The 72089-nt window shown below is 38.4% G+C and overlaps 5 protein-coding genes and 2 pseudogenes across 10 annotated transcripts; 2 read left to right on the forward strand and 5 right to left on the reverse strand.

The window, feature by feature from the left end:
- Positions 1-577: 577 nt before the first annotated feature.
- Positions 578-5467, reverse strand: LOC126783066 (pentatricopeptide repeat-containing protein At2g15630, mitochondrial-like). The gene is made up of 3 exons (XM_050508452.1): positions 3467-5467; positions 2723-2811; positions 578-840 (listed from the first exon to the last, which is right to left on the reverse strand). Exon 1 carries the CDS (start codon positions 5442-5444, stop codon positions 3573-3575), a length of 1872 nt encoding a protein of 623 aa, XP_050364409.1. The 5' UTR covers positions 5445-5467; the 3' UTR covers positions 578-840; positions 2723-2811; positions 3467-3572.
- Positions 5468-12033: 6566 nt separating this feature from the next.
- Positions 12034-16528, forward strand: LOC126783063 (disease resistance protein RUN1-like). The gene is made up of 5 exons (XM_050508449.1): positions 12034-12595; positions 12923-14045; positions 14157-14444; positions 14539-15884; positions 15969-16528. Exons 1-5 carry the CDS (start codon positions 12081-12083, stop codon positions 16336-16338), a joined length of 3642 nt encoding a protein of 1213 aa, XP_050364406.1. The 5' UTR covers positions 12034-12080; the 3' UTR covers positions 16339-16528.
- Positions 16529-22833: 6305 nt separating this feature from the next.
- LOC126783827 (pentatricopeptide repeat-containing protein At2g15630, mitochondrial-like) lies at positions 22834-25852 on the reverse strand (annotated as a pseudogene).
- A 3226-nt stretch (positions 25853-29078) lies between these two features.
- On the reverse strand, positions 29079-34209 carry LOC126783068 (pentatricopeptide repeat-containing protein At2g15630, mitochondrial-like). The gene is made up of 3 exons (XM_050508453.1): positions 32224-34209; positions 31534-31612; positions 29079-29438 (listed from the first exon to the last, which is right to left on the reverse strand). Exon 1 carries the CDS (start codon positions 34196-34198, stop codon positions 32327-32329), a length of 1872 nt encoding a protein of 623 aa, XP_050364410.1. The 5' UTR covers positions 34199-34209; the 3' UTR covers positions 29079-29438; positions 31534-31612; positions 32224-32326.
- On the reverse strand, positions 30096-30959 carry LOC126783828 (uncharacterized; annotated as a pseudogene).
- Positions 34210-34789: 580 nt separating the features above from the next.
- Positions 34790-38825, reverse strand: LOC126783078 (diphthamide biosynthesis protein 3-like). 4 transcript variants are annotated; one of them, XM_050508467.1, is made up of 4 exons: positions 38685-38823; positions 37740-37795; positions 36593-36867; positions 34790-35064 (listed from the first exon to the last, which is right to left on the reverse strand). In XM_050508467.1, exon 3 carries the CDS (start codon positions 36848-36850, stop codon positions 36602-36604), a length of 249 nt encoding a protein of 82 aa, XP_050364424.1. In that variant the 5' UTR covers positions 36851-36867; positions 37740-37795; positions 38685-38823; the 3' UTR covers positions 34790-35064; positions 36593-36601. The 4 variants fall into 4 exon arrangements, with proteins under 4 accessions (XP_050364424.1, XP_050364423.1, XP_050364422.1 ...); XM_050508465.1 differs by having other exon boundaries at positions 34794-35064; positions 36593-36873; positions 38685-38819; XM_050508466.1 differs by lacking the exon at positions 37740-37795 and having other exon boundaries at positions 38685-38825.
- Positions 38826-41283: 2458 nt separating this feature from the next.
- Positions 41284-60096, forward strand: LOC126783062 (uncharacterized). 3 transcript variants are annotated; one of them, XM_050508446.1, is made up of 16 exons: positions 41284-41586; positions 41985-46929; positions 47033-47221; positions 47713-47827; positions 48090-49146; positions 49846-50293; positions 50796-50849; positions 50929-53797; positions 53891-54004; positions 54174-54304; positions 54470-54562; positions 56210-56479; positions 56585-57227; positions 58635-58710; positions 58787-59531; positions 59670-60096. In XM_050508446.1, the coding sequence occupies exons 1-15, from the start codon at positions 41363-41365 to the stop codon at positions 58884-58886; spliced, it is 11328 nt and encodes a 3775-aa protein (XP_050364403.1). In that variant the 5' UTR covers positions 41284-41362; the 3' UTR covers positions 58887-59531; positions 59670-60096. The 3 variants fall into 3 exon arrangements, with proteins under 3 accessions (XP_050364403.1, XP_050364404.1, XP_050364402.1); XM_050508447.1 differs by having other exon boundaries at positions 59674-60096; XM_050508445.1 differs by having other exon boundaries at positions 58787-59523.
- Positions 60097-72089: the final 11993 nt, after the last annotated feature.

Genomic DNA, 72089 nt, shown 5'->3' on the forward strand with positions numbered 1-72089 from the left:
TTTAAATGCTCGATGTACACGAAATCTCCAACACAAATTGTCCCAACTGGTGCAAGGTTATTGATAGTGTTGCACATCTGTTGCTGAAGAATAGATGCAAAAGAATAATCAGAATATTATGGAGTTTAGTAACTGGATGGAAGTCTTTTATGCAAGTCTTGCTCTTGATACAATCATGAAAGCTGAACTCTGGGGTTTATGTAAGCGGCCTCTTATTTTAGCTGCTTATCTGCGAAGACCCTATTCTGTGCCACTACCTGGGACATCTCAGCGGGCCATGTCTAGTTGCTGAAACTGCAGATCACTTGACAAGCTCGAACATCGACACTAGTCAAGCCCACTGAATCTCCTCTGATGTTGAAGCTAAAACAGCCAGCAAGAAAGAATTACCACAAGCCAGATATTTGTATTATCATTGCTGCCTGCCGTTTTTGAAGCTTCTTTACGGTGTACAACAAAGACGAGGAAAGTGTATTCCTTGACAATTGACCATTGTAATATTTTGTACCATAAGCAAAGTTCACTTTGAAAACTGGCCAATCATATTACAACTCCAGTATAATGTGTGTACAGGGTGTACCTCAGTGCCAACAAAGAAATAAATAACAAAACAAAAGAGGCTAACTTACACAATCTTTTAAGTAGAACGTCCTTCATAAACCTAATCAGTACATTCTGATTCGAGCTCAACAAAGCTATTGAAACCCATAGATACCTGAGCTAAGCTTGACAGGTCATCTTCTAGAATCTTTCAGAACTACTGTCCGAGAACAACAGTGTTTTAGTAGTCTATTAATATTTAATAACCTGTAAGAATAACACTTCATATACTGTCCATTGCTGCACAAAGCCACAAAGAAAAAGGATCATAAGGAATGAGTTCTTCATGATATTAGCTACAAACGAGTAGAACCTGGCGAACAACAAAACGAAAGCATGAAAGCCTACTAGAAACTTAAGCAACTCTCATCTGAATAGGAGAAACAACATAATATTTCTTTTGAAGAGGTATGCTCCACTGCAAGTGGCATCAAAATTTTATATTCTTAGTCAGATAATTCATCAACTCAAACCTTTTAGTGACATAAGTTGGTCAAGTTAGAAGAATTCAATAGTTTAAGCATTTGAGAGTAACAATCTTGCATTGTTGCATATGGTTTTGTAATATCAGCAGGCATGTTGTGAAATCATATCTCATTGAAGACGACGGCACACCAAATTCCTAGTTCACTCGCAAATCCGACTCATCAGACTTGAATTTTAGACCCATCAAGCATTGCTCAGCATTTAATATACCAGTAAAATAAAGACCATTAGCAGTGTTCATGCATTTGGATAGTACTTACACATGAAGTTCATGAAGGTATATTTAACGTTAGTTTTCAATTTATAGATGAAAAAGATAAAAAATTTCATAATATTGGAAAACTATAAAAGAGGTTGATTTCTGATGACTCAAATAGAGCTTAACCAGCACAAATTTGGAACATTATTCATAAGTCGATTGTCATCGTTTCCTAGAGACGGCATGACCTACCCACCACAAATCACCATATTTTCTATGAATGAGCTTCCTTAGAATCATTTATGTCTATAGGGACATCTGCTCCGCTGCTACTATGGAGTTGCTCATACTCTATACTATAGACCGGTCTCTTGGAATGCATTTTCCAGCAAACTTCAGGCATATACATACTGTTAGTATCAAAATCCCATTACTATCTTGCAAGTTGGCCAATGTCCCTTGCCCTCATTTTGACTTCCTTGACCTACAAATTATTGATGATCCAAGCATATTAATTATTATCACTGCTACCGTCGAGAAGACTGATATCACAACCCTTTGAAACAAACTTAAGAACCCAGAGCATTAATCCCATGTTCATAACCAGCAACCAGTGCAAAGCACATGTGCTGCGGGAAGAATACTTTGGCAAATACAGTGAAAAATAAGATGAACAGCAGTTAATGTGTTTAACTTTGGAAAAAGGGCAGTTCAATGGGTACCAAAACTTGACTTTAAAGTTACTAGGGCGTTTGAGAAAATACGATCTGATAGCATACAGCATCAACCAAGAAGGGTGAGGGAAAAGCCAGGTACTATGTGCCCAGTGAATGTGCCATCCTAAACTTGTCTCCACATATCAGGCTTTCTGGTACATGGTCTGTATATGCTCAACACACAATCTCCAGATAGACCTTATATACACACTAAACAATCGCAGCGGCACTGAACACTAAAAGAAGAAAAATGTACATTCTAATATTTCAAGGCATTTGCTTCATGATGCATTCCAGACTTATAGTTGCACAAGACGACAGTCAGCTATGAGTGACACTGCAAACTATGGATATCTTAAAGGACCTAAACGAAGGTGTCACCCCATGAAGATGATGAAAGGTGTACTGTAGCTTTCAACTGTGAAGACCATTGAATGCAGTTGTTTGGATTCCAGACTGATCAAATTTAATACAATCTCATTATAACTTGCTTTCCCTTTGAAGCATGCAGGACTATCCTTGGTATTTGATATTTTAAATGTACCGAGTCTTCAACAGTGTCAGGCCTATAGGAGTGCATTCAGTGGAGAGTGAAATGGTTTCAATATATGAGTGTGGCAACTAAGATGTTCCCACTTGCTCAAAATATTTCAGTATCTTGTGGGCTAATTAAAACACTAGTATAATGATGGTAAAAGTCGTAAGATTTCTAGTATATTACCTGGCCACAAAATGATGCACCAAAGATGTTCCCACATTTTCAAAATATTTCAGTATCTTGCACTAGGTTAAAGCCGAACCTCTTAGCACCTGAAGAAAGAAAAGACAAAAACATAAAAACTTAAAGCTTGGGAGCATTATCGATGAAAAAACTGGACAATTAAGAAAGCTGAAATAAAAATGACGCCAATGACTGCATTTTTAATATCATGCTAATGCTCATCCTTTCTTTTATTTTTTTATTTATTGTTGGAAATGTTAGGATTCCCCTGTATGTTTCAGGTAAAACACTCTGGGGGCAATTAGAGATTTAGAGACCATAATTACCATTGAACTAGTTTAGTTTCATGTCATAATTAACTTGATTCAGTCATGTCATTTTAATACACTTATTTTTGAAGTAGTTATGTGTTAAGAGTTAGAACTATGTGTCGAAATCTATAAAAGTTATCTAGCTACAGTTAAATAGCAAAACACATTTACTGCACAAAATGGAAGATTCTCCAGCTGTAATTATATTGGCAACTCTATTGTCATTGTGGAGATAATTGCATTATTTTAATCAATGTCAATCATATAACAACTCAAGTGGTCTTTAAAAAAAAAAACTCAAGTGTAATGTGTGCACATGGTGTAGCTCAGTTGCCAACAAAGAGATAAAGAACTAAAACAGAATAGGTTATATGACACTACAGTACTACGTTCTTCATTAACTCAATCAATTCATTCTGAATGTGATAGATACCTGAGATGAGTTTGCCAAGCCGTAACAAAGTATCTACCAGAACTATAATTTGGTTTGAAAAAAAAAAAACACTTTCATGAGATGACAAATCACGGAGAAAGAGACTTCATGAATCACCCTTTCTGAGAAATTCCTCAACATTCTCAATGCCCTCAATCAGATAGTAATATGTGCTGGCATCGGGAGTAATCCCTCTGCCCTCCATTTCTTTAAGGAGTTCTTGAGCAAGATCACCTCCTTGGTTTTTGCATAGACCTTTGATAAGAGCATTGTACGTTAAAAGTGTAGGATTAAAACCTATACTCAACATCTCATCTCGAACTTTAAAGGCATCATCCATATCACCACGTTTACTATGTCCACTAATGAGGGTGTTGTAACTAATGAAATCAGGCTTAATTCCCCTTCTCTTCATCACATCCAGAAGTTCCCGAGCTTCTTCAACTTTCCCTTCCCTGCAGCGCCCTTGCATCAGGGTATTGTAAGTCACTTCATCTGGATGAACTTTCATCTTATCCATCTCACTCAATAGCGAAAATGCACGCCCCATATTCCCATTAGCACAATGACCATCAATCAAGGCATTGAACATCACGAGATCCGGCAGAACACCCTTACGCTGTATCTTCGCAAACAAGTCATCCGCCTCGTTCATCCTCTTCCTCTTACTCAAAACATAAATAAGCGACGTATAAGTTTCCTTGGTGGGCTCTATCCCCTTCGTCAACATTTCATCGTGAAAAAAAAACGCCTTCTTTGCATTGCCAGACCTGCAATAGCCATTAATCAAAATATTATACGTAATGGCATCAGGAACCATTCCCTTCTCTTCCATTTCCCTAACCATACCCTCAGCCTCACTCACCCTACCTTGCATAAACAACTCATGAACCAACAAATTGTAAGTCGCCACAGTCGGCATTCTCCCCTCCTTCACCATCTCATCTCTATAACTGAACGCCCTGTCCAGATCACCCTTATTGCAATAACCATCAATCAAAGTGTTATAAGTAACAGCACTCGGAACCATCCCAATCTCCAGCATTTCCTCTAAAATACCAGACGCTTCGTCGAGCCTTCTCTCCCTACACATCCCACTAATAAGCAATCCATACGTGTATGAATCCGGCTCGACTCCTCTCCTTTTCATATCACTCAAAATCAACTGCGCCCCTCCGACTCTGCCTCTCTTACAAAACCCATGAATGAGAGTATTGTAAGTAACAACACTAGGCTTCACTCCGAAAACCTCCATCAACCCGAGAAACTCCTTGGCCTTCTTAAGCTTGCCTTGTTTACACAGCACATTGATCATGATATTAAAAGTACAAACACTCGACTTGATCCCCAACCTAAACATCTCAGCATACAAAACCCACGCCCTCTCGGTCCGGTTCATCTTCGAAAACAAGCTCAACAGCTCATTACATGTCTTCGTCTTCGGAGCTACATTCTCGCCCGTCATGAACCTAAAGCATTCAAATGCATCATCGGCCCTCTTCAGTTCACAGCAAGCACTCACCAGGGAGTCCAAGACGGCGCCGGCGCCGCTTGGGGGAGACAGACGCAGTCTGGCACGGTCCAGCGAGTCGAAAACGTCGCGAATCGGAGCGATGTGAAGGAGGTGTTTGAGGAGGTCGGTGGAGGGCTTTGGGGAGGGGAGGGAGGCGAGGATGGCGGCGGCGAGGCATTGGGTGTGGGTGTCGAGGCGGCGGAGGTCGAAATGGGAGGCGAATTGGTGGACGAGGTGGGGGGATTGGTGGAGGGAGAGGAGGGTTTGGGAGATAAGAGAGGAGGGGAGGTTGCACGGGAGGTGTTCGATGAAATGCCACTGAGAGGATTTGATGGAGTTGACGAGGGAGTCGTGGGTGATGGGTTGGGGGAGAGAAGAGAAAGGAGATTGGGTTGTTGTGGGGAAGATGGAGATGAGGGTTTTGGGTTTAAGGGTCTGAGGGTTTAGGAGTCTCTGGAGTTTCATCCTCGGCTGAGGGAGAAACTTGGGGGTTGTGATTTTTGTGAAATGTGATTTGATTTAGCACGAAGGGTGTTGTGGTAAATTGCCCATGTCCTCTGTTACTTGAAATTGTTGAAAATCATTGGTCGGTTTGTGTTTATCATGAGTTTTCTGGGAAACGAAGTTTTCGTGTCCTGACTTTATGAGTAAAACAGCATTTTCTCAAAAAATGATGGAACCAAAGCAATTCTAATTTTGTTGCATGAAATATAATTTTCTTTACCTTGCGAGTTTGTAACATTTGTTTCTTCTGCTGACTTTGGCTTCCAGATGATAGATATTTGGGGTTTTCCCTTCGCATTCTTTGTACATGTAATTGTTTACTGAAAATTCAATATACTTCCGCCTTAAAATGGTCTGCTTCATAACTTGATTAATAATTTTAAATTTTAAATCACTTGGAAGAAGTCAAATCACACAGAAATAATCAAAATCTCACTTGGTCAATCATCCGTGAGTTTTTCTGAAAAATAGAATATGGTCCAATGCAGCGTGAAGTCGTTAACTCATATGCGGGTTGAATTTGTAAGGAAAATGGGGTAATATTGCAAATATAAATAATAAATTAAATTTCGAAATAAAATATAAATTGAAAAATAATTATGCGAGAATAAAAATACATAAGTAAGAAAATTGAAAGTGATAGCTCAACCACTTTTGAACAAACAGGAGGAGAAATTAAAAGTCGAGTTTTGTGTATCACACACTGTCCTTAAGACAATTACACCACCTCTACTGGTGAAAAGACTAAATGACGCTAGTCTCCCAGGATACAATGACTTACAAATACTTAAAGTTGCACTGCTACAAGAATACTAGCAAATTGGAATGAACCATTTCTATCACTAGAACAAGGAACTTTAGAGAGAGGAGAGAGTAGTGTTTGGGATCTCGAGTTATGATTCTAAATCTCTTTGTGAATCGGATTATCTGAATGAAGAAATAGGTTGCTATTTATAGAGAGGAAATCTGATCACTAAATGAATTGTCATGAATTCATAAATGAATTTCTTATCATAAGTTACAGCGGTTACGCAATGAATTTTCATACATTACGACCGTTACCTCAATGAATTTCATTTCGTACGTACGTTATGATTGTTACACAAAATGAATTTGACAGTTATAAAATTCAATCTCATTAAACATGTCATTATAGAATTTAATCTTATTGAATCTGACGTTACAAATTCAAAGTTACTTAGTCGTTACACATTACAAAATTCAAACAGTTTTGACGTTTTGAGTGATAATTTCTTATTCACATCATAACCAATTTAAACAGATAAATACATGATTTTGTAGCTCTCACACCATAGAACACAAGTTATATTTATCATTATGAATCTGAAGTGCGTCCACTTAAGTTCTATTAATTAAATTAACTTAGAATAAATAGCAATATTCACTATTTTTCCAACAGAATTTCGGCGTTTTCTCTGACACCAACATCAAAAGCTATATGTCCATAAGCCCTCATTAGTGATACGCACACTGTAATAACCCGATTTTTTTGGTTCAATTTCTATGAATTCGTAGAAATTTATAAACTTGGTAAATTTAATAAATCACTTTTTCTCGCTTCACGACGATGTCGAATCGAAAATGGAATCGTATTCGGAAAACAAAACTGGAAAAACGTTACGTTTCCGCGACGCGAGAATCGACTTTTACTCAGTCGCTCATTTCCGAAAACTTCCTTCACGAAAGTTGTAGAACTCATCGATACGATTTCGTGGACATGTCACGCGTTCTAATCGGACTTCGTATGTGAAATTTATTAACGACTGAAGTTAGTTTCCGATTTTGGAAAAGGGTATCAAAACCAATTTTGGAAACCCTTATGGCCTCATTCTCTCTCGTTCACCCGCAGCCCTCCCCCCTCTCTCACCCCGACCCCTCTCTCTTTCTACATCGCCTCTGGTGATCTCCACGTCCCCGGCCTCTGTGGCCCTCACCGCCTGTCTCAAAGGCACCACGCGGTCCTCAGCAGCAAACCCTAACCTCGACATGCCGCCACGCGTCGCATCGGAGCACAACCAACAACACGAAGATCCTGTAGAAACCGCCGCCGTCCATGCTTCTCCTTCAGCGACGCCAGGGCACGAGGCTAGCACTTCTCCACCGCTCCTCACCCCCGGTACCACCTGCGATCAGAGTGGGACTCGAGATCGCACCGCTCCTCATCCTCCAAGAAATCGAGCACAGTCGGTGCAAGCCTCTCCGACGACATTCCGGTGATTCCAAAGTGCAATCTAGGTAAGTTTTGATTTAATTTATGGTGTAGATGGATTGTAGATGAAATTTGGGTTGATTTGGAGGAGTTTCGGAGAAGGAGGAGGGTAGGTGTGTACCGCCGACTAGGGCGGCGTGTGAGGCAATGTGAGGGAGGCAGGAGACGGCCTTAAGCTGTGGAAGGAAAGAGGGGAAGAAAAATGAAGGATTTTAGGCGGCGGTGGGTGAGCTACGTGGGGCCGATGCGCTGTCACTGTGGACGGCGCGTGACCCTGCACTGTTGCCGGAGGTGGCACGTGACCCCGCACGGTTGCCGGAGGTGGCACGTGACCCCGCTCACCGCCACGTGCGGCGGCGCGTGAACAGTGTTTTCCAAACAGTAATTTTTGTTAAAAATAATTTATGTACGATAAATGTAAAAAGTAATTTTGTACGGTAAAAGTAAATTTAAATCAATTTACGTACAGTAATTGTAAAAGTAATTTTTTGAAAAATAAATCGATAATTAGTATTTACTGAAATAGTATTTACGATGGATTAGTTTATATACGAAAAGTAATACGTAAATAGTACGTATATGGAAAGTAATACGTAAACAGTATGTATATGAACAGTAATAAGTAAACAATATGTATATGAACAGTAATACGCGAATAGTATTTGCGTGAACAGTAATTTCGTAAAAACTGAAAAATTGCTGAATAGTAAAACATTAGTATTGTTTCGGCATTTGAGGTTTTACATAACGTTTCTAATCACATCTTATCTAATCTAGATGATCGACGAAACAAGTAAGGATTTGCTTTCGGAATTGTGGAAAATTACGCTCGGAAAAATAAGGTGAGTAAATCTCACTATGACGAGTCTACCCTTAGTGGTGATTCAGAGTTACACTTATTTTAAAAAATCGAATTATGATATAGTGGGTTGTGTATGTGTATAAATGGTCAAATCGATACATATATATGAGTTGTTATATTATGTTCTGTCATACTTCTATTTCCAAATGAGCTATTGATAGCAATGATATGTGAGGAATGTATTGTACGTGGTTTTAACTTGAGTTATGTTAAAACGTTTGCTGTCTTCGAACCTGTCTACGGACGTGTTGGCATGTCGGAACCTAGCCTTGGCCGGGCGACGGTTACGATTCAGGTAGAGCTCTAATATGTCTGCCGGTGTACTGCATGAGGGGTAACAGATGGGTTACCAGGTTGTGAGTACCCATATTTTTGGGATTATTGGGTGACATATAGGTTGCCCAATGCCCGGCGGTGTACTGCATGAGGGGTAACGGATGAGTATCTGGGTCTCATGAGTACCCGTATTATAAATGTAATTGGGTAAACAGATGGGTTGTCTGATTTCTCATGAGCGCTTATATTTTCAGATATTATTGGACAACCAAATAGGCCGTCCTTTGACTCATGAGTACATTTATAATTAGATGTTTCAGTATTTACTCTCGTATTACTATGCATGTTATTTTGTTGTTTTACTCATACGAGCTACAAAGCTTACCGGATTTGTGTTTGCAATCCCGGTGCACCTATTCGATGGTGTAGGTGATAGTTCCGCAGGTGTGGATTAGCAGAAATCGATGGAGTACTCTGAAGACTTCGAAGTTGCCTTATTTTATTTTGTGGGGAGGATTGAGAGGATTTTACATTTCCATTTGATATAATGCTTGAATTATAAATTTGGTTTGTAATAATCAATTCTATGAACTCAGTAACGATCCGCTATGACGATAAAATGATTTCAATTTATTGAGATTGTTTTAGATTTTTTTCATGGCTTCGATTTTTGAGTTTCATACTTCAAATTTCGGAGTTGTGACACACACAAAACCTACAACTAAGGACTGAAAAATCGAAATTATTGCCGATATTTCGGCAATAATTTCGTTTTTTCGCCTAAGGATATATTATTCATATACCATTTTAATTTCGTCCGATATTTTCAAAATTTCCCGATATATCGCGATAGAATTTTCCGACTAAAACAACACTCCACCACATGTCGTCACTACAAATTAAAATTCAAACATGCTTTTGAGGGAAATCGAACCCCTAACCATGTGGTTAGGCACTCAATGACCTTACCATCTCAACCAAATCATGTTATTATTTTTCTATGCAATTATTATGATATATACCATCTTACAAATAAAATTTGATAAATTGTCTAATCCCAACTAATTAGTTTCTTTTTTCCTTCCTTATTATTCAACTACAAGTCAATTGTTAGCTAATTTTTAATTTCTTTCCTTTGTTAACTTTACTATACTATAAATACATAAAAAGATGTAATGCATTGTTGCATCACTACTATTTCATTTGTTGTTCTTAAGATTTTTCTTTCACTTACCTACTGTCATATAAATTGATGATGGATTTATGAGAGAAGCTCAACAATGCATTATTCACTATATTCTTTTCAAGTTAATTAGATGTTTATACTTTAAAATCAATTTTTACGAATTCTTGATGGTTGTTTCATCTCAAATCACTACAATTCCTTATAGACTAAAAGTTACACAATATTTTTTTATGAAATATAGTAGACAATTTATTAAAGAAACATCTCTCAAAATTACATCCAAAATTTCCGTGTTTTTATTTAAATTTCCATCAATTTTCTCAATTATTTTTCAAGATCGATATTTTCCCAATATATCCGTCGAAATTTCCATTTTTCGAACCCTCGATATTTCCTTGCCTACAACTAATGACCTCAAACTAAGCCTATAGAATTCCTTCAAACAAAAGTACATGTCGCCTAAGACCTCAAATGGCAACACCAGAATTAAGGAGACATAGTTTTCACTTTTTAATCAAAGGTTAAGGACAAGAGGAAAGAATCTAAGTGAGCCCATCGTCCGTTAGATGATCGTCCACAATCTAGAGAAATTATTGGACCGCAACTCCACAGTCCATAATTCCACACGACTCTTCCACCCTCATATACCACCGAGCCAATTATGAGGTAAACATAACGACACCACTCTAATCAAAAGTTGTTTTTACTTGCTTTGTTGTGTATTTACAGATTTCCGAACTGAAAATCTTGCGGATTGATCATGTCTATTAGATTAGATCTCAAACTCATTGTACTTCCACTTAAGTGAATGAAGTAATCTTTGATAAAAAAACGTTGTTAGCTAGATGGTAGAGATCAAAGTTATAAAACATGTTTAGTCAAGTTATTATTTGTTAAGTTATAAAGCATGTTTGTTCGAGTTTTTTTTTGATAATGCACATGTTTGTTCGATTGTTAGCTAGTTAGATGGTAGAGAAGAGTAGAGCTAGTTCATGCATTTGGCAGTACTGATGAGCTATAATTTTTCAACTTCAATTTACAATATAAAAATAAATAAACTAACCATCAATTACGAAAAGATTGAGCAACGATCAGGTGATCGTTGATAATAATTTATGTTTATTAAGATAAGGACCTGTCACCAAACAGAGGATTAGATTCTTAATCAAAGACGTAAGCAAGGGATTGAGCATCTGAATATGATGGGACGGATCTTAGTGTATCATACCCTGGGATGTAGCCCAGAGAACTTTGCTCACTTTTTTCTAATTTTATAGCTTAATTAACCTAAACCTCAAATACTATAGATAATTAGCCCAGTCAATAGTTGTAAACTCTCTTCATAAATTAAGTAAATCAGCACTCGAAAGAAGAAAATAATGAATTGTAATTTCTTTTATTATTAATTTAGTATAGTCAACCTGATCAATCAGGGGCCAATCAAATCTTTAGTTGATTATATCCTATCTTTCACAATTAAATCTTTGTACTTTTGATTAAGCCGGTTCTTTAATTTATTTTTTCCTCTCTTCGTAATCGATATGTCCTTATTTTAATTAGTTGATTTTGAATTGTATGAAATTTGATCATTTAATGACTCATATAGTTTGAAATTTTAACAACTGAAAGTTTACCCAGTCTACTTTAAAATCATGTCTCCGTCTCTGAATATCGATTTGTTTTCACACTGAAAGGTGAGTTCATACTTCATAATAAAAGTAACTTATTAAGACTAACACCGGGAATACTTCATGGAAGGTACGAGGAAATTGCTTTGAAAGTTTGAATAATTGAATGCCAAATGAATAGGGCAAAAAATTACACGTAGTGGTTGGTTCTAACTAATTTGTTAATCCGGAACACAGTGAACGTACTACTCGATTAGTTTCGCTGAAGGTGCAAGTAACTGCTTTGCATATTGTCAAACCCTGAGGCTTAACTACTGTATCCTAAGTATATAAGAGATAGTCCTTGACATAATCAATACTTACCATCCTAAATTGCCATTCAATCTCCTCACTCATTCTGCTGCAATCGAACAATATGGATTCGAGCACACCTCAATTCGGAACCTCTTCTTCCTCTTCATCTTCTTCTTCTTCCACCCATTCATTCACACACGATGTTTTTCTGAGCTTCAGAGGTCCAGATACGCGCAACAATATCACATGCCAATTGCACAGAGCTTTGGTTGACAAGGGTATCTACACCTTCATTGATAATGACCTTACAAGAGGAAAAGATATCTCAAATGAGCTTCTCCAAGTAATTGAAGGTTCAAGGATTGCCATTGTTGTATTCTCTGCAAACTATGCATATTCAAAGTGGTGCTTGGAGGAGCTCGTTAAGATCTTTCAGTGTAAAGAGTCCAAGCAACAAATCGTTTACCCTATTTTCTACAAGGTACAACCCTCGGAGATACGATACCAGAAGGGCCACTTTGGTGAGGGAATTGCTCACCTTAGCAAATACAAGGATAACTTGGAAAAGGTGGAGAGTTGGAAGGCAGTTCTTAGAGAAGCAGCAACTTTGTCTGGGTGGCTCATCATGGAAGGAGGGTACGTACGCTCACTCGATCTCAACCATCTCAACTTTATAAAATTACATTCCACCGTTACACATAGTTGACATGTTAATAGATTGTATAGTGTAAGATTAATAGTTTAAAACGATCCATGCATCAATTATTAGTTTCACACTTTCGATCACAAGCTAACCCGGGAGTAAAATCGTCTATAACAAAAATTATTCTAAAATCTCCTTCAAATATTTTTTTTTCCCTAAAATCTTTAGTATGATGCAGTCTGTCATTGATCTGTCCAATAAAAGAACTAGACATGTAGGAACATTTAAACTAAATATTTCATATGATTTGCCTTTTGTAGACATGAAGCAACTGTCCTTGATGAAATTGTTAAAGAGATATCATCCAAACTAATGAAATACACCTCTTTGGATGTGGCAACATATCCTGTTGGAATAGAATCTCGTGTGGAAAACGTAGTTAAGCTTCTAAATGTTGCAGAAGATGATCCTCAAATGATAGGGATATGGGGAGTTGGCGGAATAGGAAAGACAACACTTGCAAAAGCTGTTTACAATTCAATTAGCAATATGTTTGAACATAGCTGTTTCCTATCAATTGTTAAGGAAGAATCATCTTCACATGGAGATGGAGCTCTTGTCAAGCTACAAAACATTTTGCTTTCTAAGATTATAGAGAGGAATCCACCTAAGTTGACCAATATTGATGAAGGAATCAATTTGCTGAAGAAAAACCTAAGCAAAAAAAGAGTTCTATTAGTTCTTGATGATGTTACAAACATTAAACAATTAAGAAAACTTGCTGGAGGGTGTGATTGGTTTGGTCCAAGAAGTAGAGTGATCATAACAACAAGAGATAAGAATTGCCTAGAGGCTCATAGCGTCAAGAAAATATATGATGCCAAGGAATTAGATGATGTAGAAGCTTTGAAGCTCTTCAGTTTTAATGCCTTTAGAGGAAATATATATATAGATGAATTCTCTGACCTTGCACAGAGCGTAGTACGTTATGCAAAAGGAATTCCATTAGTGTTGGAAGTTTTGGGGTCAGATCTATGTAGTAAAAGTAAGGATGAGTGGGAAGATGCATTAAAGTATTACAAAAAATATCCTAAACAAAAGGTTCAAGAAATTCTCCAAAGGAGTTACGAGGGATTGGAGCATGGAGTAAAAGAAGTTTTTCTTCACATTGCATGTTTTTTCAAGAATTACAGACATAGGGAGGTGATAACTATTCTACGATGTTGTGACCTGAATCCCACGTTTGCTCTCAAAGTCCTCAAAGAGAAGGCCTTAATCAAATTTCAAATTGACCCTTTTTGGAAGGAGAATATCATTTGGATGCATGACCTTATAGAAGACATGGGAAAAGAAATTGTTCGGCGAGAGTCTCCTAATGAGCCAGGACGCCGAAGTAGACTCTGGAATTATGAAGATGTTTATAAAGTTCTTGAGGATAACAAAGTCAGTAAGATTTTGATATTATTGTAAATATTTATTTATCATGAGATATTTAAAATTATATTAAACATGATTTTTAACTTCTTAATTCAACCTTCTGTTGTTTATTGTTAGGGGACGGATAAAATTAAGGGTATCGTGTTGGATCCGGAAGCTCAACAAAAAATACGGTTAAACAGCGGTAGCTTCAAAAACATGAAAAATCTTCAAATTCTTGAAGTACTCAACTTGGATAAACTTGATGCAGAAGTTCAATTGGATTATCTCCCCGACGAGTTGAGGGCCATTAATTGGACTGATACTTCATTACAATCGTTGCCAGCGAATTTTAATCCGAGGAAACTTGGTATGCTGCACATGAAGGGGCCCTGCACGATTCCACTAGTGAACCAGGGATTCAAGGTATTTGCAATGCATCGCTCACACCTTGCTGTATTTTAACTTCGACTTACCACTTAAGCCTCTTTATTAATTTTGTTCCCTTTCTCCCGGACAGAATATGCCACATTTGAAATCTATCCAATTGTGGTCTGGTCGTGGTCTAGCAACAATTCCCGATTTATCTGGTTTAACAAGCCTGGAGAGATTATCCATACGCTATTGCAATGATTTAGTTGAAGTTCATCCTTCGGTTGGCCGTCTCGATAAGCTGACCCATTTGGAAATTACATTTTGTAAGAATCTCTGGATGTTTCCTAATAAAATAAAGTTGAAATCTTTGGAAACTCTGGATCTATCTAATTACCCGCTTGCGTTCTTCCCTAAAATTGAGGGAGAGATGAAGTCTCTGAGTCGCCTGAGTTTGAGTTGCACTCGCATTAAAAAGCTACCATGCTCGGTTGGAAATCTCACAGGCCTCAAATCCTTGTCCTTATATTCTTGCCATGATCTTACGAATGTCCCGTCTAGTATCTTCTATAAATTGCAACGTCTGGAGGATCTTGATCTACGGAAGTGCGATAACCTTGTTACGTTTCCAACAATGTCAGTAACACTAGCTCCACCGGTCTTTTCAGCGAGATTACGACGAGTTCGCCTGAACGGTTGCCAGAGGCTTGAAGAAATTTCAGAATTTGCACGAGAAATAGAATCCTTAGACGTGACTGGATGCAGGAGTTTGGAAGGAATTTCACATTTGTCAAACAATTTGGAGTCGACGGATCAAAAAATGATGGCTCGAATCGAATTGACTGACTGCCAAAAGCTCTGCGACAATCTGGCTGGTCGACTAGTATCAAAGGTTGCAGTTGACAACAAGCTACTACTAAGTCATGTGCTCAAGAAGAGAAATACAATGCCATCATCTGAAGATTTGATGGGAGAGGCTGAGAAATTGACGGCTCTGTTGTCTTTATTCATCTCTTGTGCGAATTCTGAAGAATTTCTAGTAAAATTTCCAGCAAGTGCTCCAATTCCAAACTGGCTCAGCCACCGTCATGATGTCGAATATGCTGCAAATGAGGAGCATGAGTTTTTTATTAAAATTCCTCAAAATGTCAATTGGGACAGCACAGGGTTGGCTCTCTGCATGAGTCGCCGGTTTGTTGGTATGTATAAATCTGATGATAGATTTCCGGAATATTATCAAGACAGTGAAGAAAAGTTGTATCGCCACAGGCGAGAGATTTACATCAATGGAGTGAGATTTCATGATGAAGGGCTGGAACCAGGTCACCTATGGCTGCACTATATTCCAATAAAAACAATAAAGAGGAGGTTGGGTGAGAGTGGGATGCCGCCGCCTGATACGCTTCGAGTTCGGTTTTGTTATTACATTTTCTTCGAGGGAAGCTGCGGGGTCCAGCTGATCGAAGACAGAGCAGCTGTGTTGCAGGTCATTGGGTATGTTTTTTTTAACGTGTTTTGTTGCTTCTCTTAAATCCTATTTTTCATTCTAATAAAATCAAAATCATATACTTGAATCAGAAACGCATTTAGTAGTCTTCCTGATTGGCAAGAAGAGGCCTATCAAAAGATCAAAGTCATGAAGGAGACTTACATGCCCGAATTGTATGAAATGTACCAGAAAGTTGTTAGTTCAGTTCAGGAGCAAGAGTTGCTTCCACCAGATCAAGATAAGCTTGAGAAGCTAAAAGTGTTTGAGACCATGTTGGAGTGCCTTATTACAGTGTTACTGCATCCCAAAGTTAACATTTCACCTGATTTGAAGGAGGATTTGGTTTTACATGAGAATCGGATGATAAATTTTATTCGTGCAAACAAACTGGGTGTACCTGTTTCTTCTCTGCCTGTTTCTTCTCTCCATCTTCCCCCATCTGAGATGCATGATTACTGAGATATTGATGATATTGTAGCCGTTTGGAGCAGTTTGGAGCATCTGGATTCTGTTGCATAGTTGTTAGTGAAGTCTTGTGTGATTGGGGTTCATCTCTTTAGAGACACAGATCCACTTAGTGAGGGACTGTTAGTTGTTGAGGGTGGTTAGAGTACTTTTCTGGTTTTCTCTCTACACCCATTTGGTGTATATATATTGATTATATTCACTAGACTTGTAAGTTTTATATATTCATCATATCAATATAATTGAGTTTAAATTTTCTCATCATGAATTTCTTCATGGTATTAGAGCAGTGATCCTCATAGGACATGTTAGAGATCATTCTAGTGGTTTTGAAATTATTGTCACTGATGCATTACTAGTGAGAACTGAGTATGTAGATGGAGGTTCAATTAGAGCATTGTTTCCACTAGACTCAATCAGTTCAATTTCTTGAACTGGTCGAGAAACATGGTACTTGCAATTGGAGGAAGATCCAGACTGAGTTACATCAAAGAAAACAAGATTCCAACTATAGATTCTGACAACTTTGAGAAAAAGTTGAGCAAGGATCAATAAGTTCGAGCATGGATTCTCAATTCCATGGAGCCAAGCATCACAGAAGTTTTCAACTACCATGAGTTTGCATATGATTTGTGGGAAGCACTAAAGGATCTATATGGAAGTGTCAACAACTCTGCACGAGTGTTTCAACTTCAAAGAGATCCTTTTGAGATTCAACAAGGTACAAGTCCTTTTGTTCACCATCTTGGTATTTTAAAATCAAAATGGAATGAGATTGATCTTCTCAGACCTTTTACCATTGATGGAGTCATATTGAGGAAAAGAGCTGAAGAAGACAAGGTCTTTCAACTCCTAGCATGTCTAGGACCAAACTATGAGGATTTGAGGAGTCACCTCATGATGAGCTCAGAGTTTCCAAGTCTTACTACTGTCACTGGTGCCATTCATAGATAGGAAACACGCAAAAAAGTTATGAATGTTGAGGTAAGGTCTAGAAGCACTAATGCTAGAGCATTTGCTGCAAGAAAGCCTGCAACAAAGGAGGTTGGGTCTGGAAGCACTGATTATAGAGCATTTACTGCAAGCAAGCCTGCATCAAATAATTGAGTTTACAAGGGAAGAACACCTGATCTAAAGTGCACATATTGTGAGTCCAATAGAAGAGTTGGTATTGGTCACCAGAAAGAAACGTGTTGGATTTTGCATCCAGAATTAAGCCTAAGTGGAATGATGGTCAGAAGAGTTATGTGCACAAGTCCACTCCCAAGGAAAATTTGAGCAGTGTCTTAGATCAAATGGTGAACTACATTGCAAATCCAATAACTCTTATCAATGAGTTTGCCAACTTCATCAATAGCAGGCAAGAAGCCATGAAAAATAATGGCAGTGGGAATGCAACAGCTTTGCTTGGCAAATTTGCAGATTTTTTGGATAATTTTAATCTTATTCATGAGAAAGACATTCCAGGTATCATCACTGATCTTTCTACTATTTTAGATATTAGCAAAAATGGTGATGTTTGGATAGTGGACTCAAGAGACTCAAAACATATCACAAATGCTTCTACAAACTTGAATTTTTTTGAAAAACTTAAAAAAAAACCCCTCTCATGTCTCAATTGCAAATGGAAGTTTTGTTCCGGTCTGTGGAAAAGGCAAATTACAACTTTTTTCCACAAATATTGAGTCAAATGTCTTGTTTATGCCAACATTCCCTTTTAAAACTTCTTTTAGTTGGAATAACAACTCGATTACTAGATTGTCTAGCTATTTTCTCATCTAATGACATCATTTTCCAGGACGGAGTCACAAAGATGAAGATTGGTGAGGGATTCTTCTTAAATGGCCTATATTATATCTTCACCAGTCCAAGAATTTCATAATGTTTTCTATCTAACTGATAGGAGCACTTTGTGCTACGTTCTTAATATGTTTTTACCTCCATTTGTATTTTGCTTAGCCCTTATTATTGTATTATCGAGTCATTGAGTCACAATAGGAGTCTAGGACGGTTATGGATGTGTATTTGTGCTTAAACGAGTTAAAAACAAAGAATTGGTCTAGAGTCCTAGTTTGAGTAGGAATCCTTATAGGACTAGGAAACCTAGTTGAACTAGGAGTCTTCATCTTTCTACATTGATTGCATTGGCAATATCTTGAGAGTCCTATTTGCATTAGGAATCCTTGTTAGACAAGGAAACGTACCATTTGGGAAAGTCCTACTTGAACTCAAACTCTTATTATGAAACTTTCCTAAATGAACTTTCTTGTTCTAGTAACTTACTTGTTCTAGTAAGTTTCTTTTTTTGCAAATTAGAAACTTTCCTAATCTAGTTGAGCTCATCTATTACATATGTCTTTTTAAGACAACTATTGTCTAGATTAAGACATTATTTTCGAATGAATTATCTTCTTCACATTAATTTTGATTTTTATTTTCAGATTAAAGAGATAATTCATGGGAAAAGAAAGAGGCACGAATTGGAGAATTTCAAGGAGTCATATTCCATGTTGGAAAAGAATAGAGCACGGCAAGGAGCTTGAAGATGAAGCTACTCATGTTTTCAGCCCATGTCCAAGAAGAAAAAGGAGAGTCCAGCCGTGTTATCTATGCATGAGAGAAATATGGAGCCGTGAGCTACAAGGAGTCACACATACACGGATTAGAGGAAGAGAAGGACATGATTCTGTCCAAGTTTATTGAGGAAAAGAAGGGAATTCAGCTGTGCATTTAAAGATAGAGCCGTGTGCATCTATTCAACCAATGAGAAGAGTCCAGCCGTGTGTAACCCTAGAGAATCAAGGAGATAAGAGCTTATTCTACAAGAAACAAGGGCAGCCATTTGATCCCATCATGGCAGCAACATCACAACCGTGAATACATGGATCAGCCCATCAAAACCCTAGCACCCTCTCCTCTCCTCCTTCCTCTATAAAAGGCACGGCCTCTCTTCATAATTGGCATCTCCATTCTCTCACAAATCCAAGCCGAAACCCTGCCAAAATACCCAGAAAATTCGAGCCAAAAACTTCATCCATTCTCCACCAAGCCGAGCTCCCCCTCTTGCCTCTCCAAATCCGAATTCATCTTGCTCCATCCTTCAAGGTTTCTAATATGTGATTCATCCATGGCTTGTAATTTTTATTTAGGTTTTCTACAATTTTCGATTTTATTGTATGAATTCTTGAATGACCTTTTTGGTTTCATATATGAAGAATATAATTTCAGATTTCTTTGGTTTTATGTTTTGATTATATGAACTCATGGGATTTATATGTATGCCGTGTATAATGAATTAGGGCAGTAGGTTTTCGAAATTAATATAGGTTTTATTTCAATTTATTCCTTGAATTTGTACATCTAAATCAATGATTGAGGAAGCCAAGGCCATGGTTCTCCTAGGGTTGCGATTTAATTCACCAAAGTGTTCATTTATTGAATAGGCGCTTCGTGTTTCAATTATTGATACTTGTTTAGGGTTGTGATAGTTCTAGGAATTTGCATGTTTAATCAAGATGAGTGACGCCATGCTTGCTTACATGTTTCCAATTCGACTTATTGTGCTTATGTGCTACTTTGTTGTTTAACTAGTACGCTTCATTATGTTGGACTCTCTTTAGCATATGTTTAGGATTGAACGCTTCGTTGATTCTAAATAAATAAGAAGTCTTAACGATTAGATGAACCGCTTCGGACTCTAATTAGAATTGGAATTGAAATGGACTTAAGAAGAATCGAAAATACTTGCTGCCTATATGTTGTTCTATGCGTGTCATACATGTTTCTTGAGTAGAATTCGTGTTTTGGTTATGTGATGAATGGTTGATCAATTGTATATAAGTAATTTAGGATTTATTTTAAGTAGTAGTTTTACAATCCAAATCAAATCCCCCAATAACATAATAAGTTTTGAGGCCCTTTTGATTCCTCGGACTGAATGATCACTGCTTATTATATACTAACGATGATATTTTTCAGGGTATTTTATAGATGTTCTAACAAAATGCTCTATCACCAACTCCAAGTCAGGATCTTAGCAATTTTTGTGGTACAAACGGCTTGCTCATCCTTCCTTTCCTATCTTATCTAGGATATTTGCAGATTTTTGTAAGTTTGCTAATGAGTGTGAAATCTGTCATATGTCAAAACAAACTAGAGCTCTTTTTTCTATTTCACACTCTCGAGCAACCAAGCCTTTTGAGCTTGTTCACTCTGATGTATGGGGTCCTGCCTCAGTTAATTCATTTGATGGATATCGTTTTGATGTGACTTTCATTGATTATTACACTCGTTTCACCTTTGTGTATCTATCTTGAGATCTAATAATGGCACTGAGTGCACTTCTAATACATGACTAATTATCTAAGTGAACATTGCATTATACATCAAACTAGTTGTATAGGCACGCCACAAAAAAAGATGGCATTGTAGAAAGAAAAAATTGAGATTTACTTGAAAAGGCTAGAGCTTTTTTGCTGCAAAATCAAGTTCCAAAACGGTTTTGGTCTCAAGCAGTTCAAACAGCTGCATACTTGATAAACAGATTACCAAGTAGTGTACTTGAATTTAAATCTACATTTGAAGTTCTTAAAGGAAGAAATATAGATATAAATCATCTTAGAACTTTTTGCTGTATATATTTTTTGCATGTTCAAGCTAATAAAAGATATAAGTTTGATCCGAGGGCAGTAAAATGCATGTTTCTTGGATATTCATCAACACAAAAAGGATATCAGTGTTACAATCCTGCAACTAGGAAGATAATTGTGTCCAAAGATGTGCAATTTCATGAAAATTTTCCATTTTATTATGGAACTGATGATCAACTTCAAGGGGAGTATCTCAGTGACTTATTCCCTTCTCCAATGCACTCTGAGTTTAATGAGATTGTTGAGGATCATACAACAACTCAAGAGTTCCCTTATGCTGCAACTCATGATGATCAGAGAGAGCAAACTGTAGTTCTTAATGAGACGAACTTGCACAGCCCTCTCCTACTTCAACTGGGAGAAATCAACTTGTTCAGTCATCACCTATTGTGCCTAGAAGAAATCCTCCTAGAACCAGAAATCCTCGTGAAAGGCTAAAAGAGTTTGTTACTTATGCTACACGCTATCCAATTGATCTTGGTTTTGAAAAACTAAATTTCGTTCAATGTGCTTTTCTCTGTAAAATTCTTACAAATCATGAGCCAAGAAGTTTTCCTAATGCAATGCAGTATCCTAAGTGGTAGAGAGCTATGCAAGATGAATTGCAGGCTTTAGACGACAACAAACATGGAGTATTGTCCCTCTTCCCAAAGGGCAGAAGCTTATTGGTGCTAGGTGAATTTACATGCTCAAATACAACTCTGATGGTTCTCTTGAGAGACATAAAAGCTTGCTTGGTAGCTAGGGGCTTCACACAGACCTTTGGGGTTGAATATAAAAAAACATTTGCACCAATAGCAAAGATGAACACTATAAGAGTACTTATATCTGTTGCTATAAATTCTTGTTGGTCTTTATCTCAAATGGATGTCAAAAATGCATTCTTGCATGGTGAACTAGAAGAGGATATGTATATGACCATTCCTCTAGGTCATCCAAGAGAAAATGAAGTTGGCATGGTCTATAAACTCCATAAAGCCTTGTATGGATTGAAGCAATCACCACGAGCTTGGTATTCTAAGCTCAGTTATGTTCTCATTTCCTCACGATTTCAAAGAAGTCATTCTAATTCTTCTTTGTTTGTCAAGAATAGCACAGTTGGAAAATTGGTGCTTCTTGAAACCCTTCTTCCTCACTCCTCACTTGCAAAATTTAAGAACATTAAATTGTAATAAAGAGAGAAACTCTTTCTCTTCACTGTATTGATTGTTCTATTACAAATCACATACAACCTGCAATACAAGTAAATACATGAATGTTACTCTTCTTATGCTTTTGCTTCTGATATTGCTACTTTTTTGTCACATATCTCAAAGTAGAAAAACACCATATATATATATACTTTACCAGGATTCATTTATCCCTTGACATGATCATCACCTACGTACCAGTGGTGATGCAAGAAAACAACATATAGTACATACTACATATGATGCAATGCTACATATATATATATATATATATATATGCTATCATGCCAAGCTGGTTTTGGTTTCTTTGTTCCCTAATATAATTGGCTATAATCCTATTCTATCATGTCATAAAACTATCTCACCTTTCCTTGCAATATTACATATACAAGCAATATATTATTGTTGTATTCTGTGTATGTTTTGTTACTTGTGAGATGAAATCTGAACTATAATTTGCGTCACCACCTACAGGGCATGCTACATTGGCCTCTATAAGGAGAATCAATGGGGACTTTAGATTAACAAGTTGTCTTCGTGGGTATTGGCATGGGTAGCAATAGCATTTTATAGTCTCAATATATATAGTAAAGCTACTTTTCTCTACTTATATGAGATTAAGAAACAATGATAATAACATAGGTAGCATTTTATAGTCTCAGTTTCCTTTTAGGCCTCACAGCATTCAAAGACTCAACTTTCCCGTCCCTGCAGCGCCCTTGCATCAGGGGTACTGTAAGTCACTTCATCTTAATGATCTTATCCATCTCACTCAAAAACGAAAATGCACGATCCATATTCCCATTAGCAGAATGACCACCAATCAAGGCATTGAACATCACAAGATCCAGCACAACACCCATACGTTGTATCTTCTCAAACAAGTCATCCGCCTCGTTCATTCTCTTCCTTGTACTCAAAACATAAATAAGCGACGTACAAGTTTCCTTAGAGCATCTCCTGCGGTTAAGTCTTTTCTACCACATGTGCATAACGGCTATAATTTGACAGTCAGAGCTCTTCTCCAACCGAAGAGTCATATACACATGGCGTTGGGTGGATTTGACATAGAGGCCTTCACTGTCAAATTTGACATGCCGAGCCGCTCATGTCTTTTTATATTTTATCATTTCTTTCTCTCATCTCTTTCCTCCTCGTCCCTTTCCTTCTCTTGAAACGCATCTGCAGAAATCAAAGACATCATCTTCTTCGAATTCTCCCTTTCTTCTACCTTTTGAACAAGTTCAATCATAATTTCCACCCACCTCTTGTTAAAAGGGATAATGAAGTTGGCTTATCTTCTCTCGCTGCAAATACATCATCTTCTTACAAACCAAAGCCAAATTCGAACCCAGATTCTTCATACCCAGACCAATCAAAGCAAAATCGAATCGAAATTCATCATACCCAGACCAAACTACTAGCCTGAGAGGGGAAACAAAAGAAGATAAGGAAGATTGATCCATGGCATGTGTTCTCCAATCACGAGTGGAATCAGAACTGGCCTTTCCTCGTCGGCTTCGCCATCACCGACACTCTCATCACCAAGTTCTCTCTCGGTCTCACTGGTATGTACTCACACAAACGCACACCATCCTCTCTCTCTCTCTCTCTCTCTCTCTCTCTCTCTCTCTCTCTCTCTCTCTCTCTCTCTCTCTCTCTCTCTCTCTCTCTCTCTCAGTGAGTTGTTTTAATTCGATTGGTTTCACTTTGATTCACTTCAATTGTTTCCTTTCTGAATTTGAGGATTCGATACTTCAAAACCAATTCGTGTTCATTGTATGTATATATATATATATATATAAGTGTTATAGTTGTTGTTTTTTAATCAATAGCGGTTCCTTGGCATTAATATATCACTGAAATGATTTGTTCTTGTTCCTAATTTTGTGCTCAGGGCTATTGCATGAAATGCTTCGGTCTTGTAAATGGGGGGTTCAAAATCAACTTGGAAGGTAGATATTGCATGTGACTGTTATTCCTTTTTTATGGGTTCTTGTTTTGCAGAGGAGGACACAAAGAACTATCCTTTCGTGCAGAGGCACAAGAAGCAAGGTCTCTCTCTCTCTCTCTCTCTCTCTAACACACTCAGTTTATTCGAAATTGCTCCACTTTTATGTGTTTAAATGTGTAATTTTTATTGGATTAAGACATTTAGTACTTATTATGATTCATTTGTGGTAGCCGATGATGCTTTCATTGAATTTGAGTTGTTTTTGTTTTTGTCAAGTAATGTGATTAGTTGGAAGTTTTGATTAGTCTTATGTCAAATGCAGTTGTAGACATCATACCAATCTTTGTTTCTTTTTGCATTATCTGAATCCTATTTAATTTGGGTTATCTGAATCCTATCGACAATGCGGCAGTAAGCATGAAACATAGTGCTTGCTTTGTTTGTTTACAATTGTAGAAATGATAACACCAGTAATATTGATATCAACAGCATAAATAAAAACAAGATAAAATATTATAAACATCATAATAATGTTCAAAATTGACACTTCCATTGGAGTTAAGATTTGTTAAAATTTGCATATGTCAAATTTGCCATGTAAGATGTCAAATTTTGAATTTGACAATACCAAAAGACATCTCCAATGGAGATGCTCTTAGTGGGCTCTATCCCCTTAATCAGCATTTCATCGCGAAAAATAAACGCCTCCTTTGCATTTCCAGACCTGCAGTAGCCATTAATCAAAATATTATACGTAATGGCATCAGGAACCATTCCCTTCTCTTCCATTTCCCTAACCATACCCTCAGCCTCACTCACCCTACCTTGCATAAACAACTCATGAACCAACATATTGTAAGTCACCACAGTCGGCATTACCCCCCTCCTTCACCATCTCCTCTCTATAACCGAACGCCCTTTCCAGATCACCCTTATTGCAATAACCATCAATCAAAGTGTTATAAGTAACCGCCCACGGAACCATCCCAATCTCCAGCATTTTCTCCAAAACACCAGACGCTTCGTCGAGCATTCTCTCCTTACAAATCCCATTAATAAGCAACCCATACGTGTACGAATCCGGCTTAACTCCTCTCCCTTCCATATCACTCAAAATCATGTGCGCGCCTCCAACTCTGCCTCTCTTACAAAAGTACAAAACCCGTGAATGAGAGTATTATACGTAACAACACTCGGCATCACCACGAAAACCTCCATCAACCCGAGAAACTCCTTGGCCTTCTTAAGCTTGCCTTGTTTACACAGTACATTGATCATGATATTAAAAGTACAAACACTCGACTTGATCCCCAACCTAAACATCTCAGCATACAAAACCCACGCCCCTCGGTCCGGTTCATCTTCGAAAACAAGCTCAACAGCTCATTACATGTCTTCGTCTTCGGCACAACATTCTCGCCCGTCATGAACCTAAAGCATTCAAATGCCTCATCAGCCCTCTTCAACTCACAGCAAGCACTCACCAGGGAGTCCAAGACGGCGCCGGCGCCGCTTGGGGGAGACAGACGCAGTCTGGCACGGTCCAGCGAGTCGAAAACGTCGCGAATCGGAGCGATGTTAAGGAGGTGTTTGAGGAGGTCGGTGGAGGGCTTTGGGGAGGGGAGGGAGGCGAGGCATTGGGTGTCGGTGTCGAGGCGGCGGAGGTCGAAATGGGAGGCGAATTGGTGGAGGGAGAGGAGGGTTTGGGATATCATATATTGTCTGAGATAAATCAGATAATGACGGTTACACACGGTGCATGTATAACTACTTAACTAGACAATTCTAGGTCTGAACTTACCATGTTCAAGTAGAACTTATTTAGCTGTTTAGCTTTTATATTAAAAATTTAAAACTATCCTCAATTTCCTTTCCTTTCTTCGCACAGGAGTTTAATGGGAGTGATTCTTTCCAGTCTTCATCAATGGAATTAAGAGGCCTGCACCGAGGATCTCTATCTCTGAATTGCTCGTCTGTCCAGAGCAGTAAAGACGCACACATTGATCAAAATTCCAGATATGAAAAGAAAGGTACACAAAAAGCCTTGCAGCTTGAACTGATATACGTAGAATGAATTAAAAATGAACATTATCTTTATTCAGAAAAGTGGATTATGTTAATGAACAAGCAAGCAAGGCTGGACTTTATACATTTTTACCATTCCTAATTTCCTGGTCTTCTTGTCCACTCAATTGTCACTATCCCATTTACGAGTGTAAATGTGTAATGGATTTCATTTCACAAGTTCACTTCCAACGACCCCAAAATTTCGAGCATAAAAATTCAAAATTTCAAAGTCGAGAAACACCAAACAATCTCAATGATCGAAATCATTTAAAATGCAACAGCAGATCATTACTGAGTTTACAATACAACTCAGACAAACCAATTATTACAAACCAAATTTATAATCCAACATTACATAAAAATGGAAATGTAATAATCCTCACAATCTCTCAGAAAACCCACAATAAATCCTTACAAGTTCTCACACACAAATCCACAATGAAAACCTCACCACAAGTAGGATAATGAACAACTTCGAGTCTTCAGAGTTGTCCCTCGATCTCCACTAATCAACACCTGCGGTAGTATCTCCTACACCATCGAATTGGTGCACCGGAATTGTAAACACAAACCTGGTAAGCTTTACAGTTCGTATGAGTAAAATAAAACAAATATAATTCGCATATCAATATATACGACAATCCACAGATCGACAAATATAAATGCACTCATGAGTCAATGGACGGTCCATCTGGTTGTCCCAAAAATATGAATATTAAAGTACTCATGAGAAATTGGGCAACCTCTCTGTTTACCCAAATGCATTTATATTACGGGTACTAATGAGCGCTGGTACATCTCTGTTACCCCTCAAGTAGTACACCGCCGACATTGGGCAACCTCCTCGCTACCCAACGTCCGATATTGGGTAACCTCCTCGCTATCCAACGTCCAAAGATATGAGTACTCATGTACCGATAACTCATCTGTTACCTCACATGCAGTACTCCGGCAGACAGACTAGAGCTCTAACTGTATCGTAACTTTCGCCCGGCCAAAAGCTAGGTTCCGACATGCCAAACACGTCCGAAGACTGGTCCGAAGACATAAACACGTACAATAATCTACTCATTATTGTACAAATCGCATCAACATGCTCTATATATAATTCTCATCACCACTGTGATCATATTCACAAACGAAATCCTAACAGTATATAATATAGCAAACTATATATATATATACCTATTTACCATTTATACAATATATATAATCCACTTTATTATATACATGTCATATTTCATAAATACGTCCGAAGACAAAACGTTTTAACAATTCTGAAAATACAAGATAAAACAATAACGAGTAATAGCAGCGGAATATGTAGAATAATTTTACTTTTTTATTGAATAAACGATATTACAATGATTACACCTTAATCAATAATAATGCTATTCTCAAAAGTAAAAATACTTCTTACTTGATAATCACAATCAAGTATTGAAACAACCTCACTAAGACCGTTGCTTCACGTGTTGATACAACCTCACTAAGATCGTTGTAGACACACGGATGATCAACCTCACTAAGAACGTTGATGTTGCCACTAAGGTCTTCAATGGAGTCACACAGATCTCCTAGCACTAAGCTCTCCTTTTTGTGAATTTTCTTCTCTTTGGTTTCACCTTCTTTCTCCTCTCTTTTTTCTTGTTCGTGTATCTCCTAGAGGCCACACAACCTACTGCCTATATACATCATATATATAGCAGCCACATGTATTCCCTAACCCTAGGAATTAAACTTAACTTCCCTTCCTAATACATCTCACATAGAAAATGAAAAAATCCATATGAATATGGAATACACCTTTTATTTTGAATCCTTTTCTATAACAATTCCCAAACACCATTTAACTAAATATATATTCCCAAATATATATCAATCTACCCATAATCAAATCGGTGGAGACTTATTTGGTAGGAAAAACAAACCATAATCTTTTCCTAGTCCAATTAGGAAACAACTTCAATTCTCCTTTTGCATATCAAATCTTCATGACTTGTCCTCCACACCTTTGGATCTTCATCAACTATATGGAGGCCAATATATGTACCTTCAAATTCTTAACGTTAAAACCACGTACAATAATCTACTCATTATTTGTACAAATCGCATCACATACTCATTATATAATTCTCATCACCACTGTGATCATATTCACAATGAATTCATAACAGTATATAATATAGCAAACTATATATATATATATATGTACTTATTGACCATTTATACAAATATATATATATTCCACTATATCATATACAAGTCGTATTTCAATATTTAAAACTCTTGTAAAATCTTGAATCTCCGCAAGGGTAGATTCGTAAATATGTGAGATTTTACTCACCTTATCAAATTGTCCTAACTGGTGCAAGGTTATTGACAGTGTTGCAGATGTGTTGCTGGAAGAATAGGTGCAGGAGAACAATCAGAATATTATGGATTTTAGTAACTGGATGGATTTTAGTAACTGGATGGAAGTTGATACAATCATGAAAGCTGAACTCTGGGGTTTGTGTAAGCGGCCTCTTATTCTAGCTAGTTATTTGCGAAGAGCCTATTCTGTGCCACTACCTGGGACATCTCAGTGAGCCATGTCTAGCTAAAAAAGGAAGATACTGAAACTGCAGATCAGTTAACACCCCCCACTGATTCTCCTCTGATGTTGAAGCTAAAACAGCCAGCACGAAAGAATTACCACAAGCCATATCAGATGCATATACTTGTAATGACATTGCTTTCTGCGGTTTTTGAAGCTTCTTAATTATGGTTTACAACAAAGACAAGGAAAGTGTATTGTTGACAACTGACCATCGTAATATATTGTACCATAAGCAAAGTTCACATTTGAAAACTGACCAATTATATTACAACTCAAGTATGATGTGTGTACAGGGTGCAGTTCAGTGCCAACAAAGAAAAAAAACTAAACAGAAGAGGTTAGCTTACATAATATTTAAGTAGATCGTTCTTTCATAAAATTAATCAGTTCATTCTGATTCAAGTTCAACAAAGCCATTGAAAGCGGTAGATACCTGAGCAAAGCTTGACAGGTTATCTTCTAGAATCTTCCAGAGCTATTGTCCGAGAACAATACTGTTTTAGTAGTCTGTTGATAACCTGTACAGGTACCAATATCTTCAATGTCAAACTCTTTGGATGACCCACTTCACCATTTCAGAACATTTTGCAAGGATTGAGTTCTTCATGTTATTAGCTACAAACAAGTAGAACCTGGCAAACAACAAAAAGAAAGCATGAAGCCTACTAGAACTTAAGCAACTCTCATCTGAATAGGAGAAACAACATAATATTTCTTTTGAAGAGGCATGCTCCACTGCAAGTGGCATCAAAATTTTATATTCTTAGTCAGATAATTCATCAACTCAAACCTTTAAGTGACTTAAGTTGGTTAAGTAAGATGAACTCAATAGTTTAAGCATTTGAGAGTAACAATCTTGTATTGTTGCATATGGTTTTTGTAATATCATCAGGCACGTTATGCAATCATATCTCACTGAAGATGACAGCACACCAATATTTCTAGTTCACTTGCAAATCCAAGTCATCATAGACTTGAATTATAAACCCATCAAGTATTGCTCAGCATTTAATATACCAGTAAAATAAAGACCACTAGCTGCAGTGTTCATGCATTTGGGTAGTAACTTACACATGCAGTTCATGAAGGTACATTTAACGTTAGTTTTCAATTTCTCTATAGATGAAAAAGATAAATTTATCATAATATTGGAAAACTATAAAAGAGGTTGATTTCTCATGAAAACTCAGATAGAGAGCCTAACCAGCACAATTTTGGCACATTATTCATTATCGATTGTCATTGTTTCCAGAGAGGACATGACCCACCCACACAAATCACCAAATTTTCTACTGATGAGCTTCCTTGGAATCATTTATGTCTATATGGACATATGCTCCTCTGCTACTAGCCTAGTATGGAGTTGCTCATACTCTATACTATAGACTGGTCTCTTGGAATGCATTTTTCAGCAAACTTCAGGCATATACATCCTATTAGTTTCAAATTCCCAAAAAAGTACCTTAATAAATAATTGCAAATTGGCCAATATCCCTCGCCCTAAATTTTGACTCGCTTGATCTACAAGTTACTGATGATCCAAGCATATTAATTAATTACTGCTACCCTCGAGAAGACTAATAACACAACCCTTTGGAACAAACTTGAGAACCAGAGCATGAATCGCATGTTCATAACCAGCAACCAATGGAAAGAACACATGCTGCAGGAAGAGAGCTTTGGCAAAAAATTGCAGCTAGAGCTGCCACGACAGAGAGAAACACTATGAGCTGCAACAATCAACGCTAATGCCCTTCCAGACCAACATGATCAATGGAATGGAAATACAGGAGAAAAAGCTCTTGGATAGAAACAGAAGCCGTAAGCAATCCAACAACACAGATAGAATCCAAAACGAATTAATAAACTCAGCAGAAAGCGTAAAAGCCTGCAAATTTGGCAAGGTGGAGGAACATGGTTGAATTCAAACAGTTAAGAAAAAGTAAGTCTAGAACTTGCATAATAATGGCAGATATAGAGAAAAATAAGATGAAAGCAGTTAATGTGTTTCTTTGGAAAGAGGGCAGTTCAATGGGTATCAAAACTTGATATTCAAGTTACTAGGGTGTTTGAGAAAATATGATCTGATAGTGTACACATTCAACCAAGAAGGGTGAGAAAAAATCCAGGAAGTGCCCAATGAACGTGCTCATCATAAGCGTGTCTCCACAGATCAGGCTTTCTGGTACATGGACTGTAGATGCTTAACTCACAATCTCCACATAGACCTTATATATACACTAAATCATCCCAGTGGCAATGAACACTAAAAGAAGAAAATGTACATTCTAATTTTTCAAGGCATTTGGTTCATGATGCATGTAGTTCCAGACATATAGTTGCACAAGACCACAGTCAGCTATGAGTGACACTGCAAACAATGGATATATGGTGTCACCCCATGAAGATGATTAAAGGTGAAGTGTAGTTTTCAACTGTGAAGACCATTGAATATAGTTGTTTCACTTGTTTGGATTACAGACTGATTAAATTTAATTCAATCTCATTAGAACTTGCCTTCCCTTTGAAGCATGCAGGACTATCCTTGGTATTTATGATTTTAAAAGCCCTGAGTCTTCAACAGTGTCGGGCCTATAATAGTGCATTCAGTGGACAGTGAAATGAAACGGTTTCAATGTGTGGCAACTAAGATGTTCCCACTTGTTCAAAATATTTCAGTAGCTTGTGGACTAATTGAAACAAGTCATAAGATTCCTGGTATATTACCTGGCCACAAAATGATGCACCGAAGATGATTGATTTCTAAGTCCAAACTGCACTTGGTTAAAGCTGAGCCTCTTAGCAACTGAAGAAAGAAAAGACAAAAACATAAAAACTTAAAGCTTGGGAGCATTATCGACGAAAAAGTGGAGAATTAAGAAAGCTGAATCAAAATCACACCAATGATTGCATTTTTAATTTTATATTAATGCTTGCATACATCCTCTATACAACTTTCAGGATTCCCCTGTATTTTTCAGGTAACACTCTGGAGGCAATTAGAGATTTAGAGAATATAATTGGCATTGAAATAGTTTAGTTTCATGTTATAACTTTATACAGTAATTTTTAACTGGTCAGACTAGAGTCATACACTTATATTTCTATTATTTTTGAAGTAGTTGTGTGTTAAGAGTTAGAGCTATGTGTCGTGATCAATAAAAGTTAAATAGCAAAACACATTTACTGCACAAAATTCCAGCTGTAATTATCTTGGCTGCTTTATTGTCTTTACGGATATAATTGCATTATTTTAATCGATGTCAATCATATAACAACTCTCAAGTGTAATGTGTGCACATGGTGTAGCTCAGTTGCCAACAAAGAGATAAAGAACTAAAACAGAATAGGTTATATGACACTACAGTACTACGTTCTTCATTAACTCAATCAGTTCATTCTGAATGTGATAGATACCTGAGATGAGTTTGCCAAGCCGTTACAAAGTATCTACCAGAACTATAATTTGGTTTGAAAAAAAAACACTTTCATGAGATGACAAATCACGGAGAAAGAGACTTCATGAATCACCCTTTCTGAGAAATTCCTCAACATTCTCAATGCCCTCAATCAGATAGTAATATGTGCTGGCATCCGGAGTAATCCCTCTGCCCTCCATTTCTTTAAGGAGTTCTTGAGCAAGATCACCTCCTTGGTTTTTGCATAGACCTTTGATAAGAGCATTGTACGTTAAAAGTGTAGGATTAACACCTATACTCAACATCTCATCTCGAACTTTAAAGGCATCATCCATATCACCACGTTTACTATGTCCACTAATGAGGGTGTTGTAACTAATGAAATCAGGCTTAATTCCCCTTCTCTTCATCACATCCAGAAGTTCCCGAGCTTCTTCAACTTTCCCTTCCCTGCAGCGCCCTTGCATCAGGGTATTGTAAGTCACTTCATCTGGATGAACTTTCATCTTATCCATCTCACTCAATAGCGAAAATGCACGCCCCATATTCCCATTAGCACAATGACCATCAATCAAGGCATTGAACATCACGAGATCCGGCAGAACACCCTTACGCTGTATCTTCGCAAACAAGTCATCCGCCTCGTTCATCCTCTTCCTCTTACTCAAAACATAAATAAGCGACGTATAAGTTTCCTTGGTGGGCTCTATCCCCTTCGTCAACATTTCATCGTGAAAAAAAAACGCCTTCTTTGCATTGCCAGACCTGCAATAGCCATTAATCAAAATATTATACGTAATGGCATCAGGAACCATTCCCTTCTCTTCCATTTCCCTAACCATACCCTCAGCCTCACTCACCCTACCTTGCATAAACAACTCATGAACCAACAAATTGTAAGTCGCCACAGTCGGCATTCTCCCCTCCTTCACCATCTCATCTCTATAACTGAACGCCCTGTCCAGATCACCCTTATTGCAATAACCATCAATCAAAGTGTTATAAGTAACAGCACTCGGAACCATCCCAATCTCCAGCATTTCCTCTAAAATACCAGACGCTTCGTCGAGCCTTCTCTCCCTACACATCCCACTAATAAGCAATCCATACGTGTATGAATCCGGCTCGACTCCTCTCCTTTTCATATCACTCAAAATCAACTGCGCCCCTCCGACTCTGCCTCTCTTACAAAACCCATGAATGAGAGTATTGTAAGTAACAACACTAGGCTTCACTCCGAAAACCTCCATCAACCCGAGAAACTCCTTGGCCTTCTTAAGCTTGCCTTGTTTACACAGCACATTGATCATGATATTAAAAGTACAAACACTCGACTTGATCCCCAACCTAAACATCTCAGCATACAAAACCCACGCCCTCTCGGTCCGGTTCATCTTCGAAAACAAGCTCAACAGCTCATTACATGTCTTCGTCTTCGGAGCTACATTCTCGCCCGTCATGAACCTAAAGCATTCAAATGCATCATCGGCCCTCTTCAGTTCACAGCAAGCACTCACCAGGGAGTCCAAGACGGCGCCGGCGCCGCTTGGGGGAGACAGACGCAGTCTGGCACGGTCCAGCGAGTCGAAAACGTCGCGAATCGGAGCGATGTGAAGGAGGTGTTTGAGGAGGTCGGTGGAGGGCTTTGGGGAGGGGAGGGAGGCGAGGATGGCGGCGGCGAGGCATTGGGTGTGGGTGTCGAGGCGGCGGAGGTCGAAATGGGAGGCGAATTGGTGGACGAGGTGGGGGGATTGGTGGAGAGAGAGGAGGGTTTGGGAGATAAGAGAGGAGGGGAGGTTGCACGGGAGGTGTTCGATGAAATGCCACTGAGAGGATTTGATGGAGTTGACGAGGGAGTCGTGGGTGATGGGTTGGGGGAGAGAAGAGAAAGGAGATTGGGTTGTTGTGGGGAAGATGGAGATGAGGGTTTTGGGTTTAAGGGTCTGAGGGTTTAGGAGTCTCTGGAGTTTCATCCTCGGCTGAGTGAGAAATATGGGTTGTGATTGTGAGTCTTATGATGATACTGATAAGAGAGAGAGAGTCATTATATAAACTTTTTGACAGAGACGGCGCCGTAGCGGTCCGCCTTGACCGAGCCTTGAAGCTTCGTTTTTGGGCCTCGTTTTTGTTACCGCTCATCTTTTTACTACTAACGCCGTGAATGTTTGTGCACTGGCTTTGTGTGATATTTTGTGTGTGGGATAGCTGTTGAGTTGGGAGACAACTATTTGGAATTGAGTTGATGAGATTATTGTTAGTAGTAGTGATGTTACTAATTTAAGGTTGATTTAGTTTAACGAGTAGACCAATAGTAGTTGGTTTCTCCTTGATTAGTGGCATGGCCATTGTTACAAATTTGCAATTGCTTTACTCGAGTATGACTTACTGGATCAAAGATCGTTTTGCGGAGATTCATATTTGAAGGTTGATGCTGGGATGTGTAAGCTGCATATCAGAATCTATGGAACTAGAGATAACAAGCAATCAAAGTCCACCGCCAGGGCCTTCTAACACTAAACCAGTCTTCTCATGAAATATTTCTATCAACTGCAAATCTACAATGATGAAAAGGTTCAGCAAGGATAACTAGTTCCTTACAATTTCATCTTCATTTGGAACCCAAACCATTTGCAGACAGTGACTAAGTGTATATAGTAAAAGATATGTCGGACAAAAAGGCTAAGCTCAGTAATGATACCCTCAGTATTGGAATCCAATTCCGTTAGTTGGTGAATACAAACTTTACTTGAGTAGACATTGCGTACCTAATATTGAGTCTAAATCTAACAAAACTTGGGAAGAATCCTTCCACCACTAGGCCGCCACCACACAAGGCTATCTGCAACACAAAAGCTATCAAAGAATCAGTAGAGTGCTTGGTAGTAGGCTAGCCGTATAGAAAATTTGAACTCCCACGAAATCCAAGCAGTTATGCACCAATGATCTTAATTATAAGATCCATGAAAGAAATAACAGACCTTTTAGACTTTTCTTATTAGCTTTTCTCTAATGAGCTTAATAATTTACCAATCAAACTGGATGCTGCAGCACAACTTGAAAGGCAAAAGAGAATTAATGGCTACTTGCGGTGCAGAAAATGCTTACTTTGGTGCTGAAAATTCTTAACAAATTATAATAATATTACCCAAACAACACTGGATAATTCTTTTCTGGTGAAGGACCAAGGGAAAATGATATACTTTAATAAAAGAATGGCCAAAGCATCCCTCGTCTTCATAGTGCAATCAACTATACTACCCAAGTATTTGTCAAAAACAAGTTTCGTCTAAACTGCCATAAATCAATCAATTATCTTTCAACAAGGAAAGTTAAAGTCCAAAGAGAGAAAATACAAAGAAACTTGGTGGCGTGCCCAAACAAGTCAGCAAACAGAACATCCGTGACATGCAAGGGGCAGAAGACAAATAAGAGCCTGGTTCAAGTGAAAGATCCATCCATGTAGAGATGGCTGATGAGCATAAGAAACATTGTACGACTAATTTATATTTTTACACTGAACAAATCTCAATTAATCAACAGCAACCAAACACTCCAAACACTAATTCCTGAGTTTAACACTTGCAAGCTCCTGTACTTAAGAAGTTAACATGCAACCAGAAGACTAGCTTTAAATAGGTTTCAACCATGAGTTTGGAGCAGCCTCCTTCCACAGTCCCACAATATAATTTCAATTTCAAGTATAAAAGTCCACGGCTATTCCCAGGGTCGCAGCACATACCCCAAACTGCCCTCAGAAACTAATCACCTCAACATCCTAACAAGAATAGGAAGTGCCAATACTATAGGCAATCATTCTCACCAAAGGGTTGCACTTTCTAAAATGGCATATTGAAAGCTTCGGACCAACAGTGACTAGATGTCTAAATAAAGCCAACTTGGAAAAGATCAAATGAGATGAAAAAAGCATAATAAAGTAAAATTCTAAATTGCTCTTCGATTCAACCGTCTCGTTACATCCAGAAAAGCACTTCTTCCAGTACAAGAATTACTTCACTTCCCCGAAGCCCCAATCACACTTTCCATAGAACAGACAAAACGGGCACTCTTAGGTAGTGTCAATATCAATTATTGGTTTGTTTAACTCGAGCTAAAATCTCATCAAAACACACCGAATCATGCTAATCTGCCTGTTCATCCTAAATTAAGCAATAAACTGCAATCCCTAAATTCATTCTTTACTTGCGAACCAAAAAAGCATATCCATTTAAGCTCCAAAACAGTTACTTTGTCAAAAATATAACGCAAATTATCAAATAATCCATTTTTCACTTGATCAAACCATGACAACTGTAATTAATATACAGCACTGGTAAATTGGGTGTGGTAACAATAGTAATATAATTAACCTGGAAATCCTAAGCGACGGTGACGGATTGCTGCTTGGAGGTCTCTAAGGGCTTTGTAGGTTTCTTATCCATGAAGTCTTCAATGTTGTAAACGACAGTGATGTAGAGTGTACAGCTAGGGCACCGAGCAATCTCTTCCCCCAATTTCAGGTCCTCCTTGGTGATCTGGAACAAGTCTCCACACGGGCACGGGTACGTGTAAGCCTGTAGCTCCTCATTCCACTCCATATCTTCGATCTCCACATCGTCATACGACATTGTTTTGGCTTCAGAATCTGTACCTGGTCCAAATTGAAATTCAATCACAATCATCAAATAAATACCTCGAAGAGGCAACAAACTAAGAATCCTGTGAAAATCAAGGAGGCTATAAAATTGACACAAATAATCAATTCTGTGAAAAGAATAAAGAGCCAATAGATTCAATGATTCATACTTACTTACATCATTCCAATTCTCCAAACTAATTTATTTAAACAAAAGATGACTAACCGAGTCTCATAGTAAAACGAAAACTAAAAACACTGGAAACATGAATGACATATATAATAACCTCAGTAATTTCATCACAAATATGTTATAACATGGGGCTAAAAGCTGTATAAACATGTAGAGTTAATACCAAACCCTAGAAATCAAGTAGTTAAAATAAAAGCAAGAAAAAAAACCCAAACTTTAAGGCTCCATTTGGAAAATGGATTTGGATTTGACTTTGAATTTGAAATCTGGGTAAGTTTAATCCCAAGATTTCAAAATCTCATGTTTGGGTAACAATTTAATCATGACGATTTGGATTTGAGAATTCAAATGATTGTTGCCATGCTCCATAATAGGTAGCAAATGACGCAATCCAGTAGCGTAGATAATAACCAAATAGACTACTGACTTGTTATGTTTACTAATCCCTGACTACTATTTGCAATAATGCATAACTACATAACTATCCTTGGCTATTATTTGCAGTGGATACATAGAAAGCATCATAGAAGTATGCTAAATCAAGAAAAACAATCTTCTGCATCTCATATAGAAGATATAACTATAACTACATATCACAACTATAGTGAACTCACGTTAGAATAAACCTAACCCTCAACTTTGATATGACATTTATAAACTAACAAGATCAAAATGGGAGAGGCTATACATAATGAATAGTGAAGGTCATCTTCTAGTCCGGTAATCTTCTAGTCCGGTCATTTTCTGTGGTGCAAAGTGAAATAAAAATCAGCAGCAACTACAGCCTAGCAAGGAAACCAAGTATACCTACATTCATTTGATCGTATAAATGAGCACTGAAATATGCGCTAAATCATACAAATGGAGCAGCAAGAATGCATGTCATAAATTTCTTTGAAATTAAACTATTAAAATTAATCTGCAATTTGTATTCAGATTTGACAAAACCAAGCAAGCATCACCACATAAGAGAGCAGAGCACAACAATAGAGAGCAAGGCATAGAGACGCAAGCAAGCATATGCAGCACTAGGATTTCAGTGCTAGCTACTTGTACTAACACGATCATGATCAGGATCAGCCATAATCAATATGTTGCACGGACACGGACACACGACACGGAAAATCTCAAAAAATCGACATGGCAAACAAAAAATATTTATATATTTTTTTTGATACATAAAATAAATTAACAATGCCACTATAAAAAGTTGTAAAATCCATCAAATGCATAACAATTTTTACGAAACAACATCAAATAGTCAAAATGCAAGTGACATAGTGCATAGTTTAACATCATACTACAAAGTTCCCATAATATAGTTAAATTAAACTTCTCAGAAAGTCATAAAAAGGCATCAAAAGCTTAGGAAATCCGCACTATCTCCATGCCTCCAATAGCAACACATTTAAACCACAACAATTACAAAGCTAGCCAATTACACTACAACACTACCTCTGCAATAGCCAATAGGCAATGAACAGAAGTAAAAGCTAACGATTTCTCATACAAATTGAGCTATCAAACACTACCCAACTACTCATTAAAATCATATCAAAACCCATTCAACGATCAACCGGATCAAACATAAACCAATTTTAATCTTCAAACTTAAAAAACAAAATTGAATTACTTTACGGAGATGGAGATCTAGAGCCGTCGGCAGAGGGAGAGGGAGGGAAAGAAGCTGCCGCCGTGACCAGAAGAGGAGTCGCCGACCAGGAGTCGCAAGGAAAGAGGAGAAGCAGAACGGCGAGATAGAAAAGTCGCACTCTGTTGTAGATATTTAGGTTTTTAGTTTTTACAATTTTATTTATAATTTGTTTTAATGGTTAAAGTGATGACGTGGCGTATGTAGCCCGTCAGTCAACATGGTCAAAATTTTACGATACATATCCGATTCATAAAAAATATGTATTGTGTTATATCGGCATGTCCGGACGTGTTGGATATGGCGACATACCTCCAACTGACGTATATGTGCAACATATTACTTCTTATCTTTATGTAGATACAATAAGCATATTATAATTGATGATCGATTTTCAAAGAATGTACTACGTAAGCTGTATTCAGTTTCCTAAGAACATATGCACCTTATTTGCTCCATCACACCTCCAATCCATCAGTTAAATTACCATCATCAATTACTATACACTGCAAATTACATTTATGTACCAGCTTTTATGTACCAATCACATCAATTACCATACAGATAGTGTGATAGTAAGTGTAACATCGGATGTGACAGTAGGTGTAATATGTAGTGTGACAACGGGTGTGTCAATTAGTGTGATAGGTAGTATGACAACGGGTGTGACAGCTAATGTGATAAGTTGTGTGACAACATGTGTGATAGGTAGTGTGATAACGGGTATGACAGCATGTGTGATAGCAGGTGTAATATGTAGTATGATAATGTTTAACACTTTAACTCTAAACTTTTCTAAACCCTAAACGTCAAACCCTAAACCATTGAGAAACTCTAAATTTTACAGTGCATTTAGGGTTTAGGGTTTTGAGTCTAGCATTTAGTGTAAACGCTAAACGCTAAACCATAAACCCTAAACGCTAACATTGTTATGCACCACGTTTTTTTCATACCTATTTGGTGTGATATGTAGTGTGATAATGTTTAACACTTTAACCCTAAACGCTAAATCCTAACCCTTAAAATGTAGTGTCACATGGAGTGTGACAGCGGGTGTGATAGATAATGTGATAACGGGTGTGACAGGTAGTGTGACAATAGGTGTGACGTGTGGCAGCATGTGTGACATGCTGAGAGCTGTCTAAATATGTGAAATGATGTTAAAATTTAAAGGACATTCGTATGAGTATGCTCAAAATGAATAGAATAACTAGAATTAAGGAACCTTGAACTCCGGTTTCACCGAAATTGCTTAGAGCACAGCCATCGACTATAGTAATGCCTTGCGAGGGTTGCTGCGCCTTGTACAGTGGTCGGTTTAGAGTAGGCCTGGCAACGGAGCGGGTTCGTTCGGGTCGCATGCAAGTTTCTAATGAGTCAGATCGTTAACGGGCTGACAAGGTAGGAACCCATTAATTTAACGGGTTTATACGGGCTAACACGATAGAAACCCGTCGGGTATCGTGTTTTCCATTGGAACCCGGTTAAACCCGCGAACCTCCGTCGACTTATGAAGCAAAATCCATTTGACTTGGATTTGTTTATTTCTCTGTCGGTTTGATTCCTCAATTCCTTCTCTTCCTATCTTTGTAATCAATTTCACTCTGATCTTATCCTTCTCTATTTCACTCTAACTCTATCTCACCACCGCGCTAGCTTTCATGTATAGTTATCCTCACCTTGATCCTCACCCAATCCCGTTCGATTCGTTTGATCACACCGAGTCACCTCTTTTTTTATTTGAATCAGTTTGATCACCTTAGGTCCCTAGCTTTTATGCTCTTCTAGTCTTCCTTGAGTCCTTGATTGAAATCAAAGAAACTAAGCAGCTCACTGATCTTTTTTTTTTTCTGGGGTTGCTTTGATTTGCGTTACCGTATGTTTTTAGTTGAATGAAATTGATCATATTAGTATACGCCCAGTCACAAGAGCTTGATGTAGGGTTCATAAGAATCAGGTTAATCTCTCCATTGACGGAGGCTGAATCGAGCAGCGGTTAGCGTGTTTCCAACGGGTTCCAACAGATAGCATGACCCGGCCCATTAATAAGAGGGTTTGAGACGTGTGGGTTTGCGAAGCACGGATAGTAAAATGGACGGGTTTGTGCGGGTTAAGAGCGGATTGACGTGTTCCGGGTAAGGTTGCGAGGCCTAGTTTAGAGTGGGTAGAGTATCAAATGGAAGAGGAGAGAATCGTATTTTCAAAAAAAAAAAAAGAGGAGAGAAAAATATTTTCAACGATACCAACCACTCTCAAAGACATAATTATAGTCATAATTAAAAGAAAAAAAAGTGAGAAATGATAAAACAGTTAGGAAACAATATTTAAAAAAGTGATTTTGTTCTAATTTTAGTCTAAATTTATTGACTATTTTCTAATTTCTACTCAATTAAGATGACATTTTTATAATTGAGAAATAAGTGGTGATTTTTTTTCTAATTAATAACGATGCATTTTTTTAATTTTTGTCCTTACTTTTATAATTAAAAAAACACAAAAGTTAAAACAATAATATGTTTTAACTGCGCAGTACAAACGTAAAAAGGTCTTTGAATTTCATATTTTGCCGGAAAAAGCCACTTCAGAAACACCAGAAATCACTTTCAGTAAAGCCCAGAGGGAAGAGAGAGAATGAGAGATGCTAAAGCAAGCAGAGAGTGATGCAAGGCCTCCACCACCAGCAGCAGCAGCTTGCGGCGCTTCTCTCCGCCGCGCTCCCCAAGGACGACTCCTCTTCCGCTTCAAAACCTGACGACGATGACTCTGCTCGACTCGCCGCCGTCAACTCCCTCCACCGCGCCGTTCTCTACCCTCCGAACTCCCTCCTCGTTACTCACTCCGCCTCTTTCCTCGCCCAGGGCTTCTCTCAGCTCCTCTCCGATAAGTAAAACCCCTTTCTCTTCCTCAATTTCACAGTTATATTCTCTGTTAGGGTTTACTGTTTATCATTCTCGCTTTATTATCTGTTTAACCTAATTTTGTGGTGCTGTTAGTGTTTTTTTTTACTGTGAAAATTGGAAAATTAATCATATGTACAGGGATCAGATTATAAAATTTGCCCTGTTAAACCTAAACTAGTGTTTCTTTACTGAGAAATTGGAAGTATGTAGCTTCTTATTATGCCTAATTTTATATGAAGGAATCGGATTTTAAAATGGCTATGATTTCGATTCGTATCATGCAAAATCATGTGGTTATTATTGTATAGGTTTTTGAATTTGCTATGTTGTCTAGCCGGAATTATTTTTGTTCATATTTGTATGTGTGGAAATTGGATTGTAGATGTTATGGGGTGAGACAAGAGGCTGCGGTGGCATATGGTGCTCTTTGTGCTGTGGTTTGTTCTATACCGATAACGTCAAATGGAAGGCAGAACCATGTTATGCTTGGGGGATTGGTTGACCGGTTCATTGGTTGGGCGCTGCCGTTGCTTAGCAATATCAGTGCCGGAGATGGGACTGTGGAGTTGGCATTGGATGGCTTGCGGGAGTTTGTTAATGTTGGAGACGTTGGGGGGATTGAGAGATATGCTTTGTCAATTCTTAAAGGGTGCCAGGTTCTTCTTGAGGATGAGAGGACTTCATTGAGTCTGTTGCATCGCCTTCTTGGTGTTTTGGCTTTGATATCGTTGAAGTTTTCTAGATACTTTCAGCCTCATTTTCTTGACATTGTTGATCTGCTTCTCGGGTGGGCGTTGGTGCCGGATCTTGCTGAAACGGATAGACGGATTATAATGGATAGTTTCTTGCAGTTTCAGAGTCATTGGGTTGGTAATTTGCAGTTTTCTCTGGGATTGCTTTCGAAGTTTGTAGGTGACATGGATGTTTTGATTCAGGACGTAAGCCATGGAACCCAACAACAATTCCGAAGGTTGCTAGCGTTACTTTCATGCTTTTCAACAGTATTGCAGTCCACTGCTTCTGGTTTGCTGGAATTGAATCGACTTGAACAGATTACTGAACCCCTTAACAGAATTATTCCTCGGTTGTTGGGGTGCTTATCTATGGTTGGAAGGAAATTTGGGTGGTTGGAATGGATTGGGGATTCATGGAAGTGTTTGACTCTGCTGGCAGAAATTTTTTGTGAAAGATTTTCCTCCTTTTATGCACTTGCTGTTGATATTCTATTTCAAAGCTTGGAAGTGGACAATAGGAACCAAGCAATGGGAGCTGGAAGAATTACCTCCTTCGAAGTTCATGGAGTGTTAAAAACTAATCTCCAATTATTATCATTGCAGAAATTTGGGCTTCTTCCAATGTCTGTGCAGAAATTACTGCAATTTGATTCTCCAATCTCTCAGTTGCGTTTGCATCCTAATCACTTGGTAACAGGCAGTTCGGCTGCCACTTATATATTCTTGCTTCAACACGAGAATAATGAAGTTGTTGAACAAGCACTGACTTCATTGACAGAGGAGCTGGAGTTATTAAAAGGGATGCTAGAGAAAACCCTGGGCCAGGACGATGAGGTTCATGCACGTTTTATCACATGTTCAAAACACGAATTGTTTGCGCTAATTAAATTTGATTTGAAGGTTCTGTTGTCATGTGTTTTCTTCAGTGGGGGTAAAAATTATAGTTTGATTGGCCAACCAGACATTGCAACACTGTATCTTATGAGGTCAGAAACATTGATAAACGTTATTATTGAGAAATTTAATCCCTTTGACCTTCCTATTCTGGAATATGCAGATTTGCAAGTCAATGTTTTGAAGACGTTTGACAGGCTAACAATAGTTAAATTCCTAAGTACCTGCTCTTTGTTATATCTGAGTAGCAGAAAATCTTCAGTGGATGTTACTTCTGGTAAATTACTAGCTGGTGAGTCTTTGACGAATGAACATTTAGATGTGGTTGTTGAGAATCTGAGAAAGTACGGTCTGTTTTTTGTGAAAGCTCTTCATGTCTCTTCGCCTCTTGCAGTAAAAGTAACTGCGCTGGATTGGGTACAAAGATTTTGTGAGAATGTTATTGCTTTTAATGAGAAATCAGACTCAGAAATTCATTTCTATAAAGTGTATGGTGATGATAGGATTATTGGTAATATGTTTTACTCAATTTTGGATGCTGCATCTGATAGGGAAACAAAAGTGAGGTCACATGTTGCAATAGTATTGGAGTTGTTACTACAGGCAAGGCTTGTACATCCTTTTTACTTCAATTGCATGGCTGAAGTGGTGTTGGGAAAACTCGGTGATCCAGAGATTGATATAAAAAATACATTTGTTAGACTTCTTGCTATAGTTGTACCTACTACATTGTATGCATGTGGTCTTCATGATTATGGTACATCTCCATCATCTAGGGCTGGTGCTGTTCAGGTAGGCAACAGTTCTAACCTGCAGTGGAAGCAAGTGTTTTCCTTGAAACAGCTCCCGCAGCAACTTCACTCGCAACAACTAGTGACCATATTGAGTTACATATCCCAAAGATGGAAGGTGCCTCTTGCTTCTTGGATCCAACGGCTTATTCATAGTTGTCGAAGTTCAAAAGACCTTGTTGCAGGTCAGCTCGAGGAAACAGGAAATGTTGCTAATGGTGTGTGGTTGGACATCAAAGTGGATGATGATTTTCTTGAAAAACATTGCTCAGTCAATACCCTGGCCGGTGCTTGGTGGGCTATCCAAGAAACTGCTAGATATTGTATCTCCACACGGCTTCGGACTAACCTTGGTGGGCCAACCCAGACTTTTGCAGCATTAGAGCGAATGCTTTTGGATGCTGCACACCTATTACAGTATGATAGTGAGCAGACTGATGGGAACTTGAGCATGATAGGGTCTTCTGGTGCTCATTTGCTACCAATGAGGTTACTAATTGATTTTGTAGAGGCTCTAAAGAAAAATGTATACAATGCATATGAGGGGTCTGCTGTTTTACCATCTGCTGCTCGATCAAGCTCCCTATTTTTTCGAGCTAACAAGAAAGTATGTGAGGAGTGGTTCTCCCGTATATGTGAGCCAATGATGAACGCTGGTTTAGCTCTACAATGCCATGATGCTACGATTCACTACTGTTCGCTGCGTTTACAGGAGCTCAGGAATTCTGTAGCTTCAGCTTTAAATGACAACTCTAGGGTACAAGTAACCGAGCACCTCCATAATATCAAGGGTAGATTTTCTGCAGACATATTGAGGATTTTACGGCACATGGCGTTGGCTTTCTGTAAGAATCATGAATCTGAGGCTTTAATTGGACTGGAAAAATGGGTATTGCTGATGTTCTCTTCCTTTCTTGTAGAGGACAACCAGTCTTGTAACAGTAGGGTATCTGGGCCAATTACATGGGTTACTGGGCTAGTATATCAGGCAGAAGGTAAATATGAAAAGGCTGCTGCTCACTTTACTCACTTGCTACAGACTGAGGAGTCACTGAGTTCCTTGGGTTCTGATGGTGTGCAGTTTGTTATTGCACGCATCATTGAGTGTTATACTTCTGTTTGTGATTGGAATTCATTAGAATCTTGGTTACTGGAGTTGCAAACACTTCGAGCCAAGCATGCGGGGAAGAGTTACTGTGGTGCACTAACAACTACTGGTAATGAAATTAATGCAATTCATGCCCTGGCACAGTATGATGTGGGTGAATGTCAGGCAGCATGGGCATGCCTTGGTTTGACCCCTAAAAGTAGCAGCGAGCTCGCACTTGATCCCAAATTGGCCTTGCAAAGAAGTGAGCAGATGCTTTTACAGGCTATGCTATTTCATAATGAGGAAAAGGTAGATAAGGTGCCACATGAATTAGTGAAGGCCAGATCGATGCTAGAGGAAACATTGTCTGTTCTGCCACTGGATGGGTTAGAAGAGGCAGCTGCATATGCTACTCAGTCCCACTGCATCTTTGCATTTGAGGAATTTTACATGATTAAAAGTAGCCAGGATAAGCCCAGGCCTTTTCAATCCGTGTTAAGCTCATATGTGCAGCCAGAAATAGGCAGAGTTCATCAAGACTGTGACCCTTGGTTAAAAGTTCTTCGTGTTTATCGAACCATTTCTCCTGTTTCTCCTGCTACTCTAAAGCTCTGTATGAACTTGTTGATTTTGGCCCGTAAAAGAAGAAACTTACTATTGGCAAATCGCTTAAACAGCTATCTCAAAGATAATCTATTGAGCTGCTCTGAAGAAAGAAACCGGGAGTTTCTCATCTCAAATCTTCAATATGAGGGTATCCTGCTAATGTATGCTGAAAACAATGTGGAGGATGCTTTGACCAACCTGTGGTCTTTTGTAAGTCCTATCATGGTTTCTTCACTGTCTATGAAATTTGATGCTGACAATAGTATTCTGAAAGCCAAGGCATGCTTGAAACTCTCAAAATGGCTTAAAAAGAAGTATACAGATTTCAAGCTCGATGAAATTGTTGTTAAGATGCGATCAGATTTTGAAATGGCTAATTCTTCATCTCCCAGCAGAGGCAGATCCTCATTTGTTGATGAGGTCATAATCTCTAAAGCACCTCTGGGTCCTATTGTTGAGGAACTTGTTGGTACAGCTACAAAGTTGTCCACTCATCTATGCCCTACTATGGGTAAGTCCTGGATTTCTTATGCCTCTTGGTGTTTCAGACAAGCCAGACAATCTCTTTTAACCCCACATGAAAATACTCTTTGCTCATGCTCATTTTCCCCATACCTTGTTCATGAAGTTTTACCTGAGAGATTCAAGCTAACTGAAGATGAGGTCAGAAAAGTGGAATCTTTGATTTTAGCACATTTCCAAAATAAGGATGATGCAGATTTCACTGCTGAACAGGGAGTTGATTCTGCTGGGAATGACAACATTGTGATGGCATTAAAGTTGCAAGTGGTGAATATTATTGAAACTGTTTCTGGGGCACCTGGTGTTGAAGACTCAAGTGAAGATTGCCTTTCTGCTGCTCTAGTTTCTCAGTTGAAGACATGCTTCCTTCAAGCCAATATTGGCGTGAATGAAACCAACATTTTTCCCGTAATCAATGAGTTAGAATCCATGTGGTGGTCCTTGAGGAGGAGGAGAGTGTCCCTCTTTGGCCATGCAGCTCAAGGATATATACAGTATCTTTCATATTCATCTGCCAAAATTAGCAATAGTGGTTTGGCTGACTCTAGTTCTGAGCCTCTGAAACAAAAAACTGGCAGCTATACGCTGAGGGCCACTTTGTACGTCCTGCATATTCTTCTCAATTATGGAGCTGAGTTGAAAGATACACTTGAACCTGTTCTTTCAACAGTTCCTTTGTCACCATGGCAGGTAAGCTGTTATTACCTGGTTTATATCCATCCTGCTAATTAAAGTGAGATGATTTGATCTCTCTCTCTCTCTCTCTCTCTCTGATTACAATCTTCAATTCTAGGAGGTTACCCCCCAATTATTTGCTCGGTTAAGTTCTCATCCTGAGCAAGTGGTACGAAAGCAGTTAGAGGGTTTATTAATGATGCTGGCCAAACAATCTCCTTGGTCCATAGTGTACCCAACATTAGTTGATGTGAATGCTTACGAAGAGAAGCCTTCAGAGGAGCTCCAACACATACTTGGTTGTTTGGTAACAATCTATCTCCCATGTTTTATTTTCTATTATAAAAAACCTGATTAATTAGGTTTTAGTTATTTGCTTCAGTTTTTCAAAACTCTTGGATCTTGACACAATTTAAAAGAACAGGAAATGAAGGAGATTTTTTGTTGAACAAAATTGTTAAAAGAATGATGATTTACATGCTCGTAGCTCACCTCAAGGGGCTAGCTCACATTAACTCTGAAATTTTGACACCGTCATCATTAGGAACAACAAAAGGCAGATATCCCTTAAAAAAAAAAAGGCAGATGACAACTTCTGAGTAAATAACAAAATAGTAATTAGTATAATCTAAGGCGTGTTATGCGTTAACTTTTCCAGTTATGTTATTTTCTTTTTAAAACTTGGTTATATATTGCAAATTATGTTAATTGTGCTGAATTCTCACTCAGATTCCAAATCATTTCTTGCTCAAACATGAAATATAAATTATTTTTAAAGAATAATCATGTTACATGCAGAGTGAACTATACCCAAGATTGATTCAGGATGTGCAGCTCGTGATAAATGAGCTAGGGAATGTAACTGTTCTTTGGGAGGAGCTATGGCTCAGCACACTCCAAGATCTGCACACAGGTATGTTTGCCCTCACTTTTATGAGAATTTGTTTGCAATATCTTTTCTGGATGATGTATAAACTCTAAGTAGGTTTAGCTTTTTGTTGTTAATCTTGCTTAATTTTTACACGAAATTGTAGACTGATAACTGATGTGTAAGCGTTAATCACAAATGAGCTGCCTTCATGCATGTTGTGTTTCAATCCCTAGTTTATGTCCACCAGATAACACCGTCTTTGTTCTGTATTCAATTATTTTATTTGGTATTAATTTGCTTTCAGATGTGACGAGGCGAATAAATGTACTGAAGGAGGAAGCTGCACGAATTGCAGAAAATATTACTCTTAGCCAGAGTGAGAAGAACAAGATAAATGCTGCTAAATACTCAGCTATGATGGCTCCTATTGTTGTGGCCTTAGAACGTCGTCTATCTTCTACATCACGGAAACCTGAAACACCTCATGAGGTATGGTTCCATGAGGAGTATAAAGATCGTTTGAAATCAGCCATCATAGCCTTCAAGATGCCTCCAGCATCTGCTACAGCACTTGGAGATGCATGGCGTCCATTTGATACCATTGCTTCCTCCTTAGCATCTTATCAAAGGAAGTCATCAATTTGTTTAAAAGAAGTTGCACCACAATTGGCTCTACTGTCATCATCTGATGTTCCAATGCCAGGTCTTGAAAAGCAAGATACAGTCTCTGAACCTGACAGAGGATTAAGTGCTGATCTCCAAGGAATTGTTACCATTGCTTCGTTCTCTGAGGATGTGGCTATCATATCAACCAAGACTAAGCCTAAGAAACTTGCCATTCTTGGGTCTGATGGTCAAAAATACACATATCTTTTGAAAGGCCGGGAAGACCTGCGGCTTGATGCCAGAATCATGCAACTTTTGCAAGCTATAAACGGTTTCCTGCATTCCTCAGTGGCAACTCATAGTCACTTTCTTGGTGTCCGCTATTATTCTGTGACTCCAATTAGTGGCCGGGCTGGTCTTATCCAGTGGGTGGGTAATGTGATTAGTATTTACAGTGTCTTTAAGTCTTGGCAAACCCGCATCCAACTGGCACAGCTCTCAGCAGTAAGTGGTGGTAATTCAAAAGGCTCTGCTCCTCCAGCTATTCCCCGACCTAGTGATATGTTTTATGGTAAAATCATTCCAGCACTGAAAGAGAAAGGGATAAGGAGAGTAATTTCACGAAGAGACTGGCCTCATGAGGTGAAGCGTAAAGTTCTTATGGATCTTATGAAGGAGACTCCTAGACAGCTTCTCTATCAAGAACTTTGGTGTGCTAGTGAAGGATTCAAATCCTTCAGTTCGAAACAGAAAAGGTAATGGCAATTCACAAGAAACTTTTTAATGTTATTTAGCTAATAACCCATTGCATTATATCATAAAGTCAGATTATCTTAAGAACCTGCTTCACATCTTTGTCATAGGAACATCCAGTTGCTATTTGAACATCATGCTTCTAAATAGTCTTATGTGTTGAACTTTTGAGTCACTGACAAACAAATAATATTGTACATGCTGTCATCATCTCATTCTTATGAATATGATTTTTGAGTTTATATGATCATTGATTGAGTGCACAATCTTTGAGTAGCATCTCTCACAAGTCACGAGCAGTTAAAAATTTATGTGGATTCTCTACTGTTGGACGTATCTGTAACTGTGGTCTGAGATAACTTCCAGTTGTCAGGAATACAATAATAATAATTTGAACCTCACAACTGGGGACCTCATATTGGTCACCACTCACCAATATTCTGTTTATGAGCACTGGGTTCAAGTTGTGTTAAATTAGTTATTAAATTGAAAGTTGAGCTTAAGTACCATGGATGCGTTAATTGATTTTAGTAGGTGGCATTTTTCATTTTAATGTAGTGTCATATCCCATTATTTGTTAAATATATATACATATATACATATTTATTTATCTATTTCTTGGGTAATCTACACTCATATAACAGTAAGATACACAAAATATTGTAAGCCGATTAATGTTACTTGCACACTTAATATTGTAGGTTTTCTGGAAGTGTTGCTGCCATGAGCATGGTGGGCCACATTCTTGGCCTTGGGGATAGACACTTGGATAATATCCTCATGGATTTTTGTAGTGGTGATATGGTACATATCGATTACAATGTTTGTTTTGATAAAGGGCAGAGATTAAAAATTCCGGAAATCGTACCCTTCCGCCTTACACAGACCATTGAAGCAGCATTAGGGATGACTGGAGTAGAAGGTACCTTTAGGTCAAACTGTGAATCAGTCATTGGTGTTTTGAAGAAGAACAAAGACGTACTTTTGATGTTAATGGAAGTGTTTGTTTGGGACCCCCTGGTGGAATGGACACGAGGAGATTTTCATGATGACGCTGCAATTGGCGGTGAAGAAAGAAAGGGCATGGAGTTGGCTGTCAGTCTGAGTTTATTCGCATCTCGTGTGCAGGAAATACGTGTCCCGTTACAGGTGTGTATTCATTCTATAATTACGCCTCTGATGGTTTATCGCTATTGTTATAATTGTAAGCAGTTTGGATAGTTTCTGTTATACTCATAAGTCATAACCCTCTGTCACATGTGGGTCTATCATCTTTTCACAGCCTAGATGAACCAAATATTTGGTATTCGAATTTATGATGTCTTAGCCTGGGTTTTGAACAGCATTTACTTTTGTTCTTTTTGTGTGTATTTATTTTTACCCCTGATTGCATGGCTTGAAACCGTCTCGACTGTACCTAGAATTTGAACTTGGTAACATGGAATTTATATGTTAGTGTGTATTTCTTTCATCTTATATCTGAAAAATCTTCTGAAATTTGAGTCTATTTTTGCCACTCTTATCTATATCAGACTCAGAGAAATGTATTTATTTTTAGTCTCTCTGTCCATAACAACAGTCCTTGGATTGTAGTCCATATGCATAGATGTGGAACTAATTAATATATTTTGTGTCCTTTAATTGTAACCAGGAACATCATGATCTTTTACTGTCTACTTTACCAGCTGTTGAATCTGCTCTTGAGGTATGGTTCTTCATATGGGGTTGGGGGAATATTACATTTTTTTTTTCTGCTGACTGATCTTTTTTTTCTTTTTTCTCAGAGGTTTGCCGATGTTCTAAGCCAGTATGAACTTGCATCTACACTCTTCTATCGAGCTGATCAAGAGAGATCTAACCTAATTTTGCACGAGACAACTGCGAAGTCAATTGTTTCTGACGCAACTGTCAATTTAGAAAAAACTCGTGCCTTGTTTGAAGTTCAGGCTCGAGAATTTGCGCAAGCGAAGGCCTTGGTAGCTGAGAAATCTCAAGAGGCAGCAACCTGGATGGAACAACACGGAAGGATCCTTGATGCTTTACGTAGCAATTTAATTCAAGAAGTAAGTGCCTTCTTAAAGCTTAGTAGCATGCAGGATAATTTGTCTCTGACATCTGCAGTGCTGGTGGCTGGGGTTCCACTGACCATTGTTCCTGAGCCTACACAAGCACAGTGCTACGATATAGATAGGGAGGTTGCTCAGCTAGTCTCTGAATTAGATGATGGACTCTCTTCTGCCACAGCCGCTCTTGAAGTATATTCTTTGGCTTTGCAAAGAATTTTGCCATTAAATTACACTACAACAAGTGCAGTTAATGGTTGGTCGCAGATTTTGCAGTTATCTGTTGGGGCTCTTTCCTCTGATATTCTCTCTCTTGCTAGAATACAGGGTTCTGATCTTATTTCCAAAGGGCATGGAGAGAATTTTGATTCTATCAAACACATTCATGATAATCTGTGCCGTAGAGTGGAGAATTATTCCCGAGAGATAGAAGAGCTTGAACAGGAGTGTGCTGAGCTAGTGCACTCTATTGGCTCTGAGACCGAATCACAGGCAAAGGATCGACTTTTTTCTGCTTTTATGAAATACATGCAATCTGCCGGTATTGCAAAGGAAGAAGATGCTATTTTGTCCGTCCAATTTGGGCAATCAAAGTATGATGTGAATGATACAAAAGGTGCTAGATTGCAAGGGGAGCTGAGTGAGAAAAAGGAGAAAGTCTTATATGTCTTAAATACAGCTGCGAGTTATCTGTATAATGAGGTAAAGCTCAAGGTGCTCAATATATTCAGTCACTCAACTGTACAAAGAACTGCTACAAATCAGATTCATTACGAATTTGAAACTATTTTCTCTGGATTTGAAGAGCAAGTTGAGAAGTGTATACTTTTAGCAGGGCTTCTTTACGAGTTACAGCAATTAATTGATAGAGATGTTCTTACTGCTGACACAGAGGGCCATCCAGGCTATGGTTCTGATCGAAATTGGGCTGCCATTTTTAAAACCAGTTTACTATCCTTCAAGAGCTTGATTGGGCAAATGACCGAAGCTGTTCTTCCAGATGTAATAAGATCTGCGGTTTCACTGAATCCAGAAGTCATGGATGCATTTGGAGTGATCTCCCAGATTCGGGGTTCAATTGATACGATACTCGAGCAATTTATTGAGGTAGAGATGGAGAGGGCATCTTTAGTTGAATTGGAACAGAACTACTTTTTTAGGGTTGGCCTCATTACTGAGCAGCAGTTGGTTCTTGAAGAAGCTGCTATGAAAGGTAGGGATCATCTCTCATGGGAAGAGGCAGAGGAGCTGGCCTCCCAAGAAGAAGCTTGTAGGGCACAGCTAGACCAACTCCACCAAACTTGGAACCAGAGAGATTTGCGCACTTCTGCCCTCATGAGAAGAGAATCTGATATAAAGAATGCCCTGACTACTTCTGCACATCATTTTCAGTCTCTAGTTGGTGCCAAAGATGAAAGAGAACTGCATGCCTCAAAAAGCAAGGTGCTACTGACCCTGCTTGTTCAGCCCTTTTCTGAGTTGGAAGCAATTGATAAGTTATTGTCATCAATTGGAGGCTCTAATACTTCACACTCAAATGAGGTTCCTAATTTAAGAGATTTATTGACTACAGGGTATCCAATATCTGAATACGTTTGGAAGCTTGGCAGTGTATTAAATCCGCATTCTTTCTTTGTTTGGAAAATTGGTGTCCTTGATTCTTTTCTTGATTCATGTATGAATGATGTAGCTTCATATATGGATCAAACTTTAGCATTTGACCAGCTCTTCAATGTTGTTAAGAGAAAGCTTGAAATGCAGCTTCAAGTACATTTTTGTAGATACCTGAAAGAACGAGTTGGTCCTAGTTTATTGGCTAGCTTAGATAAAGAAATTGAGCATCTCAAGCAACTGACTCACGGTACAAAGGAGGTTGCTCTTGATATTGTAAAGAAAGACGTTGGGGCCCTGGAAAAAGTTCAACTTATGCTCGAGGAATTCTGCAATGCACATGAAACTGCCAGAGCAGCAAAGGTAGCAGTATCTGTTATGAAAAGGCAGGTGAACGAATTCAGAGAAGCTCTATGCAAGACTGGCCTGGAGATTGCTCAGATGGAATGGATGCATGATGCTACTTTGATTCCTTCATATAGTAGTAGGGTCATGTTTCATAGATTTCTTGGTGGTGATGATAGCTTGCATCCTATTCTCTTGAACCTTAGCAGACCTAATATGCTGGAAAGCTTACAGACTTCTGTGTCGAAGATAGCCAGGTCTATAGAGTCGCTCCAAGCATGTGAACGAAGTTCCCTTACAGCCGAAGGGCAGCTTGAGAGAGCAATGGGGTGGGCCTGTGGTGGCCCAAATACCAGTGCAGCTGGAAATGGCTCAAGCAAAACTTCTGGAATTCCTCCTGAGTTTCATGACCATCTCACAAAGCGACGACAACTGCTGTGGCAAGCTAAAGAAAAGGCATCAGATATTGTAAAGATTTGTATGTCTGTATTGGAGTTTGAGGCATCACGAGATGGCCTTTTCCAGTCTCCAGGAGAGATCTACCCAACCAGGACTGGTGGTGATGGTAGGACATGGCAGCAAGGTTACTTAAATGCGCTAAAAAGATTGGACATCACTTACCACTCTTTTGCTCGTGAGTTTCAAATATTGGTTCGCAATAAATCTATTTTTGGTACCTATTTGATATGCATACTAGTTGTGAAAGTGTGAACTCTTGTTTCATTAGGCACTGAACAAGAATGGAAGCTTGCACAAAGCACAATGGAAACTGCTTCCAGTGGATTGTCTTCTACTACCAATGAACTTAGTCTTGCATCTCTGAAAGCAAAGTCAGCTTCAGGTCATGCCTTCTCTTTCACACGTGCTACATAATTCTACACATACATTAGTAGTATGCATTTCTTATGATAATGAATTAATACATTTCTTTATAACTCTATCATCTTCACGAAACCCTCAGTATTATTATATTTATAAATCATCTCATATGCTGAATTTATATCCGACAGGTGATTTACAAAGCACGGTTCTTGCAATGAGGGATTGTGCATGCGAGGCCAGTGTGGCACTAACGGCATATGCTGGTGTGTCAAATCGTCATTCTACTTTGACTTCTGAATGCGGTTTCATGCTTGAAGAGGTATACTTTACAAGTTTACTATTAAATTTCAATACAACTTAACTGGTACTTGGTCTAATAATCAAGATTTCTTAAGGCTTGCTATTCATTGTAACTTAATATCCTTCTGTATTTAGTGAAGCTTCCATGATGGTTTCTTATATGGCTAATACTTCCATTCGCCAGGTCCTTGCAATAACGGAAGATCTACATGATGTTCACAGTCTAGGAAAGGAGGCTGCTGCAGTTCACTGTTCTCTTGTGGAAGACCTTTCAAAGGTTCCCCTTGTCCCTTATTCAATATTATATACATATATACATATATGTACGTATACTTGTTTCTTTAAGTAACAGCTTGCTATTGAAAGAAAAAGCAAAGTACAAAAAGGCAGACAAGGAGTCCGCTTTAAATAATTAAAGAAGGTAACTATGCCTAAAAGCTTAGCAGGTCATCTAGCAGCCAAAGCTTAGGGGCATATACCACGGCTGCTATCCCAGATAAAAATAATGGAAGAAAGATTATAGTCCATAAAGTTCTTTAGAAGTAGCAGAGGCCCATAAGGTTACCTAGAATCCCACAGGTTTCCCCTCTCCACCCACCAAAGGTTTTCTATAATCTCTTATTTCTTTCCATCTTACCACTCAAACTACAGGTAGCACCCCACAACCGAAAGTACGTTGGTTTTTTTTTCCGTTACCCAAAAGATGAAAGATTTTTCATAGCATGTCACTCCTCTCTGATGTTGTCCAGTCCACTCTTGCCTCCTTAAATATCTTCTTCCATAATAAGTTAGCGACTTGACAGTGAACGAAAACATGATCCACACATACCCCTTGAGCTTTACATATAATGCCCCAGTGAGGAGAAAAAACTTCCCTGGTATTCTCCTTTTAAGAATATCACATGTATTTGTCCTTCCATGTGCCACAAGCTATCCTAAAATCTACAACTTAGTAGGGGCCTGGAAATTCCAAATAAACTTTGCAGGAGCAGACATGAGATCTGATCCACGGCTAATGAAGAAGCCATGGAATGATATGCAAGAAAATTTCCAGTAAACTCAAGCTTCCACCTCCTTTTATCTGGTTTGGACTCCACTAATCAGTCATTTTCACTCATTTTCTAGTTTAACCTTCAGCAAGGCAAAATCCTCAATCCCTTGGTCATTTAGAAACCGAAGTTCCGTTATACCGGATAATTGGGGATTAATTGCTAATCTTCTACCCAATTGGTGTGTCTTTATAGTCTGAACAACCTTGGAAAAATAAAAAGTATAATTTTGAGGGTTAATCCTCTAACCAAGAGTTCCCAGAACCGCACCCTTTTTGCCATTGCGTAAATTAATTTATGTCAAAAAGGGAAAAATTTGCTTGTTCTGGTTCAAATATGCTTCCAAGGTTTTCAACTTTGCGGATTTTAGTTTTAGTTATTGCTGGTGTTCAGGGTGATAACTGATAACTGTCACCATGTTGTATGATTTACTACATTTGTTGACAATCACCTCCCTAGTAGTATTTTTGATAATATGCAGATTATACACGTAATGCTATATTTTTTAAGCAGTACTTCTGTAGTTCAAAAATGTATTGAGATTTTTCCAAAAGTACTGTATTTTGAAAAAGTATCTTACTCGTCATTCCTGAACATTTGAATAATACTACACATGCATGATAATTAATTATTTTCCTTTTTTTTCCTGATTTTGGTGATTTTACTCATTGAACAAAAATGATATTATATTAACTTCATAGAAGTTAGAAGCTGGTTAGTTAATTAATTAAAAATGCTTTGCTGAACTAATCAATGAATTATTAAACGGCATTATTTGAATAAAGAACATGTGTATTTTTCTTTTATTATCCATGTCACGTACTTTACTAATGATGATAACGGCCATATAAGTTGTTTGTTTACATCTTGAGCAGGCAAATGCAATTCTTCTTCCACTGGAAACAGTATTGTCCAAGGATGTAGCTGCTATGACTGATGCAATATGTAGGGAAAAAGAGACTAAGATGGAAATATCTCCTATTCATGGCCAAGCCATATACCAGTCCTATTCTTTAAAAATCAGGGAGGCTTGTCAGATCTTAGATCCCTTGGTGCCCTCACTTACGTCATCTGTGAAGGGGCTTTATTCTATGTTGACCAGGCTTGCACGAACTGCAAGTCTCCATGCTGGGAATCTTCATAAAGTATAGTCATACTCGTCTTAAATTATAAATTGACATCATATAGAACAGCTTGTGTAGCTAAGAACAATTTTTTTTTTTTGCTTGTTTTTTGAAATTTCCCTATAGGCTCTTGAAGGACTAGGGGAAAGCCAGGAAATTGAATCTCCAGTGACTGATGTATCAAGGCCAGATCTTGCTGCTGATGCTTCTGAGTTTGATGACAAGGAGACAGAGAATCTCTCCATATCAAATGGTGAAAGCACCAAAGATTTCATTGTCGTTGGACTTCCTTTGGAAGATAAAGGATGGTTATCACCACCAGATAGTATATGCAGTTGTAGTGCAGATTCTGGCATTACTTCGGCGGAATTGAGTCTTCCAGGTAGCATCAATGATCAAGAAGATATGAAGCAACTGCTTTTGCTTGGAGCTAGTAGCAGAGATTCTACAGATTTTCAAAATACCACACCTTACTCTCAAGTTGATAGGCAAGATATGTTGAATTCTCCGCACAGATCAAATTATACAGAATCTGATAACATTCATATTGGCTCTCTTAAGTCAACACCTAGTGCCCTACATGAATATCCGTTGGCTCTGGCATCACAGACTGATGTCCCTATCAGTGTCTTTCCGGATACTTCACATCCTTTAAATGAGAATAGAGAGGTGGTGTTTGGTGGTAAAGATGAAATTTCCTCACCAAACAAGGTTATAATCAAAGATGAAACTCGTGACTCTACACATGTTTCTAGTCGAGCGAGAAGAGGTAAGCATGATAATCCCATTCAATCTGATCCTGCACTGTGTTTGATTTTCCTTTCCTCTTTAGTGTGTATATTTTCTGTTCCTGTCTCGCCTTGCTCACCAAAAGTGCTACTTTGGTATTACATATATATATATATATAGAAAAGTTTTCAGGTGCGGACGTCTGCACCGTGCGGATTTCGCGATTTTGGCAACCGGCAACGCGCAACGACGGCACGGATGGTGCCGGCCATGCTCGCCCCTCCCGACGCTCTTGTCTGTGCCGGCCGGAGCTGCAGCGCCGGCCCATAGAGGCTGAGAAACTTTAAATTTCTAGAAATTTCGAGATTTTGGCCGGCACAGATGGGAGCGCCGGGAGGGGAAGTGCGGCCGGCACCTTCCACGTTGTCGTGCGCTGCCAGTGGCCGGAATCACCGAATCTGTACGGTGCAGACGTTCGCACCTGAAACAGGTTATATATATTTATATAATTTTTTTTTTCAAATATGTAACTCAGATTTAATGGTTGACTTAAGTAAAAAAGATGGTTAGGAAGTCTTGGTTGGCATCAAGTGCTCAACTAATAAGCATATTACAAGATATAAAATATTTGTCAATGAGTTGAAGGGGAGGGAGACAGACAGTAATTCTTTCTGTTGTTTGGTTTCAAGACCTTTAGCTCCATGATTATTAATAAGTATTAAATATAACTCCAATACAGTTATCCATTGAAGGGTTAAAACAAAATACTGGTCGCTCCAATTTTTATTATGTCAACAATTTATTCATTCATGTTTCAATTTCAACTGATTATTCCTTATACTTTTAAATTCTAAACAATTTGGTCATTCCGTTATGTCGTCATCCAATTGTACCATTAAGTTGTTGACTTGACAAACATCACATAAGAGGGAAAAAAACACTAACAGAATGACCAAATTGTTTAGAATTTGAAAATATAAGGAGTGATTAGTTGAAATTGAAACATGAAGGACTAAATTATCGACTTACTAAAAATTGGAGTAACAAATATTTTATTCTAATTTTTAACAAGGGTGCAACAAGGATTACTAATGCTAACTTTCCTTGTCCAATTCGTGTAGGCTTTACATTTTGGCATTCCCTCCATTTAACAAATTGTAGAATACTTAATTTATTTGAGATTCCATGTTTGAAATTAGTCGTGAATATGTTTTGGTATTTTTTTACATAAAAGGTGTACGCATACAGAAGAAATGGTTGTCCTCTGAAAAATACTAAACGGGGATGGAGGAAAAGCTAGTTCTCTTGTACAGGAACATATGAATATACTTTAATTTTTGGACGAAGAATAAATATTGTGTGTCAACTGTTATGCTATGAAGATCCATAATTGCTCTTACTCAGTCTACCCATACCTTACCTGTGTATATTTTTCTCTTCTCACTAGGTAAAAACCCTTATGCGATGTCAATCTTAAGACGAGTTGAGATGAAACTAGATGGTCGAGATATATCTGATGACAGGTACCTGCTTCTTCTATAGATATTGTTTTATACTGTTGGTTATAAATGGTTTGACTGGAAGTTTGTGTATTCTCAGAGAGTTTAGTATCTCCGAACAAGTGGACTATCTGCTAAAGCAAGCCACTAGTGTAGACAATCTTTGCAACATGTACGAAGGTTGGACACCTTGGATTTGAACTTTTGAAGCTGCTGCCTCTATATGTACGCAGTGGATTAATCATGAGTGGGATTGATTAATTCATTTTTGCCTTGCGAAATCAGTTAATTGAAAATGGAGCCTTTTACACTGGGCAAGGCATTAATTGCTTCAGCAATCCCATCTCTGTTGGCTTTGTTTCTCCCGATCAATTAAATGAGCCATGGTGATTATTTCGGAACAAAATTGGCCGTTTGTGTCTAATAGCTGCAGTTATTGATTATCTGGTTCATTAGACCTTTGCCCTATCTACAATGGCCAGCTGTGTCTTTAGTGAAGGATAACTCGAAAGTTTTCGAGTGTTACCTGCCTCTAAACTGTGATGACCTGGTTGAGATTATGCATGTCACGTGAAGCAGTGGAGTCATTTCTTATTTGGTGGTTGCTAAGCCTGTCTTCACTGGTTTATAAAGATGGACAACTTTTCAGACACCATTTTGGCGCACTGGCAGGAGAATGCCATTTGAAGCAATTCGAAGAAGCTTTGGGTTTTAACAGCAAGCTAGCCTGATGTGGCGCAGTTCAACTGCGGTAAATTTCAGTAAAGAGTATGTACAGACCACATGCTAGCCTGCTGCCGCTGCCAACAAGAACTGTGTCACAAGTTTACTACCGATGTGAGTGTGTAGGTCCTCTGTCCTCTTTGACTATTTTTACTTGCATTTTCTGACTTCTCTCATAGTGTTCCATGGTGATACATCTTTGACCAAGTTGTCAAGTTCTTTCGGCAAATTGCTGATCTGAGAATGTCTTCATTTTGTAGGCAGTCAGCTCAATTTTGCACAGGTTGTATTTGGTTTAGAAGATCAAGATCTTACGTCACATGCAGTATATTTGGTATCAAACATTCATTATAATAAATCTTAGTTTTGTTACGACAAAGGTCTTCCTTTTTGGTCTGGGACTCTGGTTGTTTGATACTGGCTGGAAAAAAGTTCAACATTTTGGCCTTTTTCACTGGTCAGTATATCATTGTGGATGTTTCTCGCCATGGCATGAAAAGTTTATTTCATTTTCTCATGACTGCTGTAATAAGTTAAAGTTTGTGGCATTCTTATCAAAGAGATCAATAGCTAAATAAGTTGTGATGACATCTGAGCCAAATTTAATTTGGTATTAAGTTCTGTGATATGCCTTATAATGTTTTACATTCATGTTAATGTAAACGGATTTCAGCTACTCCGATGCTGCTATCATCCTCTATTGTCCAAGTGTAAACAATCTTCCTTCAAATTTTTTTTTTTTTTTAAAGAGTAAACAATCTATGCCCACAGTTTCGTATTTTTTTTTGAAACAGTGAAACGAATTCACTAGGCATAAAGCTCATTCAAGCACAAGCTCTTTAACGATCACAAGAATCATGTATATGGGTGACAAGCCACCCTTAAGAAAATGAACTATATGGTTGAGACCCGTTACACTTTTCTTTACTAACAAAAAAGGGAGCATTATTATGAAAATAAAAGACTTTAACAATAAAAAACTGTAGACTAAGCATAGGCCTGAAAAGATCTAGGCCCAACCCAGCCTACCCACGATCCACGAATGCAGCAGCCCAGGTCACTGGCCAACAGAGGAAACCAATTGCTCCGCCCCGAGCCGCGCCACGCCGACGCCAATCCCCGCCCCTCCGACAACCTGCAGCCAAAGCACCGTTTAGCTTCGTAGTCCGTCAACCACGTCAGCATCAAGGAGAAAACCTTTAATCGATCAAAGTGGAACTCCGCCACAGGCTCCCCATCAGCCCAAGCCCAGAAAACACTCAAATCGAATAATCGATCAAAGTGGAACTCCGCCACAGGCTCCCCATCTCATCGCACCACCTCCTTTCCTCTCCTTGCTGCCGACCGACCCAAACCATCGCACATGTCCGACGAGAAGGAGACCCCGCTAGAGGACGCCACATGACAACAAAACAAAAGGCAACACTATTCGACAATTCCTTGTACAAACCACTAGACATTCGCAGCTTTGCAGGGAGAAGCCCCTGTCCGGCCACACTCAAATCCCGTCTGACAACATTGTCAATCGACACACCATCGGACGGAGCACACAACCCAAGTTTCGAAACCCTAGAGGCTTATGCTCCGAGAAACCCGGTTCTAAATCTCTTGAAAAAAAAAAACTTAAACGACGTGCCCGTCCTTTTGCGCCCACAGTTTTGTATTCAATATTAGCTTGACTTTAAATATATAATGATACCACATGCTTGCCGTGGTTTTGAACTTTCCAAAGTTCGGATAAGAAGCAAGAAATGTGAAACGTCATCTTCAAGTGTGCCAGTAGTCCGGTACTGCGTGCATGCTTCTTATTTATAAATATATATATCTTACCTGGTTCAGTAGTTCTTAACTTCCTACCGTCAAAGCAATCAGACTTTCAGAGCAAAATCCCACTCTAATTTCAGTACCTGAAGTACTAGATTTCTCTCTTTGTTGAAAATTTTTAGACATGTCTGCGCCGGTGGATATATGGAGTAACGAGTCGAAGAGGCAGAGTCAAAAGGATCAAACTGTATCGTCGAGTGCCTTGGCCTCATCAAGCACTGATGTTGGGGTTAGCCAAACCAGAGGAAGGATAAATTTCTCAACATTGGTAGCTCCTACTTTCGCCCGAGCCGTTGGTGTAAACTCTCTTTTGACACGCTATTCGTCTGAAGCCTCAGTTTCCATGCTTGTGGAATGGTTCAGCCCTTGAAGATGTGTAGTTTTGTCCTTTCTTCTTCCTCTTCCTCTTTTTTTTTTTTTTTACGTTTTTTTGTTTTTATTTTTGGCCTCTCATCTTTCTGTTTGCTCAATGTTGAATAACAATATGCTAAGGGTGTAAGTTTGTAACAATGAAAGTACATACAGTATTGTACGTTAAAGGTTGTACGCGATTGTACAGTATGGCTCATTGTACGTGATTGTTAAATCATCGACAGTTCAGACTGTGTACTTAAATTGGGCTAGCTAACTACAACTTCACTTGACAGAAAACAAAAGGTGTTGAGACACTTTGTTTAAGATTGGGGCATAACTAATAATACATAACCATGGGCGCACAGCTAGGTTTGAAACTGTTACCATTTTTTACTTTTGTTTATTTTTGTACAAAGACAACTGAGATTACTTTTCTATTGGCCTATTGGCATGGGTTCTATTGAACATTCATCTTTGCACCTCTTGCATGAAACATATTTGATGACAAGGTGAAAATCAGCAATATTTTCATCTTAATTAAGGCTAGTTTAGATGAATCTAGATCGGTATCTGGTGATTCTGGTCGAGACAATAACGAGTCCCTACATATATGTAGCTAATTTTTCTACGAGCTACTAGTGGGATAGTGCCGTCTCTTAATTACACATGCATGCAATGCTTTATGTAGAATTCGTTTTGAAATGATTTCAAGAAGATTCTGGATTCTTATTTGGTAGCAGCTGCGCTTGAATTGCATGGCGTATTACATCCCTTCTTTTCCGGTCAATTCTCAGAATTACCATAAGCAGTCTGGAATTCGAAATGCCAATATGGATTCTTCCACGTACATTATATTTATATACAAATATGATTAGTCGGCAATGTGAGTACACTACCACTACAAGAAAATTAGTCTTTTATGACACATTTTACGACACATTTAACGTGGGTAGTAAAAGAAACAATTTACGATACACTCTAAATATATGCCGTAAAAGATAGTCATTTACAACACACCGTAAATGTGTATTATAAAATATAGTCATTTACGACATGCAAAAGTTCATGCTCTACCTCATCAATGGTCATTTTATGTTCTCGTTTTTTTAGAAGGACAAAAGATCAAGGACTTTAAGGTCACTATAAGAAAATTAGTTTTTTAAGACATATGTAATATGTCGTAAGAAACTATGTCGTAAAAGATAATTTAATCTTACGACACACAAATTATATGTTGTGAAAGACATTTTTCGCATGTCTACGGCATGTAGGTCGATCATGAAGTGATAATAACATAGGTTTAAGAAAATTACCATGGTGAAATGTTCTATACATTTGAGAAAAGAGCCAGCAGAAAAGAATATTACCACTAGCCGAATCGGCTGCGCGCATCTATATGTAATTTCGTAATACCACTTGCTACATGCGGTTTTGCAACATCTTGTGGTTACTGCGGGGTGGAAAAGAAAGTTCACTCTTCAAAACTGACCAACTTGGCTTTGCTTTGTCTCTATCAAAAGCTCACAAAGACATACATTTTTATCAAGTATTATTGCAGTCATAAACTAGGGTTCCTGTCATTCAAATTATTCCAACTCCATGACTTCAAAATATCCTTCTTTGGAAAAAGTAATCTCTTCAAAATATCCCCGTCTAATATCAGAACCATTTCAGTTTAATTTTCTTGACGAAAGCATTTCGGTTTGATTGTATAAGACTTTAATTATTTGTGTCAAGAATATATATTTCACATTGAGAATTGAGACCTAACGTGTGTGTTTATAAGGGTTTGACCCACTTCATATATGGTCAATTAGTTTTGGATATGAAACTCGTATCATTTTATCATTTATCAGAACATGTTACTCATACCCACGTGTGAATTTCAAATGGACATACGAATTCCACATCACCCAAAATATTGTCCATGTGTATAATTTGAAAATCCGCTACGTGCTGGAGCGTGTTGAGAATTGAGATCTAACATGTATGTTTATAAGAGTTTGAGACACTTCATCCATTGTCAATTAATTTTAGATGTGAACCCCAGAATTTTTTATCAATTTGTTTGTTTTTGTAAATGAAAAGAACTAGAAAGAGGCCTTTAGGATCAGAGGGGCGACCAAAATCGAAAATCTCCTATGTGAAAACAGGTTTTTAACGGTCAAATGAAAGCCAATGCTGAGATTGTTAACAAGAGCTTGTTTGTTTCGGACTGAGATCATCTCCTAATAATTCCTCCTAATCCTACCTAATAAGTCAATCTTAAGCGTCCATTGTTAACCAATGGTCATGATCACCCTTTTTCTTTGTTTCTTTCTCAGCCAATTCAACTTCTATCTCTCCCCAAATTCTATCGAAAGGAAAATCTCAATCTCTGTCTTCTGTCTCCGTACCGCCAAGCCTCCGCCGCGCGCTCCGCCTGTTAACCGCTGGTGCCGGATAATCAATAATCAGGCTAGATACATTTCATTCCATCGTAGTAACAATCAAGCAATACAAATTATGCCAATATGGCACAACCAACATTAAAATCTGCCAATTTCTCCTGGCTAAACTTGTCAAAAAGAAAATATAAATATGATAGTGTGTTCTTCTTAAACCAATTTTTCTGCACTATTTTTCCTTATAATTACACCACAAATCTGCTAATATGTCTCTACACTAGTTTTCCTCTTAATTTGATGTTCTTGGATCTTGCTGTAAGTCGAAATCCCATGATATTTGATTGAACAGTAACTTGTGAACATGGCCCAGAGGATTATTGATAAGGCATCCAAAGTTGATTTTGATTACCTAATTGATTATGAACTCAGAGCCTTCTTAATTGCTCCAAACTTGATTAAACACATGGACCTCCGATCCCTAGCTAAGACTTATTATTTTAATTTTCACTGAGAAAGGAAATCCATAGGTAAATCCCGTAAGTTGTGAACAAACCCGAATCAGAACCGCAAGAAACTTTGAAGGCCAACTCACATGTATTGGAGAAGCTACAAGGATTCCGACATGGAAGAGATAGAACAGGAGTTACTGTGAGAGAGAGCGCAGAGGGAGAGTCGGGGTGGCACCGGGGCCGGGAGAAGCCTGGTGGTTCGGGAAAGTGCCAGCCAAATTCGCCGGAAGACAGAGAGAGGCAAGAAATTGGGGAGAGAGAAGGAGGGTTTCGCGTGTGAAACCAAATTGGCTGAGAAAGAGAGGTAGAATTGATCTAAGCCGTTGAATAATAATAGAAGGTCAAGATTGATTTATTAGGCAGTATTAGGAGAGAGTTGTGAGGAGAGGATCCCAGTCCGTTTATCTTAAGGATTTTGCTGAATAAGATTGTCATAATGAAATAGAAGTATAGCACTACAATCAATCGGAGCCCTTATGCAAAACCAAAGAGATAAACATCATGCAAAGAAAAATCTTCCAACACAAGGCCGAAATGTCAATAAAGTCTTATGGAGAAAAAGTTTGGCTAAATTTTAATAACAGTACATGAAGTTAGGAAGTTAAAACCTATAAGTGATGCAGGATGAAATAATTATGTATTATTGAATGATATGATGATCTATATATATAGGTATTACATCACCTGAATCCCGCAAGATTCAGAGTTTTAATCTATTATAGAGATACGAATCTATCTCTAACAGGAAACCTAATAAGGCTAAGACACACACAATAGTAGAATAATAATTCTCCTAGAACACTCCCCTTTGTGTCACATGCCTAGGTTGCATGGTGCACACATCGTTATCTCGGTAAAAACCTTGTCAAGTAAAATAAAAACCTCTTGGGTAAAAACAAAAGCTTGATCGAAGGGAAAAAGAGCACAACGCACCGTCTACATTTGATAGCATCATATAAGGTAGACTCCCCTGAAGTCTACGAAACAACTCCCCCTTATAAGTGTCATAATCATAGAGTACAAAGAACAACGTATATAACGTTCATTTACATACTTCTCAAACGTAGTCTTGGGCCAATGATTAATCATTAATCTAGCACACATCCTTAGATCATACATGCTATACTTAGCCAAACTTAGATCTTAGGAAACAAGATTGCATAACAACTCAAAACAAGAGTTTGCAATGAAAATCAGATTCTCGGGTAGAATGACATTCACTCACTTAAACGGCCATAACTTCTTCGTCAAAATAGATATCAGTGAACCGTAAAATTTTCAGTAAAGTAGACACACGTGGATTTCCATGACATAAAGTTTACAACCTAATTTGATCGGAGCAGTTCACAGTGCTCTGTCGAAGTTGAATGACTCACAAATTTCTACATGTGCGCGGTTATACGATTAATTGAGAGATTTCTTTTCTTCTCTAACATCAACAAAAAGAGTCTGTAGCGTCCCACATAAACTTAGTTAATACACATGTTTAGAGAATATCTCTTGATGATGGGCGAAATACTTGTACCTACGCACATCGCTTCTTTCTGTTTTTGAATCCAGAGAATAATGGTCTCCCCCTCATCTAGGCAGGGTCTAAGACCGAAGCTATGACCCTTACTAGTCCACCTTTGCGTTTGCCGCCCTTGTTTTGTGGTGCAATACCACGGGCGCTGACAACACCACAGCGTACGATGGTGCCATCGCTGGCTTCCTTCCCACTGTTAGAGATGGTGCCAACGGTGTTAGGACCAGGTCATATGAAATTCTCCCATATTCTAAGAGTTCTAACCTTACCGGCACATCACAACATTTATGTGCGATCTCGTCACTTTCGCAATATCGGTAAAGTCATTGAGCATCGAATCTTTGACTTTCTGGAGGTTGATAATGCGTTGCACTTATTGCTTACTCAAAGCAATGTGATATCTTAATGAGACATAGTGCCACACCACGTCAATTCCTGGCGTTAAAATCGGAATGGGAGCATTCCATATCTCCCCATAACGACGGGAAGTATGTCTCAACTAAGTGACCGTCTGCTAATATCGCATGATAGAGATTCACGGTTGTAGATTGGCAATAGCGGACAAGTGTTGGTGATTCATAACTCATAACCAGCCAAAATACTTAATCGTTTCATGTAGACCCATTGAGATTACTACAAGAGAGGCACATAAATAACGTAACCAAATAGGAGTTTAGTGAAAAGAATGTTGGGATCGTATCCAGTAACCATCTGGTACGCACTAAACGTTTGACAAGTTATGGGTCTGAAATGAATAAGTGTCGCTGCATGCAATATCATTACATATCCCCATGCAAAAATCGGCAAGTTAGTACCCATAATCAAGTTCGAGCTCTGTTAGATCGTGCAGTGAATGAACATGAGGAATAATATGTTCAACGACGATCCCAATAGACATGCAAAATGAAATCATCAAAAATCGTGGAGGTGAACTCTCCAACAGTATCCAATCAAATAGATTTGAGAGGATAGGAAGGGTGGTGAGTCCTTAGTATGATGATCATGGCTAAAAACTTTAGCAAATGCAGCGTTCAATGTGGAAAGTAAAGCGACGTGTGACTAACGCGTCGATGCTCTTAACCTATACCATAAAAATACCAAAAAATGTCCGCATTCGGTTGGATAGGGTCCACTAATGTCACCTTAAATACTTTGTAAGAATGAAATGTTCTCGGTTAGAGCCTTAATAAATAAGGACTTCCTTGAAATCTAGCAAGATAACAAGCTTTGAAAAATGAGCGATGGGCATCAAAGATTGCCATGGAGGTATTAGAAAACATGGGAGGCATCACAACTCCTGTGAAGAAGGGGATGCCGCCACCGACGGCCTGAATGCCATGGAGCCGCCGAAAGGGGCAAGCTCGGCCTCACCATGCTTGGCACGGATATGCATGGCCTTACCGTGTGGAGCATGGGTGAGGTGGTCATCCAATCGCTTTGTGAACATGAAAAATACCCATGATTCAAAGAATATTGAGTTAGATAAACCTATTGATGCAAGCAAGTAAAGCTATGTCTGCAAACTAACAAATCTACTGTCTAAGCTTAAAAAAGCTACTGTCACTGAAATCTGACAGATTTATTTCTCTCCATTCTCAACACAAATATCAAGATGAAAATGTAACATTCGAATATATGGCCTTTCCTCTCCGCACGAGATCTGTAAAACAACTACCTGCGTCGTAGGACAGTGTGGGTGGTTATGCAATTAACAAGACACTCGATTTCACGGCGGGTCATCCTCAAAATGAAGATTAACAGAGTCAACGACGCGGTGAACTTCTCTAGACAAGACGCCGTAGGATATTGTAAGAGGGGGGATTGAAACAAATGACAATCTCATCGAATGTATCACATGGCAATAGAGCTACATTCTTTAACTTAAAAGTTGGAAAAACATGGTATTGGAGCAGTTGAATACCAAAAAATTTGGGTAGTAAAAACCATCCAATTAGTGCGGGTGGTTACCAATAATAATAAAATCGTTTGAGCTATGCAATGACTTGGAGAAAACCGTAAAATTAACCGGAAAACCATGTTAAAATAACTCAAAACCGGGTGCAATTTGGACTGGGAAAACGTGGCAGTAAAAACTGCTGGAAATATGCCGGAAAAATGATGAGAAACGACGAAACAATCGTCGAAAACCGGCGGCACCGATTGCCGAAAAACCGGTCGGCGGCAATCGAAGCTAGCCGGCAAGGAGGCCGGGGCTGCATGTCCGCCAAGGGACGCCGGTAGAAACCGGATAGTGGTGTCGGAAACAAGCCAGAAGGTGGCCAATACGCCGGTAAAACGCTGGAAAACATTCCGGAAACGCCGGAACAGTAACCGGGAAAAACGACGTCAATTTTGACATTCCGAGTTCCGTTTTCCAAATTTTAAGTTCGAAATTCACAATGTAGTGCTATTGGGGTCTCATGTAACCCAAATCGGCCAATTTAAAAACCACGTGAGTTGCAAACGTTGACCATTCATGCTAGGTTTAAAGCAAATAAAATTCTCACTAGTTCATCTTGTAAACAAGAAATACGAGAAATTTTATTGAATTGAATATGCCAATATTTAATACAACACAAATAAGCTTCTAATTCCAATAGACGACTTAAGCTAAAGTCGAGGAAGAAACATGACAATGCGAACGTCATAGTTAAAAAATAGTAAGCAGAAAACATAGTCAAAATAGATTGACTAATCAAAAGTCCGTAGCAACAAAATCTTGCATATCAGATCGGGTGGAGCCTTAGCCTGAGGATCAAAAAAATTTGCTTACTTGATAATGGAAAAATTTTACGTTTCCATCTCCAAAGTTCCCTTAATAAATAGATACAGGTGCCAAAAATGACATGTATTTCTTGGATGTGGATCATGCATCAAGGTCAACTCTGGTAATACAACGTCATAGACGTTTATTGAATCACTTTAAGTGTGTTCCATAGAATTTGTTATTTTTGGGATCTTTTGTCAGCAAATAGTACTGCTACAGAGTAATGAATTTCAACTCAAATAAATGAGTATGTAGACCTTGGGATTATCGTTTATAGACATGAGTTTAAGAAAACTCAAACATTCAACTAACAGTCGCGATGGCGACGCATCCATAAGAAATGAGGGTTGTATAGGTTTCGATAATCGAAACTATTCAAGTATGTAGCCGGAATTATAAGGGTTATGATGTATATGGTCACAAAATAATCGATGCAAATTGGTGATTCTCATGATCGCACCCAAAATAGCGGTGTACTCAGACAACCACACGAAATCGATGTCTTCCCTTTAAATAATAACGTGACTCCCCCAGGACCGTCACATGAAAAACGTCGACCAAGAGGGGAATCATATCCGTCTTTGGTCTCATCGGCGTTATAAGAAATGCCGGAAAATAGACATGAAGAAGCCTAATAGCGCCCGATAATTTATATATATATATATATATATATATGTTCAAAAGCAGCAACTTTAAGAAAAACATACTTGTTGGTCTGCCAAATAGACCGCATATAATTAAATTGTTCTACAAATCGATCGTCATGCATGAAGTTGCTTGATGAAATCATTTGCGATCTTCGTCCGATGACATAAAAATCTTGTGAGGATACGATCGAAATCGTATGTAGATGACAAAAGTATCGTCCATCTCTGCATGAATGGCATCACCATATTACGATGAGCAATGATTTTTCATATACGAGCACATGAAATATCGTTAGAAATATAAACGTGCCAATGAATATTTAAATAATGAAATAGGAAAAAAGAAAAGGAAAAGAAAATATAGCATGAAGCCCAAAGGGCTATTGAGCTCGGTAGGCCATAGGCCCAAAAGGGGTTGCTAGGCTCAGTCGGGTATGGGAACCGGGACATGGGTCGGATCCTGCAAATCCGGATCGTCAGTCCGCGTCGGAGATGGCGAGGAACGCGGCGACGATTGTGGAGGTCGACCAATATCGAGGTCAAGGCGCGAGCTCCGAACTGGGAGCGGTTTCATCATCGGCGCATCGTCATCGTCTAGGTTGTGCTGCAGGGTCGTCCATGGTGTGACGCTCGGGCCGTCGTCGTCGGGTTATGGGTTTGGCTGCAGAGGGAGGCGCGCACGTGGCTGAGTTGTCGGATTGACGACGCTAGATCTCTCGACGATGCAGATGTGATCTGGACGTGGGGGGGGGGGGGGGGGCTCGCCGGCTGGTCGACCGGAGAAGAAGGCGGGGTGTGCCCAGAGCGAATTTCTGGGTGCCTTAGGTCAAAACCGATTTTGGTTTTTTTTTTGTTATGCTTTCGAATGACAAGCTTTACTGGCTATGCTAGACATGCTAGGGTTAATTTTTTTTTCTGGTGGCCTTGTTGCTCAGACATTGTAGAACAAAGTGCATGATAACGTGATGCAGAATGAAATAATTGTGTATTATTGAATGATATGGAGGCCTATATATAGACATTACATCACCTGAATCCCGCATGATTCGGAGTCCTAATTTATTACAGAGATGTGAATCTATCTCTAACATGTTACCTAATAAGGCTAAGACATACACAAGGGTAGAATAGTAATTCTTCAAAAATAATAAGTTAATTATTGCCCACTAAAATAATTAAGGATATTTAACTTTTGAAACTATCACGATACGATAGTACACGAAGTTAAAACCTATAAGTACATTTGGTTAATTTCTCCGTTACTATCTATATTTTATGTCATATTTCTAAGGGTAAACTCGTCTCTTTGATTTGGTTAGTTAGGAAGATCACCAATTCCTAATTCTGAATTCTCAGCGAGTATAAATATATTTGAGGAAACAACATAGATTTTTGGTAACTGTTGTTGTAATCCAGAGAAGCATGTAAGAATAATAAGAGGGGAGGAATTACATACCTGCATTACCAACACTACAAGTCTACAATCCACATATAACTCCATCAGATTACAGAAATATAGATCGATCAAAATATTGAAGTCCAAAGCGCATATCAGTGTATAGATGATCGCACCGCCATACTTATCATTCATACCAATCAGTAGCTTACCCAATCATCCAATTCAAATTCATATATTATTAGTTATAGCCAACATCCTTATCTACTACTAATATTACCAATGTTTGTATCTCTTCCTATCCTACTCCATATCCCCAATTTGTAAAGAAAAAGAACACAACAGTATAAAGTGAAGAGAGACAGATCATAGATTGCAAGGTAGGATCATCAAGCCGAATCAAAGACATAGCGTGGGATTCTACTTGATCACAACGAGGACATGAAGGAAAACTGGAGAGGCTGAGGCGAGGGGAGTCACTGAGTCAGCGTCGGCGAGATGACGACCTCGTGACGAAGATACAGAAGAATGGAACAAACGTGGTTGGTGTAGGAACTTTGGGTGAGACCAAAATTTCAAACAGATCACAGATGGAGTGTCGGGAGAGATGAATTTCAAACAGATGCTCGGGACCTTGGTTGATTCCCATTAGAACGGCTGCTCTAGGTCCCAACAGCAACAATAGATGATGGAGGAGATGGAATAACCAGTTAAGAATGCGGGAAATACATTTCTACTCTTCATCTGGCACGGCCCATAAACAAGAGTTAACGCCAATGTGTCTAAACTCTAAACTAAGTTGGATTCGTGAGTTTATATATCATTGTGATAGTATTGAAAGATGATTCACCTTAATTTTTAGTGGGCAATATTTCATGTACTATATTTAAAATTTTCTCGAATTTTTTTGATGAAAGTGTTGATCATGCAAGTTCTAACGAAAATATCTAGTCAAAAAGTCTGATATGTATTTTCTTAAATTAGGAGGGATTGTAAGTCGATGTATGGACATTAAGGTTACATTTCTAATATGATATATATGTGTGTGTCTTCCATATATACATATCTACGATTACTAGTTTACCACCCATAACGAAATTTTGATTAGAAATTAAAGTGTGCAGTTCCTTATTTGACTCGATCACTTTTCAGTCACAATTTCACATCTCCACAATTTAGTAAATATGTGTAGAGTATAAAAAAGTTATTGTATAAATTTGTATCACAATATTATTAGTCTGCATGTAAAATGATTATATTTATATATGTTA

The sequence above is a fragment of the Argentina anserina genome, chromosome 2 (genome assembly GCF_933775445.1).
Source record: "Argentina anserina chromosome 2, drPotAnse1.1, whole genome shotgun sequence".
Classification (NCBI taxonomy): domain Eukaryota; kingdom Viridiplantae; phylum Streptophyta; class Magnoliopsida; order Rosales; family Rosaceae; genus Argentina; species Argentina anserina.

Excerpts from the sequence above, each read along its gene's own strand:
- LOC126783066 (XM_050508452.1), bottom strand. The coding sequence starts at position 5,444 with ATGAAACTCCAGAGACTCCTAAACCCTCAGACCCTTAAACCCAAAACC.
- LOC126783063 (XM_050508449.1), top strand. The coding sequence starts at position 12,081 with ATGGATTCGAGCACACCTCAATTCGGAACCTCTTCTTCCTCTTCATCT. Across the intron at positions 12,596-12,922 it reads TGGCTCATCATGGAAGGAGG|ACATGAAGCAACTGTCCTTG; the intron begins GTACGTACGCTC and ends TGCCTTTTGTAG. Across the intron at positions 15,885-15,968 it reads GCTGTGTTGCAGGTCATTGG|AAACGCATTTAGTAGTCTTC; the intron begins GTATGTTTTTTT and ends TACTTGAATCAG.
- LOC126783068 (XM_050508453.1), bottom strand. The coding sequence starts at position 34,198 with ATGAAACTCCAGAGACTCCTAAACCCTCAGACCCTTAAACCCAAAACC.
- LOC126783078 (XM_050508466.1), bottom strand. The coding sequence starts at position 36,850 with ATGTCGTATGACGATGTGGAGATCGAAGATATGGAGTGGAATGAGGAG.
- LOC126783062 (XM_050508446.1), top strand. The coding sequence starts at position 41,363 with ATGCAAGGCCTCCACCACCAGCAGCAGCAGCTTGCGGCGCTTCTCTCC. Across the intron at positions 49,147-49,845 it reads TTCAGTTCGAAACAGAAAAG|GTTTTCTGGAAGTGTTGCTG; the intron begins GTAATGGCAATT and ends TTAATATTGTAG. Across the intron at positions 57,228-58,634 it reads TTCTAGTCGAGCGAGAAGAG|GTAAAAACCCTTATGCGATG; the intron begins GTAAGCATGATA and ends TCTTCTCACTAG.